Here is a 72,089-nt window from a genome sequence, read left to right on the forward strand (position 1 = left end):
AGTTGGAAAGTGTGATGGCACCATTCTTGTTCTTTTGTCTCAAGATGAGTTGGGGAATTGTAGGATTGTTTGTGGTTCCAGATAAACTTCTGTAACATTTGTTCTATTCCTTTGAAGTTCATAGAATATTTAATGAGAATTGCAGTGAATATGTATATTGTTTTGGGTAAGATAGTCATTTCCAGGGTGTCAGATTCTTTTTAATTAATTAGTTATTTGTGAGACTGTAAGTTAATAGTAGTGTATATTGACACCATTCACACCACCAAAGGTCTGTGACTCACCCCTTCTCCTTTCTCCCCTCCCCCACCCCATCCCCCCAGTGAAGCTGAACATCTACCCTCAAGGTGTTAGTTCTTCCAACCCATGAGCACTCCATTTCTTTGTGTATTTTTAGGGCAATCATATACCTGAAATTTTATAACTTTGTAAATCACTGCTAAATCAGTATTAAAAAATGAAAAACAAACAAAAGGCATATTCAGTATGAATAACTAATGAACAAGTGCATACCCTTTTTGACCAAGTTATTGCATTTATAGAAGTGCAAATGGGTTCTGTACAAGAATGCTGCTTATCATGATGTTTGCAGTCATATAGCTACTGAAGGACATCTCCATGCCCAGCACCTGAGACATTGATTCATGTACTGGGTCTGTCCACACAATAGGCCATTATTCTGAAATTGAAATGAACTAACCAGAGAAGGCCCTGTCAACACAAACTCATTTCAAAAGTATAAAAAGGGGGGGGGGCTGAGAAGTCAAATTTAAAAGGGTACAGAATTGATCACACTAATTTTATAGTCTCACAAATGCTGAAAATAACATTAGGTGTTGTACTAAAATCACATTCATAACTACTCAGTTGTGAAAAATGGTGAATTCATCTCCTTCACCTCATTTTGGATTGAATTTTAAGGAATAATGTGAAGTTAGAAAGTGAGATAAGTCAAAAAGAGAAGGATGAATATGGGATGATCCCACTCAGACAGAAGTTGAAAAATAACAGAAGGGAAAACACAAAGCACTTGGGCTGGAGTTAGTATACTGTACCAAAGTAAAAGACTCTGGGGTAAGGGGAAGAGTTCAAGTCCTGGAACATGATGGCAGAGGTGGACATAGTGGAGGTTGAATTGTCATGTAGAAAACTGAGAAATGTTATACATGTACAAACTACTGTATTTTACTATCAACTGTAAACCATTAATCCTACAATAAAAATAAATAAATAAAATCACATTCATAGAGGATAGGATCCCCCAAAGCTGAATGCACACTGAACAATAATACAGATAGTTGTTTCCTCTGGGGAGCAAGTATAATAAATGGAATTAGAAGAACACAGGACCTTCCACTGTATATTTTAAATATTTTCTTTAAACAAAATCATATAAATAATAAAAATCTACTAATAACCCGTAATACAAAATGCCACTGTGGGAACAATCTCCAGGTGAAACAATCAGACTTAACAAAGCTTGCTGAAAGGGACTATATGCTTGGTTACTGTCTACTATTATTTAGTATGGCAGTAAATAATCATAGAGAAGAAATATCAACAAGTATGAGCATAGTGCTAAGTGTTCCAAGACTAGGAGAAATGAGGATCTTAGAGAGAATGCAAGGAGTTTCTTGTAGTCTTAGAGTTTAGAATAGCACTAATTAATTATTATAACCAGGCTAGTTGGGGGGTTGTTTTCTATGATAATCCAGTGTTTATTTATAGTAATATAGTTGACTTCACTATGATTTGTGCCCTTTTAGTGGTATTTGAACAACATAGTATTTTAGATACTTACAGAGCCAAATGGTCTTGATCTGTCTGGCCTAAAGTTGTAGTTGATTTATATGTTTAAAGAGCTATATGCAGATACATTTTTAAAGCTCCTTGAACAATTTAAGCTCACTGTTAGAGTTTTATCATCTTACAGATCTAAGATATTAAATATTTAGGCTAAAGCAAATACTTGTATTTAGGGTTATGATCTAGACAGAGAACTTGAAGTAAATCTATTCCCCCCTGACATGTCACTTTAATAGTGATTTATTAGAATATAAATCAATAGGATTAAAATTTCACACCTTTCCTGCCACCGAAAATCTGTGACTACCCCTTCCCCCTTAGGCAAGCTTTATAGTTTTACACAGTCTAAATATAGGGGATATTGTGTTTGGTTGTTTGTTTCAAGTATGTGTGTTCAGTTCTCTAAATCCCACATATGAGTGAGACCTTCCAAATATAGGGGGTATTGTGTTTGGTTGTTTGTTTCAAGTATGTGTGTTCAGTTCTCTAAATCCCACGTATGAGTGAAACCTTCCTATGGATTTCCTTTGCCTCTTTGCTTACTCCCTTAAGCAGAAAGTTCACGAGTTCCATCTATTCTATCCCAAACTCAGCACTATGGACAGCAACAGAGGGGACTTCCATGGGTGGTGAGGCAGTCTTGTCACCTCTTTTTTCTCTGACTCTCTCACTACTATCTCTCATTTTCAATAAGAAATGTAAGACTTCACGTGTGTAATGAAAACCCTTCAGCTTCATTACTCAGGTGAGACCTTTCCTTTCATAGTATTCTCTAATTCCATCCCAGGTGGTTCACTTTCTAACAAAGTCCCAAAACCTAGATATAGACCAGGTTCCAGGAGATAGAGCATATGTTCACACGTATCCATAAACTAGTGCAAAATATATACCTGAAAGCAAAAGTACACTAGAGTTTGCAGTGAGTACCCCCCTAACACTTCCTCTCCACTATTCCAACCTATGGGTCCATGATTGGTCAACAATTTGTTTGGCTTTGTATGTTAACTCTCTTTTCAGCCACCAGGTTCCAGATGCCATCAGGATGCCAGCCAGGCTTCCCTGGACTGAAGACACCACCAATGTGTCCTGGAGCTCTGCTTCCCCAGAGACCCACCCTACTAGGGAAAGAGAGAGGCAGACTGGGAGTATGGACTGACCAGTCAACTTCCATGTTCAGCGGGGAAGCAATTACAGAAGCCAGACCTTCCACCTTCTGCAACCCACAACGACCCTGGGTCCATGCTCCCAGAGGGATACAGAATGGGAAAGCTATCAGGGGAGGGGGTGGGATATGGAGATTGGGTGGTGGGAATTGTGTGGAGTTGTACCCCTCCTACCCTATGGTTTTGTTAATTTATCCTTTCTTAACTAAAAAATAAATTTAAAAATATTCATCAAAAGTTCCTGTCCCAGGGACCACACAAATAAGTTTATATCATAATAAGCTTTCCCTGAGGTTTTATTTTTCTAAGTGTAATGCTTACATATCTCTGTATAATTTTCAAGGCTTCATAGTGTCCCAAAGACACACAGCAGCCTTTCACATGGCTGTGAATGTCCTCCCTGTACCATTAGTCTGTCCTTGTCCCCACACCTCTCTGGGAAGGCAGAATTGTCAGCTCAGTATCCATTCAGTCTCTTTCCTTGAACAACCAAGGACAGCTCAGCTCTGGCACTCTTTAATAGTCTACTGACTTTTTTAATGTGTCCAATACAAGCTGTTCCTTCCAAATTGTCACTAGTCAAGTTACAGAATTACTAACGAGTGAGAACATCTCCCTCACACAATCCCATCCTTTTTATTGTCCATGGGTAGAAAGAGAACTGGCCCCTTTGAGTCATCTATATTTTGCCATTTCTGCACTACCACAATTTCCTAGTCCATGCAGCCAGATACAGACAGTTACATGGCCCCTTGCGTTGCCAGTCTCTTCTCATCACATAAATTTAACTCCATTTCCTTATTTTTCTTTTTTTTAATTATTTTTATTTTATTTATTTATTCCCTTTTGTTGCCCTTGTTGTTTTATTGTTGTAGTTATTATTGTTGTTGTCGTTGTTAGATAGGACAGAGAGAAATGGAGAGAGGAGGGGAAGAAAGAGAGGAGGAGAGAAAGATAGACACCTGCAGACCTGCTTCACTGCCTGTGAAGCGACTCCCCTGCAGGTGGGGAGCCGGGGTTCGAACCGGTATCCTTCTGCCGGTCCTTGTGCTTTGCACCACCTGCGCTTAACCCGCTGCACTACAGCCCGACTCCCCATTTACTTATTTTTCTATGGACCATCCTGATTTATTAACAAAAAACACCTGAGCTTCCTTAAGAAAAAGCCTAGACAATTAAGCCAAAGCATCATATACTATAAACTATTCTGTTAAATCAATTTATAGTTCAGCTCCAATATACCGTAATCCTGAATCATTGTTAGAGGTTAAGACTTTGTTTCCACTCTGTTAGCATTTGATACCAAGAAATTCTCTAAAAAATGAAGTCAATGTTTTTTCAACCTTCCAGAGTTCATTAAGATTCTGATGAACTACAGCTCTGTCTCTGAAACAACTATTATAATGAAACTGAATGCATTTTATAGTTAGAGGGAACTAGTTATATATAACTACTATAGCTAGCTGATGTTAATCCAACAAACAAAGACACTGAGGCTCAGAGAAGTTTAGTATTTGAGCAATATCTCATCACTGGTAAGTGGCCAAGAAGGTTAGAACAGACTCAGCTAAGGCTACTACATTCCACTTAACTGTACACTGGTCACTTAAGTTCTGAGGGCTCTGATATCACCTAGCATAGAAACAAGAATTCTTCGAACCCAAACCCATTTTTTAAATGTAATTAAGGTTGGGCATTAATGTACCCAATAGAGGGAAACATATTATCTTTCACAAGGACACATGTTCAAGCTTCCCAGCCCCCACTGGCAAGGGAGAAGTTTCTGAAGGAGTACTACAGGTGTCTCTCTCTCTGTCCCTTTCTATCTTCCCCTTCCCTTTAAATGTTTCTGTTTCATCAAGAAAAAAGAGAGTGACCACAAGGAGTGGTAGACTCATCATACAGGCAACAAGCCCCAGCAATAACACTGGCGACATTTAAGAAAATGTGAATCAGTGATAGCTAGAACTCCATTTGATGATTATTTTTCATCTTTGCTTATTCATGATGAAATGATTCCCATATTAATATCAAAAAATCTGTCTGTGTAGAATACATTGCTTCTTTGAAAAACAACCAAACAAACTTAGGGGACCAGAGAAAGAGCTTACAGGGTAGGGTGAGTGGCCCACAATGTGTGAGGCCTAGGTTAAAACTCTGACACTGAGCAGAATGTGTCACAGCATCTGAGGAAGCTCCAGTGCAATGGTATGTCTCCCTCTCTCTATTTCTCTCTCCAAATGAACAAGTGGCCTGGGAAAAATACAACCCTGCATGAATGAGGCCCCAGTTTACAAAATACATTTAAAAGAACCTAAGAGAAAAACAAAAAATAATTGAAAGAAACACTATCTTGAAGATAACTCCCTTGAAAGAAATTTAATTTAGCAGTAGATCATTGAGATCAATTGGATGGTGGGTAACACAGCAGTGAAAGTCAGTAGCAAAACACTCTGGAAAAAAAACTAGCATTTGTCTGGTGTTCACACACACAGGCACTTAAGATACATAATTATGGGGTAGTGAGATAGCTCATCTGAAGAAGCCAGGCAGTGGAACATCTAGTTAAGTTCACATAGTATTAAGCACAAGGACCTGCACAAGGATCTGGGTTCGAACCCCCAGAACCCCACCTGCAGTGGAGAACACTTCACAAGTGATGCATCAGGTCTTCAGATGTCTATCTTTCTCTCGCCCTCTCTATCTCCCTCTCCCCTCTCAATTTCTCTCTGTCCTACCCAATATAAAGGAAAAAATGGCTGCTAGAAGTATTAAATTTGTAGTACTAGAACCCAGCCCCAGTGATAACCCTGGAGGAGAAAAAAAGTTAAGAAAGAAAGAGAGAGAGGAGAGAGAGAGAGAGAGAGAAAGGGAAAAGAAAGAAGGAAAGAAAGGAAGAAAGAAAAAGAAAGAAAGGAGAAAAAGAAAACAATCATCTCCAAAGCCACCTGCTTTGTCACACACATGGGCCACCACACTGAGCGGAGCATCCACGCTATGGTGGCTTTCCTTCTCTCCTTTGTCTCTCAGCCTCTGTCTTTCTCTTTCTGTCTGGAAAAAAAATCAACCTGAGACACTGAAGCCCTGTTAATATTGAATGAATGATTGAATGATGAATATTGCAAAAATGGAAAAAGTGAAAAGACTTATTTTAGTAAAAATATTTATAATCATAATTTTAAATATGTATATTTTTTGTTTATGCACTTATTTATTTGATGGGACAGAAATAAGTTAATAGTAGAAGAAGAGATAGACAGGGCAAGAAAAAGAGTGACACCTGCAGTCTGGCATCATTGCTAGTGTAGCTTCCCCCTTCCCCCACAGGTTTGAACTAGGGGCTCAAACCCAGGTCCATAAGCATCAGAATATGTGTACTCAACTGTGTGTGCCATCACCTAGCCCTAAACATACTTTTTATGTAAAGGAAGTCTATTAACTTTGTGTACAACTATATAGCTAGAACTTTATAAAAAATATCTGAAAATTCCAGATTTTAAGATTTTATAAATATCATATAAGAGAGAAAGAGTTCGCCATGAAGCAGAGAAAACCGGAGAGATACAAGCCAGAAAACCACTCTGATACATGTGCTGCTAGGGATCAAACCAGGAACCTTAGGTATGAAAGTCTGATGCTCTACCAGTTGAGCTGTTTCCCCAGCCATGCTGGCAAATTTCTGAGTAATCAAACTTTAAAATAGGACCTGTATGTACCCTCTTTTGTAGCCTGCCCCACTTTAATAAGTAAATACAATGTCATAAAAATCCTTTATGAAGTGTGTAGTTCTGGGCTTTGCAGAAATTATAAAAATAATGGAAAATTTGCCTCCATGTTTGCTTGTGCAAATGTCAATAATCAGACTAATACAAACATAAGTCAATATGCATAGATACATACACACGATACTGAGAACTATGTCTAGAACATTGTGAGTTCACGGCTACAGGGACTGTTCTACTTAATTCCCATAAAATCATAAGAGGTGTATAAATTAATAGAGGCTCTGAGCAGTTTTCCCATGAGCACACAAATAATAATAAATGATACATCTCAAACAGCACCCTGACTAATTCCAACACTAAACTATAACTGCAGTGGTCACCCAGTATTGTTCAGGAATTAGTTTCAGAAAGCAAGGTAGGTGGTCAAAACACTGGATACCTAACACTTTCCCTATGACAAGTATAGGAGATGGGGAGAGAGACTTCTCTAGTATAAGTTCCTATGAGCAGAGGTCTTGGCTTGGTCCAGAGAGACAGGATAAAGGGATGCAGTCAGCTGTTGCAGATTTTAGCAATAGCGATGAGGTCTGAACCAGCAGCCAGTGCTGAGCACTGTTCTCATTGAAATGCACAGAGTATTTCCAGGCAGGCGAGTGTCAAGGTAAGACTACTTTAGTGGCCTAAAAAAATAGGAGACAAAAAAAAAAGCATAAGCTCAGCTGGGAGAAATCGTTTTTCACTAAGAACAGAAATAGCCAAGTTGTTGAATATGACACTACACTTAGTAGCCAAGTTCTCAGTATTATTTTTGTATTATTTCCTCAAGATCTTAGATTTAGATAAAATAACCAGAGTTTGTTACTCTAATGCATTGTTCTAGGCACGAAACTTGTATTCCTGAGGCCTCCAAGTAACATATTTGGTGTAATTATACTCCATACTTATATGCATATAAATTATATGTCTGGTAATAAGCAGAACTGATCTGAAGGAAGTGAAGCTGGGAAAGAGAAGATACACTCATCACTGAGAGTCAAGACCATGTTACTCCTACTAAGATGGCCATTGAGAAACTACTAGAAAATAACAAATGTAGATAAGGGTATAGAAAAGCTAAAATTTTTATGTGTCGCCAGTGAGAATGTAAAATGGTGAAACTACTATAGAAAATACCTTGTTGGCTCTTTGAAAAGTAACAGGGGCTGGGGAGACAGTATAGTGGTTATGGAAAAGTCTCCAAGGTTCCAGGTTCAATCTTCAGCACTATCATAAGCCAGGACTGAGCAGTGCTCTTGTCTTTTTTTCCATATCTCCCTCTCTATCTCATTAAAATAAAATTTAAAAAAATTAAAAAAAGAAAAGTAACATAAAATTGTCATAAGATGTAGCATATACCAAACATAACTGAGAGCAGAAACATAAACAGTTGTTTGCACACCAATTTTTAGAATGCCATCCTCTACAGTAGCCAAAAGTATTAATAATCCAAACACCCATTAATAACTGATAAGCAGAATGTGGTATGGAATATTATTCAGTCCCAGAAAGGAATGAATTCTCACACCAGCTACTATGTGAATGAATTTTATAAGAATAAATAATATGTGATTTAACACATATAACATATTTTAGATAAAAATAGAAAAGTGTTTGCCAATCTGGGAGAAAATAAAAATGGACAATGGTGAAAGGATATATCATATTGGGGTGGTGAGAAGATTCTGGAACCCCTTCTGTTGTGGCTGAAAGACTCAACAGAAACTAGAGTGAGTGGAGGAGTCATTTCTATCATGTGTATCTCAACAACTTTCAGATATTAACTCTCTGACCCTAATGTGATACCAACCACCAGTAAAGAAGTTTGTCTTGAACAGAAGCATACACACCAAACCTCAATTCTTCTTTGTATTTATCCTAATCTATGATTTGTAGCAGGCAGAGTAATTGTTCCTACAATGATGTCCATACTTTCATGTGCAAGGACTCATGCCCATGTTACATTCCATGGCAAGGGGAATTAAGATTGCAGATGGAATTAAGGTTGCTAATCTGCTGCCCTTGAAATTGGGAAATTCCCCTACCTTTCTGGGTAGGTCCTGATATGGTTGACAATAGTTCTAGAAATCAGAAGGGGAAAGTCAGCATGAGTTGTGGCCACCTTGCTGACCTTGGAGATGGAAGGAAGGGTCAAGCAATGTAGGCAGCTTCCAGAAGCTCAACAAATTCAAGGAAATCAATTCTGTCTTAGAACTCCCAGAAAGGATCAAATTACAGCTGACATCTGTATTCTAGTCCTGTGAGACCAAGGTCAGATGTCCAAACTACAGAGCTACAAATGCATATTACAAAAGTAATAAATATGCATTTTTGTTTACTTGTTTTTCATTTTTATTGGTGATCTAGCAGCACTTTATAATGTATGATTTCAAACCCACGCCTGATGTGAAAGTCACCACAACCTCCACCAAAGTTCTCAAAAAGTTCTGTTACCACTGTTTGCAAGTTCTTTTGGGTTTTTTTATAGTTTTTCCTCAGTAGTCCACATGTGAGTGAAACCATGCTGTAATGGTCCTTCACTTGTTTACTTAACTCACTTAGCATACTCCAGTACCAAATGATACTCCAGTTTCAAATAATATAATCTCATCTTTTTCTTTCTTTTTTTTTTAGAGTAGTAGTAGTCTCATCTTTTTTCTTTTTTTAGAGTAGTTTTGCATTGAGTATGTACTCCATAAATTCTTTATACTTGGGCATTCAGGTTGCTTTTATTTTTTGGCTATGGTAATTAATGCATATTTTAAACCTCATTGGTAATGATTATTAAAGCAACTGAAGGACATAATTTATAATCTGAAGCATAAAAAAGAGACTCAAAATCATTAGGAGGAGGAAGAGATAGATTTGGACAAGAAGAAGAAGAAGGAAGGGAGCTGTAAGGCATAATTACAACAAGGAGAATATTCTCTAGCATTCAGAAGTCCCTGCCTCCTTGTGTCCCCTAGTTTTGGGGTTCTGGGTCCCTCCCTGCCCAGCTAGCTAACCCAGTTTCAGAAACACATTCAACATTTTCTTCCAGAGCTGAGGGAATAATCTCCCACATGGACTCTCCTAAGAAATATTTACAAACTCCAGACCCCAAACTAATGCTGAAACCCCTCCTGTCCATCCATAAATTCAATTCCCAGATGAAGAGAGATAGTACACAGCCTTTGCCTGGACATTTAGATAGGCTGTCACACCAGACTCTTGTCAGACTCACAGAGGAGTCAGACAGAAGTATGCAAACTCTACTGTTATGTCAGCCAGAAAAATGCACACATTTCAGAAATGACCTCAACAATTATCACTAGAACAAATAAACATCCTTGAACGTGAGCATCATACATTTCACTCTACAAAATGTTATGTGGTAGCTACCTCAAACTACACACTTTAAATTTTTAAAAATAGCAACGTAAATGGCAGACAATAGCAAATTAAATTTGAATGTAGTGTCAATATTAGGTAGGAAAGTGTCAATAACAGGTAGGAAAGCTTAGATGGACATCATAAGTCTCTATACTGATGAGCGATTGTAGAGAACATCACTGCGAATCAGTAGTTCTGCAGAGAAAGAGTGAACTAGATTCTCCAAGAGAGCATTGCTTTCCTCCAGCATTTGTTTTAAGTAGCTCTCTACCTGGAGGCTTCAGAGAAAGATACCAAACAATAGTAGATCAGGTCTTCTCTAGTATCTCAATGGTCTTTAAAATGGATTCTGTAGCATTGTGTCTTGAAGTTGCTATTATTTTTCTAGTGTTTAATTTGATTAATTTCATTTTCAGAAGGGCAAGGCAAAGTCATTACCCACAAACTGCTACCTAAAAGTGACTACAATTAGCTTACATCTTCCCTCCTTTGGGCCAGAGTGTTTATAACATTTTAAACAAATCATCATGATAGCCAAAGAAAATGTCTCTGTCTTTCCCCAAAATGCTCTCTTCTCATTTGAGATCACCTCTCACCACCGCATGAACAATCCTCCTGGACTGAAAAATGCAGACAGACTGATGAGGTAGTGGAGATAGCTCTCAAACCAGATGCAAGAGTTTTCTGCACGTTTCCCTGGATTTTACAATAGGCCATGGTGCTGTGTGTCAGTATTTCCACTGGAAAGGGTGGCTCTCATCCAGGGCTCAGCATGATATTTTTTCCAGTGGTAACTAAGACCCAGCTATGTCTCTTTTCCAAGAGCCTCATTTTTTTCTTTTCTTTCTGCAAGAAGAAAGAAAATGTTAGCTACATAAAAATTAATCAGATTCAATCCTCCAGATAGCTTTAATCCTGCCCTTTATTAAAGTTCTTTGCACCTGCATCAGAAGGCTGGTGTGGGAATCCAAAGCTGGTGAACTTGTTGAATGCACTCAAGTTCTCTACGCTGTCTCACTCTTTTTAAATGGACCTAATCAATTATGATCCAGTACTTCCAGAATAAACAGTAACAACAACGAAAGTGAGTTGTCTACACGTACTTGTGATATGATGCAAAAGTTGTTGATTCATTCATTCATTTGGAGAAAAATAAAAAATATAAAAGGGGACCAGGAAGTAACTCATCCAGAAAAGCATACAACTTTCCATGTAGGAAGACCTGGGGAGGTAGCACCTGCCGGGAGGAAGCTTCACAAGTGAAGTGGTGCTATGGTGTCTCCTCTCTCTCTCTCTTTCTCTCCCTATCTCTCACCCTCTGTCTAGAAGAAAGAAGAGGGGAAACCAAAATGGTAGAGTCATGCAGGTACCAAGCCTCAGAGACAATCCCCATGGCAAAGAAAGAAGGGGTCATGGATTTAGTGTATTTATGTTAGAGACCACAGACACAAACATCAACATGTTTTGGTTCCTGTTCTTAAGTTGTTCACAGAGTATCTGATGGCAATATATCTGGGAAGACATCAGATGAGAGAGAGAGAGAGAGAGAGAGAGAGAGAGATATGAAAGACAGAATTTATATAAGAGAAAGAAAGAGAGAGACCTGATCAGCACTGGAATATGTCATACAGGGTATTGAACCTGGGACCTCCAAAGCCTCAGGCATCAAATCCTATGCTCAAGTATACTGAGCCTGGCCCTATCAGATTCATATCATCAGTTTCTCCCCATTTGTGTAAAAGTTATTTTGTTTGCAAAATGGAAGGCAGGTTAGCTCTGTGCTACCTTCCACAGCCGATGCTGAGGAGAGTATATCCTATGTATTCCTGATAAGTGCTTCATAAGCACCAGTCATCTAAATACGTCATAGATTTGGCCCAGTCATATAGCATGTATCTCACATGATTACTGAATCATTTGCTCCAAGTTAGCTAGCTCTTAGTACTTCAAAGAGAAATTTCATCTTGTTATGGAAAATGGAATAAGGTGCCATAAATGGAAGCTAACAATAAAGATACAGAGCTGTAAGGCATAACAACATTTTATTTAAAATCAAGATTAAAATGAGTCCACACAGGAATAAAGTGTATCACTTTGCCAAAAAAAAAAATGGCATATCAAAAAATCAAACTGTTAAATGCAGAGTATGGATCAGTTTATAATAAGCAACTTAATTCCATTGTGTCGCTATTCTTTGTTCTTTGTTTTTGTTGTTGTTGTTGTTGTTTTGTTATCACTGGGGTTTCACTGCCCTGAGTTGATTTTTTTTCAGATAGAAAAGAAGAAGGAAGGCAAGAGAGAGAGAGAGAGAGAAGAGAGAGAGAGAGACTTAATTTTCCTCTAGTAGTGGAGACAGGGCTCAAACTTTGTAGCAACTTGATTTTTATTTCACAAGTGCTGCTAGCATTTAAATATCTGTCACCATTTTCAACTTGACCTAGTCATAAAAGTCTCTCTCATGTGTGTGTGTGAGGGGGTAGATAAAGGAGGCAGCTCAGTGATAGATGCCTGTCATCTATACATGAGGTCATGGGGTCAACCCCTGACAACAGAGACAAAATGATGAGAACTCTATGGATGGTATATCGGTATTTTATGTTGTCTCTTTCAGAAAAAAAAAACTGACTAGAAACCTATATGGAGAAATGCTCCACTTATCATTAGAAAAATGCAAATTCAAACTACACTGAAATATCATCTCACACCTGAGAGAATGGCTTCCATCAATAAACCAGGAAATGACAGGTGTTGGCTATTTTTGGAGAAAGGGGATTCTACTAAGCTGCTGATGGGAATCCATCTCCTTGGAAGACTGTATGGAGAGTATTTAAATAAAAGTGGAATCACCTTATAATCCAGCAATATGACTCATAGACATTTATCCAAATCACACACAATCACAAATTTGAAGGGAGATATACAGCCCTATGTTTATAGCTATATTATTCACAAAAGTCAACTATTTGCCTAAATATTTTCCCACTTCCTCTGCCACTGAAGGAAAACTGGCCCTGAAATGAGTGCAGCCTAGAACTGCAAACTCACACCAACAAAGACTCAGAGGTTACACAGGCTCCTGTGCTAAATATGAGTATACATGTTGATGACCAGAGGGCTCTGAGTTCTAATTCTGTTAGGACCCGGAAAGAGAAGAGGAAAAGAGGAAGGACATTTTGAAGTAGTAGTAGGTGTGGATGTTACATGGAAGGGAAGAGAAGGCAGGACCATAGAAAAAACAATGGGAGATCTGTATATATACAGAGATAATTATAGAATTAATAGTCATATCTGCAACCTTGGGAGAACTATTGTAGCTTCCAGTGGAAGAAATAGGGGTATAGAGCTCTGGTGATGGGAACGGTGCAGAATTATATTCCTATTATCTTATAATTTCATAAATCAATTTAAGCCACTAATAAAATCTATAAATAAATACATAAATATTTGCCCACTGATGTAATAACTAGATAAAGAAGTCATGATATATATACTCCATCAAATACTACTCATTCAAATACTGGGAAGATAGCAGAGTAGAAACACACTGGACTTGTATGCCTGAGACCCTAGAGGCCCCAAGTTCAATCTCTGACATCACCATATGCGAGAGTTAAAAAGCAGTCTCTCTCTCATGAAAATAAATTAATAATTAATGAATCAATCAATAAATAAGAAAACACTGAGAAATTAAAAAATTATTGTTAATATTTTTTTTAGTACAGCATACTTTCCAACAGAGTAGCTACCCTGATGATTTTTCAAACTCTTAAGTGAGCTCCCAAAATAGAAATCATATAGCTATGAAGTATGGCCAGTTATTTAATCATATGTTTTTTCAAAGTCTCTAACACAGGGACTGCGTAGTCATACACTCTGTTGAGCACACACAGTACCATGTGCAAGGACACAGATTCAAGCCCCCAGTACCCACATTCAGGGAGAAGCTTTATGAGTGGTGAAGCAGTGCTGCAGGTGTCTCTCTTTTCTCGATGCATCTATTTTTCACTCTCTTTCACCCTCTACCAAAAATAAGGAAAAAGGCAATAAGTGGCCACCAGAATGGTGGTGTATTGTAGGCAACAATCCCAGTGCTGATGCTGTTGGCAAAAAAAAAAAACGTCACAGACAGATGGCATGGCCTCTGGTGACATGGGCACTGGTCTACTCCACCCTGGAAGTTTCTCTTTAGCTTCCTGTTCCTTTGTAGAATTGTCCCTGGGATATCAGTTCCTCCTTTTAGGCCCTTCACCACAAACACACACCCCCACCACAAACACACACATTCTTCTGTCCCTTCTAGAACATTCCACTCACTTGTGATTTATGCTGACAAATCAGGTCCAGAATGAAGCCTCACTGTCCTCCTTCCCAGGCCTTCCTCATTCTAACTGGATCCCTCTGAGGCCCTTTTGGTCCAGAAATCCTGACTGAAGCACCCAGATGCTCCCCCTGAGGAAACAGATGTCTCAAAGCTGCCCTCTAGCTGAGCAGCCTTCCCTGGCTTGGCCCTGGTCATCCTCAGACACTCAGACTTCTGGACATTGTGTCTACAGCTTCTGTATCCCCACTGTGATGCTGGCCAGAGTTCTTCCAAAGACTTCCAGAGGGGGACTGGTTACTGAGGAATCAAGTCAAGTAGTGTTCTCTCACACCAGCACTTCTTTCCTCCCCCCCTCCACAACCCCCACCCCAGAAAGGACTTCTTCTCGAGTCTGAAGACTATGGTTTTTGTTTTTATATTTATTTTTATGTTTTTCTTGCTTTGTTGCATTTGGAGCTGGCTAGAACTTGCAACATGGAAGAGAAATAATAAAATCACTCACCGTTCCCTCTAGCTTCAAGGGGGAAACTACACAGCAATCTCCATTCAATACAGCCTTTGTTGTGAAACCTTTCTTTCTTTTTCTTCCTTTTATTGTCATCCAAAGTTATCACTGGGACTCAGTGACTGCACACATATACACCACTCCTTGCAGACATTATGCTTCTTTACTTTTTAAATTATTTTTTATAGATACAAAGAGAAAATGAGAGGGAAAAGAGAGACCTGCAGCACTGTTTTACTGCTCATGAAGCTTTCCCCTGCAGGTGGGGAGTAAAGGCTTGAACCTGGGTCCTTGCAAATGGTAACATGTGTGCACTCAACTAGGTGTACCACCACCCAACCCCAAGATTTTTCTAGATAACCTCTATGAATTTGAAAAAACTGCTAATTTTGGACTTTGCTACAAGTTTGCTTTCTCCTCACCAGGGAGGGTTAGATTTTGCCACCTGCTTTTCCTATATCTCTTGAGAGGATCATAGAATATTTTTTGTTGTTGTTAATTTGATTAATTTTCAAATCTTAAAGCCCACAGTGCAGCAGTTCAAAGATGACTACCATCCATTCGTCATGTGTTATTTTGTTTTATTTGTTTACAAATTTATTTGTCTGGCTGAGGTCACAGGAATGTATTCTTTCACCACTCCCATGCCACTTTTTCATTTGGATAATTAGAAAGATGGAAAGAAAGAGACACAGCAAAAGAGAGCTTCCTCTGGAGTTATAGCACCTTTCAGGTGGTGCTGGCTTTAAACCTAGGCTGCACTTAATGCAAAGCAGGTAAACTGTGTGGTGAGCTACATATCCACCCCCCATATATGGTTTTTTTGTTGTTCATTTGTTTGTTTTTACCAGAGCACTGTTCAGGGCTGGCTTATGTTGGTACAGGTATAATGAACCTTGGACTTTGGAACATCAGGCATGACAGTCTTTTTACATAACTGTCAGGCTGAGCTTCACTGATGGGAGACAGACGACCAGGGACTCATGGTTGAGCTGTACACAGTATCTCTTTATTCATGCAGAACACAGCGCAATCTATACCAAGCTAGACTAAACTAACAACTCACTAAAATGAACAAAGTTGTTTTTATATATACTTCCCAAGTAGGGTGTGAACAGGATGTGACGCAGAGAGGGTGGAGAGAAAAGTGACTGGTTAAAATCAGGGTGTGACAAGGAGAGGGGGTGGAGCAGGTGAGAATTCTATCACTAAACCACCAATGTCCTGGAGGGAAGGTGGTGCTTTATGTAAATGTAAAAGTGATTTATGTAAATAGATGGCAGTGGTTATGTAAATAGAATACAGTGGTTATGTAAATAGAATGCAGTGTTAAGCAGGGGAGATTTAAACCAAATGAAACAGAAGGGGTTTTTAAAAGCAGAATTAGAAGATACCAACAATTCCCCCTTTCTTTTTAACTAATGGCCATAGTATCGGGATTGCGGGGCACTTTGTGAGGCAGGGAGACTGATAAGAGGCACATCTTTTTGGGGTTCTACTGTCCCTCCTTGCTCAACCTCTCCGTGGAGAGAGAGACTAACAGGATTGACACACCCCTCAAGCTCAAGCCCTTCCAAGCTCAACCACATCCTCACAATTCCCCAACATCTCTCTCTTACTTTATGGCCATATATAACTGGGTCAATGTCTGTAAAAGGCTTCATCTCTGTCAGGGGAATAGCAGTGTAGGGGTGAACAGAAACCTATATCATACAGGCATTTTCAAAAGAACTGGCATAAGACATGGAAAACAAAATAGGCAAGCAGCAATAACCAGTGTGATGCCAAGGGGAGGCCTGAGGGGGTATTTTCTGCCTCAAAGGGCAAGGCCTAGCAGGTGAAAGGGCATTTCTTGCCTCTGGGGGTATCAATTGCCTCTGGGGGTGCTTCATGCCTCTGTGGGCATCTCTTGCCTCAAAGGGCATTTCCTACCTCTGTGGGCATAACCTAATAAGGAGGGGGAGTTTTCTACCTCTGGGGAAGAGCCTGCAGGCGAGGGAACATGGTCTATGAAGTCTCAAGGCAATTGGCTGAAGTTAGTCTTTGAGAAACACAGCAGCGTGTACCAGTATGTCCGATGGAGGTGTCAGTCCAAAGTAACTGACCACAGAAGAAAATGCCAGAGGACGAAACGCTGCACGTCTGTCTCGATGGGGAATGTCGGCCACCAGAATTCTGCTTTTCTGTAGAGAGTGAGCTTTGGAGTCTGTGAATCTGTTTCTTCAGGTCGTGCCAGGTCACATCATTGGTTTCCGGGGGTGTGTTGTAGTCATTCCATCTTGTGGGCGATGTCAGAGAACAGGATCCAAATGGATTTCTGGGAATTCCATTTGAGTAGATGCTTTTTCATGTGAAAACTTGACAGCTGAAATTCACTTACTTGTCAAACAAAACTTGTAGCAGAATAGAAGTTTACTATAATTGATAACTCCATTATAATTGGAAGTCCTTTCTAGTATGATTTTAAGGTTGTTGAAACAGTTTAAACTCAATAAAATGTGGAAAGGTAAACAGAAGAATCACGGTAGAAGCCTCAGGCATGAGAATAATTAACATAATCATTGCACTACCTGCCCCGCCCATAACTCATATCGTTTCAAGATTAAACATTTCAGATTTATGCCAAGACGTAAAAAATAAATCAAAGGAGGAAAAAACAATTTTTTGGATTGTTTCTGGATGTCTCTAGAAATCATGACTGCGTCCAGCATTTTTTTTTTTTGTTAAGTCAATGTCAAACAAAAATTCAGTCATTCAAATTACTCTCTTACGAAACAGATCTCACCATGTAGTATCATGAGTCCCCGGAGGGCTTCCTAGTCCAAAAAGCTCCTCGAAATTCCATTTAGGGTGCTTCTGACTATTCCTGCTGGATTGCTTCAGGCACCCATTTTTAAAAGTATCTTCCCATCGAAGAAAGAATCCAATCAGGAGAGTAGAACTAACCACGTGTCTCCATTCTTGGGGACTGCCAGGGTACTGGAGAACGCTCCTCAAATTAGAGTAGTCCTTCTCCATGGGAAACATGCGAGAAGAAGTCCAGAAAGTCCCAGGGGAAATCTCCGTGCATATCCTAAGGTCTACGATCATGGTCATAAAGAAACAAATTGTGGCCTGGAGCAAAATGTAGTCCTTTTCCTCGGGAAACATGAGAGTGGAATCCAGAAAGTCCAAGGAGAAATCTCAGTGCATCTCCCAAGCTCTATGATCCCAGTCATAAGAAACCAAAGTTCCTGGTCAGGGAACCGAAGTGTGGCCCAGAGTAAAATGTTCCAGAGACAGAGAAACTGTCTCATAATGAAACAGTAGAGGCTTTGGCAAACCTCTTCATAAGTAGAAAGGCAACCCATGGTGGATGGGTAGCCAAGTTTACTTATCTGGGTGATGGGCGGGTTAGGTCCCACGTCGGTGCTGGTCTCTGTTTCAGGGCTTATGTCAGTCTCTTGTTCGGGCGCCATATGTCAGGCTGAGCTTCACTGATGGGAGACAGACAACCAGGGACTCATGGTTGAGCCATACGCAGTATCTCTTTATTCATGCAGGACGCAGCACAATCTATACCAAGCTAGACTAAACTAACAACTCACTAAAATGAACAATGTTGTTTTTATATATACTTCCCAAGTAGGGTGTGAACAGGATGTGACGCAGAGAGGGTGGAGAGAAAAGTGACTGGTGAAAATCAGGGTGTGACAAGGAGAGGGGGTGGAGCAGGTGAAAATTCTACCACTAAACCACCAATGTCCTGGAGGGAAGGTGGTAGCCTAAAACTCACAATGCTGTCTTTATATATACTTGCCAAGTAGGGTGGAAACAGGATGTGACATAGAGAGGGTGGGGAGAAAAGTGACTGGTGAAAATCAGAGTGTGACAAGGAGAGGGGGTGGAGCAAGTGAGAATTCTATCACTAAACCACCAATGCCCTGGAGGGAAGGTGGTGCTTTATGTAAATGTAAAAGTGATTTATGTAAATAGATGGCAGTGGTTATGTAAATAGAATACAGTGGTTATGTAAATAGAATGCAGTGGTTATGTAAATAGAATGCAGTGTTAAGCAGGGGGGATTTAAACCAAATGAAACAGAAGGGGTTTTTAAAAGCAGAATTAGAAGATACCAACACATAACCATTACACTATCTACCCCTGCCCAATATATGATTTTTTAATTAGCACTGCCTTCAACTTCCTGATATTCCATAACTAATTGCCCATATTCTTACATACCTATCTTCATGGCAACCATGATCAACAATTTCTTATATCTTGCAGTCTCTTTCAGGGTTTTTACTTGAGGTCATGCTGACCTCCCAAAATGAATTGGCAGCGCTCCCTCCTCCTTCATTTTTCTGAGTGTGTGCAAAACTGGAGCATTTCATAATTCATGGATTCCAAAATGCATATTTCAAAATCTTATAAATTTGGTTTTATCTTATTATTATAGAATGTCATCTTTGAACACACAAGGTGGAGAAGAGTTCTGTCCTCACTTGTTATGCTACCCATCCAGGTGACATTCTTTATATTTGGGTCAATTTTCAAGAAAGAAGTAGAGAAGCAGGTGGGCCAGCAAAACAGCTTGCTTGGATAGTATGATGCTACTCCATGTCCATAACTCAGGCTCAAGTCTGGACTCTACCACACCAGAGGAGGCTTCTCTCTCTCTCTCTCTCTCTCTCTCTCTCTCTCTCTCTCTTTTCCTTCCTCCCTCCCTCTGTGTGTGAGAAAGAATAGTATGTCTGTCTTTCTCATTCTCCTTCTCTGTCTCTACAAAAAAGGGGGGAGAAAATAGTCAATCTGTTGTCAGAAGCATTGCAGGAAGCATAGGCTGAAATGAAAGCTAGGGTGCCCTCGTGTCTTCTCTTCACTGGCCAAGACCTTCAGCTGCAAAAAGGGGAGGCTGGGACAGAAAATGTTGGGCCAGGAGGCTGGAATCACAACTGCTAGAGTTTCCTACTTCCATTCCACATTCAACTGTGATTTCTCCTTTTCTTTGTGCAATAGTTGACAGGAAAGGGCTGAGGAGTCCATTTTGTGCAGCTGGCCCTGGGGTTTGGGGGAGATCAGTGAGCAGGTACAGCTAACACTTTGGCTATAGTCCTGGCAGGTCAGAGGCACTACAACCACTCAGTGCTATGTATATTCACATTCAGAGGTGAAGATGCAAATCCAGTTGTGACCTATCTGACTAGTTGCTCATAGACTCCTTCATCACCCTCATCAGAGTAAAATGGCAGCTCAGAAGATCTTCTGTAGGAAGCTTTTGCAGAAGAAATTGGCAGGAGAGAGAGAAAGAGATGATGGACAAATGTCCTTGAACACCAAGGTCCGTGAAGACACTTCAACTTTGCCCACACAGGAAAAAGCAATTACAAGTATGAAAGAAAGAGACTTCAGATACACCCACCCACCAACCATCTTCTAAGATTAAGAAGTGTGTTCAGGGGCCAGGTGATGGCACACCTGGTTGAGCACACATGTTGCACTTTGCAAGGACCCAGTTTTGAGCCCCCAGTCCCCACCTATAGGGGGAAAGCTTCACGAGTGGCGAAGCAGTGCTACAGGCGTCTCTCTTTCTCTCTTCCTCTCTATCACCCCCTTTTCTCTTGATTTCCGTCTCTATCCAATAAATAAATAAAAATAATTTTAAAAATTTTAAAAAGAAGCATTTTCCACCCTAGAGGGGTTCTTTCATCCTAAGTGGGGGCACAGTCAGCACAGCAGGGCACAGTTAGCACAGCAACCAGTACTGACACATCAATAAGGTGACATTTTTTCATTTTTTACTTGTGATTAATAGGTGTTACATGACTGTAGGATTACAGGGTATAGTTTCTCAGCACACCCACCACCAAAGTTCTACTTTTGGGAGTTTCTACCCTCCCCTCCCAAATATAACCACCATAGTTCTCATAGAGTCTTAGGAATTGTTGTTTATTTCTTTTTTTTTCTTTTGTGCCCCAGTTCTCTAGATTCTACAAATGAGTGAAACCAACTGATAGATTTCTTTCATCTCTTTGTTTATTTTGATAAACATACTCACCTCCAATTCCATTCATTTTGCCCCAAATGACACAAAATTATTTTGACTGCATAGTAGTATTCCATAAAGTATATAGGCCATAATTTATTTTTAAATTTATATTATTTTTATTATTTTTATTTATTTGATAGAGAATGCCAGACATCAAGAGGAAAGAGGGAGATAGAGAATAAGAGAGGCAGAGAGACACCTGCAGACTTGCTTCACCACTTGTGAAGCTTTCCCCCTGCAGGTGGGGACCAGAAGCTCAAACTTGGATCCTTGTGCATTATAGCATGTGCATTCAACCAGGTGCTCCACCACCCAACGCCCATATCCCATAATTTCTTTATCTAATCATCTTTTGTTGGACATTTAGGCTGTTTGAACTTTTGCCAAAAAGTTGTTTCATTTTTAACATTGTGACTAATGTAGCAATGAACAGGGAGTGTTTATATCCCTTCAAATTAATGATTATGTGTCTTTTGGATAAATACCTAACAGTGATATTGCTGGATCATAAGGCAATTCCATTTTTATTTGTTTAAAAAATCTCCATACAGTCTTTGAAGGAGCTGTACCAGTTGGCATTCTCAAAAGCAGTATAGCAGAATTCCTTTCTCTCCACAACCAATGAGGTGAGTTAACAGCAGGTAATCCTATCTTTCCTTGATATTAATTTGACAGCTTTGCAGTCATGGTTAAGGTTCAAGCTGTCTAAATAGTGCTCAATGTGTAAAATTCTGGTCAGTTCATAATACCTCCTCACTTAATTTTACCCACATTCGTACCTATCACTGGTATAAGAAGATTTCGTTGAGTTTAATAAGCATTTGTGAGAGCATGAAACTAATAACTTAAAATGCTTGCGTTAAATGCTCTCCTCCTCTGTCGTTAGAGTTCGGGGCTCCAGCAGGCCGGGCTAGCTTCGGGCAGTAGACAGACACACGGCTGGGCAGAGAATGCGGTTTAATCTTTATTCACGAGCAGGCAAATCACCACACCATGTGCTTCTCCATCTTTCTCCCCTGCTGCCTCACAAGGACTCTGGAAGTCCGTAGGGTTTTTTGGGGGCAGGGACAAGGGGGCGGGAAACTAGCAGGGGCTAAACCACCACCTCCCAGAGGCGGGGGTGGGGGACCAAACCAATGTGAAGCATAGCAACACTTCTCTCTCTCTGTGTCACTCTCTCTCTGTCTCTCTCTCTCTCTGTCTCTCTCTCTCTCTCTCTCTCTCTCACACACACACACACACACACATTCTCCTAAGGCATAGCCAATTCTATACAATTGATCCTTTGTGGAGTGCTCTACTCATTACCTCCAAGTGAAAAAAAAATTCACTATTGCTTTATTTTATTTTATTTTATTTTATTTTGTTGCTACTAAGATTATAGCTGGGATTTGGTTCCTGTACAACTCGACTGCTCCTGATGGCCATTTATCTTTTTTTTTGATAGAGGATGAGAGACAGAGAGAGATGATACACAACAGCACCATTCCACTACCCAAAAAGATTCTTCCCTACCAGTGCTTGCACCTGATAGCCTAGGGGTCAAACCCAGGCATGTACTGTGTGTGCTTGACTGGATGAGTCATGTCACCCCCCAATTCTTGACTTTTTTCTAGGTGGATTTTAAGTTTCTTGCTAGTTTGTGTCTGTCAACAAGCTGGACACCCTCCCTGTGGTCACTGGCCAGATCTACAGATATATCAGGAAAGGTCTTATTTAACACCTCTCTGCCATCATCTCCAGTTGGGACATGCACAAGCATTGTCACTATTTGCTCAGACAGTACAGACTGGTTCATTCCAGTATGTCTCAGTTCCTTGGAGGGTTTCCTACACCGTACAGCCTCTACTCATTCCAGAGCAAGGAGCTAGAACCATTGTAGGGTCTTATGATATAAACATGACTAGTTCTACAGCAAACAGCAAAAGTCAAAAAAATAGAACATAGCACATTCAAAGACTTGCATGCTATTAAATATTTTAAAACAGTATTAGCAAAAAAGTTAATCCTTGTGATTTGGATATGTATTGATTTATTTATAGAACTCTATGATCAGACACACAGAACGTGCTAATATTTGTAACCCGAAACATTTGTCCAACCCAAAATGCTTGGGATTCTTTTTTTTATTTTTCAATTTTTTTATTTTTATTTATAAAAAGGAAATACTCACAAAAACCATAGGATAAAATGGGGTACAATTCCACACAATTCCCACCACCCAAACTCCGTATCCCATCCCCTCCCCTGATAGCTTTCCTATTCATTGTTTTTTTTTTTTTATAAAAAGGAAACACTGACAAAACCATACAATAAGAGGGGTACAACTCCACACAATTCCCACCACCAGAGCTCCATATCCCATTCCCTCCCTTGATAGCTTTCTATTCTTTAACCCTCTAGGAGTATGGACCCAAGGTCATTGTGGGATGCAGAAGGTGGAAGGTCTGGCTTCTATAACTGCTTCCCCACTGAACATGGGCATTGACTGGTCAATCCATACTCCCAGCCTGCCTCTCTCTTTCCCTAGTGGGGCAGGGTTCTGGGAAATCAAAATTTCAGGACACATTAGTGTGGTGGTCTGTCCAGGGAAGTCTGGTTTGCATCATGCTAGCATCTGGAACCTGGTGGCTGAAAAAAGAGAGTTAACATAAAAAGCCAAACAAGTTGTTGACTAATCATGAACCTAAAGGCTGGAATAATGCAGATGAAGAGTTGGGGGAGGGTGTCTCTGTTCTGTAGATAGCTAGTAGGCACATTTTAGTTATATTCCAAAGGGAATATAACTAATTTTTTTTCCCCTGAGCCTGAAATCTGATATGCAGGTGGATCCTAGTTATTGTCTGAGGAGATGATGTCATGGCTGGAAAAAGGACCAGAAAGCTGGATCAGGAAAATATATGGGAAATATATATATAAATACACACACACACACACACACACACACACACACACACACATATATATATATCCAAATATGGGAAAAGTGTATAAATACTGTTGACTATAAACTGTTGTTTTTGCTGGGCTGGCTTCACAGGCAGGGAACAGAGATGACCAGAGACTCATGGCTGAGTGGAGAGCAGTATTTCTTTATTGACATGGAACACAGCGCAATCTAAGCTATCTCTAATCATAATCTTATCCTTCTCTATCTTTCCTCTCCTCTGGCGGAAGAGTCGGGAACAAATGAAATACATAGGATAGGGGGTGGGGAGAAGGAAGAAGTGCGAACTAGCAAGGACTAAACCAAAATCTCCCGGAGGCAGGGGGAGTGAGACCAAACCAATGTAACAGAATGGCCATGTAAATAGACCACAACATCAAGCAATGTAACAGAAGGGATCCCAGAAGCAGAACTAGAAGCATACCAACAATAAACCCCATCGATTTGATCTGAGCTCATATTCTGTGGTCATGAGTAGGAACACTTTGATCTGCCCCAATTTCAGGACCCATCTTCCTCAGGTGGAACATGGAATATGTTGTCCAGCCTCCCTTCATAGGATGGAACATTCTCTGCTGTTGTTGATCCATATTAAGGGCAAAGTCATATAGGGTCCCACAAAGGGGTCTATTGTGTTTTTCCTGATGGAGATGCCTGGTAGCAATGGAAAGGGAACTACTCGAGGTCTAGGCCCATCATGGCTGTTTGGAAATTTCAGGACTCACCAACTAGGGCCCCAGAAGATGGTGTGGCCTAATAGTGAGTCATTGTTAAAGTCTCTTGCCCTTATTCAGCTTTTGCAGCCCTTACTTTGATAAGGTTAGCTTTGGAATGACTAAGGGAAATGTGGTAAGAAGTAGATAAGAAGGGTATCTAAGTCTAAGTAGAAACTATTTCATTGGGCACTTTATGGTGTCTTTTTAGGTCTTTCTACTTGCTTGTTGCATATACTGACTCACTGTAGACTATTGTGTACTTTTGCTTTTGGGTATATATTTTGCCCTAACTTATGGATACATGAGTACATATGCCCTATCTCATGGGACCTGGGTTTTGAGGCTTTATTAAGAAGTCCACCACTCAAAATGGAATTAGAGAATCCTATGAGAAAGGAAAGGTCTCACTTGAGTAATGAGGCTGAAAGGTTGACATTCTATGCCTGACATCTCTGGACATAGCCTGAAATGAAGCATGCTAAGGTGGTACTCATTGCATTGATTAGGTTGGGTTCAGCAGACAATATCATTTGGTAAGAATTGAGAGAAGCATGCAGGAAAATGAGCCCCACCCTAGATGTTCCAGAACTGGGGGAAATATAGGCTTTATAGAGGAAACAGTATTCTTAATCCAGTTCTTCCACCAATAGGCAAGGTTTAACAGTTGTTTTTGACATGCCTCACTTTGATATGTAAATTCATAGATATATCATAATGCTATAACACAGATATAAGGGAAAGTAATATTTTAAAGGGTAGAATACTTTGTGCTAAAGTAAACCAAATAAAAGAACTATTCAAAAAATAAAAAATTATTATCCATGAGCAGAAGTATGGTTTTTTCATTAGATATTTAGACAGTTTTGTCCAAAGACTGGGTGTTTGCTAGGTCAATTTTGTATCCACAAAGTGATAGTAATTTTTTTTATAAGTTTGCTTGCTTTAGTTGTCTGTATTCCATACATGAGCACAACCACCTAGAACTTGGGAGATTTGTTTTTCATTTATTGAGACTACTTTTGCATTCTAATCACTGAGAATATTTCCTATAGATCTTAATAAAATGTGTACTCATTACTTTAGGAATAGAAAAGTTTCTGTGCTTAATTATTGAGTTCATCTCATCAGTTAACTTGTTTAAAGGCACTATTAATTTAAATGAGTGTTTCCCTTGCAGCAGGTAGTACGTTGAAATCCCTACTATTATTATGGTGCTGTCATTTTACTGCTGGGGGTCTTCTCAGTCATGGAGTTAGATGTCTGGGTGCATTCATGTTTGTTGCATATAAGTTGGTGATTACTATATCTTCTTGACGGATTATCCCCTTTATGGTTGCATAGCATTGTTCTCTGCCCATTGTCACCTTATCCTCTATTTTATCTTCTTTCCTATAATTTATTAATGATTTAACAAAGTTTAACAGGATTATATAATTTCAAAACCCTATATAGTCAGTTTAAGTCACTGAATCCTCCACCAAAGTTCTGCCTACTCCTCATAACCCACATTCACATAAGTTGTAAGAGACAGTTTGCTTTTTTTTGTAAATTCATTTGTTTTGTCATTTTTATCTATATCCCACAAATGAGAGAGACTATCGTGTAGTTGTCTTTCACTTAATCCCCCAGAAATAATGAGAGGTTCAATGAAACAATAGTGGACTTCTATAAATAGTTAAAAGATTTTTATGTATGCCTTAAAATAGATTTATCAGCGATAATATTTTCAAATAGTCATATACTAGAAAATTAATGAGGCTTACAAAACAAAAAATAAACAGAAAACTTTAAACTGCTGAAAAATATTCAAAAACTGAACTATACAATATAATAATGTCTTCAATTAAATAAGGAGAAAAAGGGAATCTGCTGTATTTATCATCATGCTATATTACCTTAGACACATGTTATTCCAATTGAATAGTAGATTTTATGTTTTTTATTTTTATTGGTGATATAATATTGATTTACAAAAAAGGGGGATAATTCCTTACCTTCCCCACCACCAGAGTTCTTTGTCCACATTTCTTCTATTGGAAACTGCATTAATTCTCCCAAGATCACAGATATCACAGATACGGGTTGACTATTATTTCTATAACTATCTGTATATACTTATATATATTCACCCATTTTTGTCCTATGGTTCTGCCTTCTCTTCCTTTCTAAGTCACACCTTCTACTTCTGAGCATCCTTCCTTTATTTTTTTCCTCTTTCCAGATCCTCATGGATTTGTTTCTAGAGACAATAGGCATGTAATGTCATCTTTCCAACTTCATTACTCTGGTGAGACATTTCCTAGCTTATAGGACTCCTTAATTCCATTTTGGGTGGTGCACTTTCTCATAAAGCCTCAACTCCTATATATGAACCAGGGCCCAAGGGACAGAGCACATGTATACATGCATCTGTAAGTTCAGGGAAAATATATACCTTAAAGCAAAAGCACACAATAGTTTGCAGTGACACAATTAGTTCAGCAAGCAAGCAGAAAGACCTAAAAAAAGACAACATAAAGTACTTATTCAAATAGTTTCTACTCAGACCTAAATACTCTCCTCACCTACTTCCTACTTCAATTCCCTCAATCACTCCAAAGCTAACCTTGTCAGACAAACGAAGGACTACAAAAGCTGGATAAGGGCAAGAGACTGGCATAACATAATGATGGATATTTTGCTTACTACCAGGCCACCTCATCTCTTGGGGCCCTAGTCAGGGAGTCTTAAGATTCCCATACAAACATGATGGGACTAGACCTCTAATAGATCCCTCTCTCCACTGTCACTAGTCATCTCCATCAGGAACCCAAAGGAATGGACCCCTTTGTGGGCCTCTACAGGACCTTGCCCTCACCGTGGATCAACAGTGATAGGGACTGCCCCATTCTCAGGAGGTTGGGCCAAAATCCCCTTGAGGATTTTGGTATGGCAATGGGTGCAGCCAAGAAGGTTCCTAGTTATGACCACAGAATGTGAGCTCAGACCTACAGGGATGCAGAGGTTACACAAGCTACTACACTGATTATAAGCTGCCGGCCTAGCTTCACGGACGGGAGACAGACAACCAGGGACTCATGGCTGAGCTGGGAATGCAGTTCAATCTTTATTGATGAGCGAGGATGCAGTTCGACAATCTAATCTCTTCTAATCTTGCTTCATAGAAAGCCCTGTCTTTTATATCTCCTGAGGCGGAAGTGTCAGGAAGAGGAAGTACGTAGGATAGGGGGTGGGGAGAAGGAAAATATCACTCGAACCAGTGGGGACTAAAGCTGGATGGAAAGCTTCCAATAGAGGGGATGGGATGCAGAACTCTGGTGGTGTGAATTGTCTGGAATTGTATGCCTCTTATACTATGGTTTTGTAGAGATTTCTATTTTTTTTATTTTTTATTTATAAAAAGAAAACACTGACTAAACCATAGTATAAGAGGGGTACAGCTTCGCACAATTCCCACCACCAGACCTCCATATACCAACTCCTGCCCTGAAAGCTTTCCTACTCTTTAACCCTCTGGAAGTATGGACCCAAGATCATTGTGGGATGCAGAAGGTTGAAGGTCTGGCTTCTGTAATTGCTTCCCCGCAATCAACATGGGAGTTGACAGGTCGACCCATACTCCCATCCTGTCTCTTTCTTTCCATAGTGGGGAAGGGTTCTGGGGAGCAGAGCTCCAAGGCACATTGGTGGGATTGTCTATCCAGGGAAATCTGGTCACATCCTGCTAGCATCTGGAACCTGGTGGCTGAAAAGAGAGTTAATATACAAAGCCAAACAAACTGTTGGACAATTATTGACTTAATGGCTGGAATAGTGCAGATGAAGCATTGGGGGAGGGGGGGGTCCTCCATTTTTGTAGATAGCTAGTAGGCATATTTCAGTTATATTTCAAAGGGCCTGTAGCTATACTAGTGTTCGATTTTTTGTTTGTTTGTTTTGCCTGAGCCTGGAATTTGATATGCAGGTGAATCCTAATTATTGTCTGGGGAGATAATGTCATGGCTGGGAAAAGGACCAGAAAGCTGGATCAGGGAAGAGGGTAGCTCCCTAATATGGGAAAGGGGGTTAAATATTACTGTAAACCCCATCAATTTGATATGATCTGGAGCCCATAATTAGCTTAGGAGCCTGTATGGCCTCTACATCCCTCTAGATCTGAGCTCCCATTCTGTGGTCCTGAGTAGGAACGTGCTGTCCCATTATTGACCCATCTTCCTCAGGTGTATCATAGAGTATGTTGTCCATCCTCCCTTCGGAGGATGGAACATTCTCTACCATTGTTGATCCAGTGGAGGGCAGGGTCCTATGGGGGCCCACAAAGGGGTCTATTTTGTTGTTCCTGATAGAGATGACCAGAAACAATAGAGAGGGGGATTTATTTGAGTTCTAGGCCCATCAAGTCTGGGAGACTCAGGACTCCCTGATTAGGGCCCCAGCTGATGGGGTGGCCTGATAGTGACTAAAGAGTCATCGTTAAAGTATGCCAGTCTCTTGCCCTTATTTAGCTTTCACAGTCCTTGCTTTACTAAGGTTAGCTTTGGAGTGAGTGAGAGAACTGTAATAGGAAGTAGGTGAGGAGGGTATCTAAATCTAAGTGGACACTATTTCATTATGAACTTGATACTAACTCACTACAGACTATTGTGTAGTTTTGCTTTTAGGTATATATTTTGTCCTAATTTATAGATACATGTGAACATATGGCTTTATCTTATGGCACCTGGCCTATATCTAGGTTTTGGGACTTTGTTAGGAAGTGAACCTCCTGGAATGGAATTAGAGACTACCATTTATTTATTTTATAACTAAATACACACACACACACACACACACACACACACACACACACACACTTCAGAACAAATTGCATAGTAAACAAGAACCTAAAGGTAAGAATATAGTATATGAGACCAGCACTTCTTAATAATGGCCCTTTGGTCACTACCAGGCCATCCCATCATCTGAAGTCCTCATCAGGTAAACCTGGGATTCCCACATATACATGATGGATCTAGACCTCTAATAGATCCCTCTCTCCACCATCACTGATCATCTTCATCAGTAACATCATAAAACCCTCTTGTGGGCCTCTACAGGACCTTGCCCTCAATGCAGAACAATGATAGAAACTGCCCCATTCTCTGAAGAGAGGCTGTGTCAACATACTCTGCCACTCAAGGAAGACTGGTCCTGAAATGAGTGCAGCCTAGAATTTTCCTAGCTATGATCATGGAATGCGAGTTCAGACCAGTGGGGATGCAAAGGTTGCACAGGTTCCTGTGCTAAGTATGGATAGACACAGGCTGTGGGTCAGATTGATGGAGTCTACAATTAACAATATTTATATACTTTCCCCATATTTGGGATATACTCTCTGTCCTGGTCCAGCTTTCTAGTTCTATTTCCAACTCTGCACACCATCTTCCCAGATAATACTTTCATCCCACCTGCAAATTAGCTACTAGGCTCAGGTAAATATTAGCAACGCCATGAGTCCCTTGGAATATACTTAAAATAGACTTCCTAGTTTCTTCCAATATGATGACCCTAAATCTCGTCTGCTATTTTCTATGTTGTTATCTTAGAACACTTTGCTCTAACCTCTCATTCTGTGCTTCTGTTGTCTTTTTTATCTGATGTGAGATTTTTTTTATATGCATAGCACAACTAGGTCCTATTTTGTTGTTATTGTTTAACCATACAGCCAGTCAGTATCTTTTGAGATGTGAATTCAGTTCATTCACATTTAGGATGATTATTCATACACTGGTTTTCATATTGTCATTCTAGTTTCTTGTTTTCTGATTACTACTTATTTTTTGTTCTTTCTTTTCTTTTCGTTTTCCTCCAGGGTTATCCCTGGAGCTCAGTGTAAGCACTATGAATCCTCTGCTCCTGGCAGACATAGAAAGATGGACACCTGCAGACCTGATTAACTGCTTGTGAAGTGTCCCCACTACAGGTGAGGAGCTGGGGTGCTCAAACCAAGATCTTTGGGAAGGTCCTTGCACTTAGTACTAATTGTACTTAACTGAGTGTGCCCCACCCAGCCCCCTATTGTTTCTTTTCTATTCATTTCATTATTCTATTTATGTGGATGGGTTTTTGTAGTGATTCTTTCTTTAGTATCTATACCCATATTCTTCTTTCTTTAGTATCTCTACCCATATTTTTGTTCTTTGGTTGCCACAAGGATTGTAGTCTGTTTTTTTTCCTTTTTATTTGGTCTCAAATTATCATTCTTTCAATGTATTGACTATATTCCCTTACCTATCATTATGTGCTTTTGCTTTCTTGTATTAATGTTACTTATATCTCTGGTTCTTTATTATTATTTACTACCTTACTCAGTGTCTTGTATTTAATTTCTTCTTTTCTTTCATGCAGGAATCCTTTCAATAATTCTTGAAAATTAGATCCAATGGTGGCAGTCCCTTGTCTTGTCTTGTCTTGTCTGAGAAGTATGTTATTTCTTCATCATGTTTTAATAATTTTACAAGGTAAATAATATTTATAGGTAATATTTACCTTTTAGCATATCATATGCATGCTCATTCCCTCCTAGCCTGTGGAATTTCTCCTGTAAGTCTCATGAAAGTCTAGTAGTGCTGAATTTGTACACTATTTTCTTCACTTATCTAGCAGCCTATAATAGTTTTCTTTGCCCTTGACTTTTGACAGTCTTATGATGATATGTTTTGGTGTAGATCATTTTAATTCAGGAACTTGGGTGTTTCTCTGCTTACTGAAAATCTGTGTTCTGATCATTCCCCAGACTTGAGGGAGTCTGTGACACACTGCCTGGGGTGGTGAAAATATGAATCAATCCCATCTTGGATCTTCCTATGTGTGGCGACTACACTTTGAAAACTTTGAATTGGTGCTGAGTTGGAGCCACTGAAAGACTAACTGGATGAAACTGGTGGACTGGTGGGGCACTGATTCACTCAGTTTTCTCCATCATCGTGTTGCCAGCACAATTAGATACAACTATTTTCTCTGAGAATTTGACTGAAAAAAAATATTTAGTTGTTTAAGATTTAGGCAAATGGAGCAGTCTGGGTAAAGACCATAAACCAGAGCTGAACAGTGTACAGTACTCCAGTCTCAGTCTCTATCATCTATCTACCTATCTGTCTATTTGTCTGTCTGTCTTTCCCTCTGTATCATTCTCATTAAAATAAATAAAATACTTAAAAATTTTAAAGTCATACAGTGCCAATTAATTCAAATGTTTACTGGAGGCAAAGTCACATAGCAATTCACATCAGAAGATGCCAGTGTACAATAGCTTAACTACTACTTTACTGATATCCACTAAAAATACAGTAAAGTTTTTTTAATAGTTAAAATAAAATCAAACATGAAAGGGCAAATAAACTTTTCATTGAAATTTGACATACTCTTTACTTAGGAGAGGGCAAAGCTAAGGATCAAATACTAATTTCTTACTCTAGTCTGATTAGTAAATTAGAAGAGGCTAGGAGTTCTGTAGGGAAAAACTTGTTAACTTGGCCTCATTGAAAATTACAAGTAGCAGCAAAAAAGAAATTTCAAAGTAGCCCGAGAAATATAATGAGGAGAAAGAGAGAGAAGGAGGAGGAGGAGGACAAGGAGGACGAGGAGGAGGAAGAGAAAAGAATGAGAAAAAGAAAGCAGTAAAGCCAACTGGTAGAAAAGAGTGGGTCCTCTCATCAATGTCCAGTATGTACCAAAAAAACCCTTGCTGATGGATGGACCAACAAGCTTTTTTTTTTTTTTTGGATGGTTCTCCATGGCCTAAGACTTTCATTATGGTTGTAAGACAGAGTGTCTGTCTAAAGCCAAATTGTTACAGAGTGGACTGTTCTGAGGCTTCTCCAAAAGGCGGACTTGTTAAGGGCCTTCAGTCATCATTTTGAGTGGGAAGGGGTGGTAGAGTCTCCTTGTAGAACCCAAAGTACACATTTGAGGTACCTACTTTGATTATTTTCAATGTAAATCTTAGAGAACTTGAGAACATGGTCCTTTGGGAGACTAGATACCACTCCTAATGATTTTATTTCTTCATTGAGTCATTTCATCTTCTTTTAGTTAAATTTATTTATTTATCTATTTATTAGAGACAGAGAGAAACAAGAGGGAAGAGGGAGATAGAAAGACATCTGCAGTACTGATTTCCTGCTGGCGAGGCCCCAGCCCCCACAAGTGGTGAGCAGGAGTTTGATCCAAGGTCCTTGCACATAGTGACATGTATATGCAACCAGGTCCGTCATTGCCCTGCCCCATCTGAATTCTTTATGACTGGTGGGTTGATGAGGACTCTCCTTTATAGTTTTATATATGCTAAGCTTATCCTTTCAAAAGTTTTATTTTTTTCTTTATAAAAGGGAACCTAATTTCACAGCATGGTGCTGGTCAGATGCATCAAAATCAGGCAAGAGAGTGATCTCCTTTGAAGGACCACTTTGCTTAACAAAGACTGACATACAAGGACAAGAGTGTCACTCTGATCCTTGAATATAACAATCACACAAATGCTGTTTTGTGCCAATAAAAGAAAAAGAAGAAAGAAAGAAAGAAAAAGGTGCTATGTACATTTTCATTGGCCCTGGAAAAGCATGGTTGGGAACACTATAATTAAATCATGGGGAGCAGTTGGGATGCAGCTTGCTGTTACCCCTGTCCTCTTTGTAGTCCCAAACTCCTGTCTCCATGAAAGTCTTAGTCTCTTGATATCCTTCTCCAGATCTTCTTGTGGAAGAACAAAGGGAAGGCTGAACCCCTCATTAGGAAGAGAAGTTTAATTGCAGGCCCCTGTCTTTGGCGCTGGGGACATCTCAGAGCAGACAGTCATTCTGGGGTTCAATCAAGCTAACGTTTTGACAAAACAAAACAGAAATCTGGCCTCAGGAAATAGTGAGTCATCCCCATGATCCCTTCAGCTGTGCTTGGCACTTGGGGGTCCAAGAAAGGGTGGGTAATAAATCACCCATAAATAATAATCACCAAGATTGAATTGTGGAGGGTGGTGAACTCTTTGGAAGCCAGGCCCAGTGATAACAGTAATTTGTGGAAGTGACTTGCATCAGCATCAGATGCTGCCAGGAGCCTGTGCAGCTTTCAATTAACCAGTCACACATGCATTCCACAATCAGGTGGCTTCAGGACACCCCCACACCTCACACTGCCATTTCCTCCAGGATCAGGTTCCAAAGCAGTCCCCTGACACTGGCCTTTCTGAACGCTGCTCCTTGTTTGTTACTCTGGGATGTCTCCTGTCCACCAGCAGAGTGGTGGGTGAAGTTACACTGGCAGCTGTGACCCCCAGTCCCTGGAAAATGGTGGCCTTCGTGTTTATCTCCTCACTGCCCTGTAGGACCTGCTGCCACTGTACACCCCCTGAGTGAAGAGAGGTCAAAGACACCACAGAATGAGTGAGAGCAAAGGGGTAGCAGTTGGGTCAGACCAACAGTCTCTCCACCAGGTTGGAGATGGAAACAGTATGAAGAGTGCTTCTGAAGACTTTGGACTGTTCCAGGAGTAAAGTGCTCTTCTTCTTTTTTTTTTTTTTTTTTTTTTGCTTTTCTTTTTTTATTTTCCTTTTGCTTCCTGCACTATTACTGGGACTCTGAACCTGCAAGACACTTCTTTTAAGAAGGATGAGAGACTGAAAGAAAGAGGTTGGAGAAAGAGACATAGAGAAGGACAGACACTTGAAGCACTACTTCACTGCTTGTGAAGCTTCCACCCTGCAAGTGGGGTCCAGGACCTGGGTCCTCCTACATGGGGTAGGTATGCTCTACCAGGTGCACCACCACAGCCCTAGTCTCTCCTCATTCTCAAACTGCAGGGCAAATACCAGAGGTTGGTCCATTGTGAATGCCAGCTGTCAATGTCACCTTTCACTGTGGAGCTGAAACCACCCTCACTTAGCAGAAGCATCACCCACAGAGTCCACATTTTAGTGCATCTTTCCAAAAGTAATCATGGTAACTTGACATGCACTTGCTGTGAGCTGTTTGAGGCCATTTCTGAGCACATAATCTGTTGCCAGGTGTATGGGCAGGAGAGATGCACAGTAGTAGACACTAAAGCATGCTGGGGAGGCATCTAAGGTGTGGTCAACCAGATATCCATTATGGCCCATGAAGAGGGCAGCTACCCTGGGTCTATCTGGACTTACAGCCTTGGAAAAAAGAGGAGCTCAAATAAAAGGGCAAAACCAGGACCAAATGGAGAAACATCCAGAAGAATGACTACTAGAGAACTCCAGAACGAAAGTAGACTTGAGTGTGAAGGAGACAAGTCTGAAGACTGTACAAAAAGCGTTTTCAGGGAGTTGGGTGGTAGTGCAGTGGGTTAAGTGCAGGTGGCACAAAGTGCAAGGACCAGTGTAAAGATCCTGGTTTGAGCCCCCAGCTCCCCACCTGTATCAGAGTCACTTCACATGTGGTGAAGCAGGTCTGCAGGTGTCTATCTTGCTCTCCCCCCTCTGTCTTCCCCTCCTCTCTCCATTTCTCTCTGTCCTATTTAACAATGATGACATCAGTAACTACAACAATAAAACAACAAGGGCAACTAAAGGGAATAAATAAATAGATATTTTTTAAAAGGGGGTTTGCAGAAGACATTCATTCTTCTTACTTTGAAATAGGTGCATATTCATCAGTGCCATCGAGAACCTTGGCAAGATCAGTCCCTCAGAAGTAGAGGGATCTGTCACTGTTGGAGTGTTCCTAGAAGTGCTTCTCAGAGAAATAGATTCACAGTAAACAATCCCCACAGTTGAGTAGTGACCCCAGTCATTCTAAACTCTTCTGCTTGGCTGAGTTTTTATTCCCCTTGAATGGTGTGCAGCACTTAAGACAGGAATTAGAAAGCTGGCCTATGTTTCCTGTTGTTTGCTCCAATCCCTCTGATGTTGCCCACAGCAGCAGTGAAATTTGGCCTCATCAAAACCAGAAACAGATGATGAGACAGACCAGCCACACAGTGAAGGCCATTGCAGCTTCACCAGATCTGTCTTCTGACTCACCCAGGCTTCTGGGGCATTGAATGCCAAGAAAGGTGGATATCCAGGGTGAAGAGGGTAAGGAGGCCTCAGAAGGTTACACTGAGCAAGATCAACACCCCTGCTGTGGCCTAGGCCCACAGATGCCTGATCCTTCACCCCCAGGCCTGCTCTGACAGGGCAGCACCTGGTACCATCCATGTACTCCTTGATGTACTTAACAGCAGTATATCATTGTCTCTGCATCTTCCCCATTCCTGGTGTGATCCTAAGAAATTCTGGGAGAAAGTAGGTAAGCTCATGAAAGTTCCAGCATTTCATCCTCTTAAGGAGTTCCACCCTTACAGCATCCTGAGCAGCAGGAAGACCTCTGTCTCATTCTCACTGTGCAGGCCAGCTGGCATCCTAGGAGCACGGGACTCATCAAGAAGCAGCACGATCCATAACTCACTCTGGACAAGCCCTGTCCCAGGAAGAGACAAGCCCTGCCCAGGATAGGATAGGCTGCAGAAGCACAGAGGAAGCTCTATGGGTCCATTCTGGGATGTTGGCACAGCATCAAAGGCTTCTGAAAGCTTCAGAAAGAGCAAGAGAAACAGGGAACACCAGTTGATATTCTGGATTCTGTAGAGCACACGTCTCCATGAGTGGTCTGTTTCCACAAGCTGATGGTGCCTTTCCCTCCTCTCCTCCCCCTCTAGGGTCTTGCCTCCATCAGACACTTCACAAGAGGATGCAGGGGGTGGGTGGTGGTACCAGTAGAGTGAACATAGTACCAATCAAGGAGACTCCAGTTTAAACCCCTGGTCCCATTTGCAGTAGGGAGCTTTTTGAGCATTGGGGCAGTGCTGCAGGTATCTCTCTCACTCTCTTTATTTCTCTATTTCTCTAATTTTAAAAAGGAAGAAAGGGAAAAGGTAAATGTGCAGGCACCCAGACCCATACATAACCCTGGTGTCCAAAAAAAAGAGAGAAAGGGCCAGTGAAGTATGCTGCTTTACCAGGTACATGACACCAGTTAGTGCCCAGCCCTAAGCACACTGAAATAGGCTTTGTTACTGTCTGTCCTCTCTCTCTCTCTCTCTTTCCCTCTCTCCAAATCAAAATCAAATGCAACAGCTTGTACCCATGTAGCTTTACCTCAGAGCTCTTAGAATCTGTCTCCTCTCTATCTGGCTCAAGGAAAGGGGTGTCAGGAAAGGGTCTTGAGCTCAAAGGGCCCAAACTTAAGAGGAGAAAGAACAAGCAGGGGTGTGAAGGGTCCTCTGCCTAGGAGAGTGTTCTTTGTCTAGTTCCCCAACCTTCCACAGTCCTTCATAAATGTCTCTCCTAAGTGGACATGATGCATAAGAAGACTCTTAAAAGCACTTAAAGTTAGCAGTTTTTTTTTTTAAATATTTCAATGTATTTACAATTCAACAATTTTTAGAATCAGAGCTTCATTTTTTCAGCAACAGAACATGAAATATTTCTAAACATCTATTTATTTATTTTTTAAATTATCTTTATTTATTTATTGGATAGAGATAGCCAGAAATTGAGAGGGAAGGGGGTGGTAGAGATGGGACAGAGACAAAGAGACACCTGCTTCACCGCTTGCAAAGCTTTCCCCCTGCAGATGGGGACTGGGGGCTTGAACCCAGGTCCTTGTGCATTGCAACATGTACACTCATCCAAGTGCGCCACTACCTGGCTCCAACATCTATTTTTTTCAAAACATTCATCAAGGCACATATTTTTGCCATTACTTAGATACTTCAGTTTTGGCTTTAACTGTAAGACAGGTGTCCCAGAAGATGCTACAGTGACTAAAAGACTGGACCCTCAAGAGTGAGGCTCTAGTTTCCTCACTGTCTCCTCCTCTTGCATGAATATTTTTAGACAGAGAAGACAGAGAGATATAAAGGTCAAAAGAGTGGTCCGGGAGGTTGCACAGTAGATAAAGCATTGGACTCTCAAGCAGGAGGTCCTGAGTTCGATCCCCAGCAGCACATGTACCAGAGTGATGTCTGGTTATTTCTCTCTCTCTCCTCCTATCTTTCTCATTAATAAATAAAATATTTAAAAGAAGAAGAAGAAGAAGGAGAAGGAGAAGGAGAAGGAGAAGGAGAAGGAGAAGGAGAAGGAGAAGGGGAAGGAGAAGGAGAAGGAGAAGAAGGAGAAGAAGGAGAAGAAGGAGAAGAAGGAGAGGAAGGAGAAGAAGGAGAAGAAGGAGAAAGAGACCACAGCTTCAGTCTCAAACATGGCATAACAGTGCACTATCCAAGTGAGCTATTTCACTGGCACATAAATGGTTTTTTTTATTTCTTTGTCTGTTTGTCTGCCTCTAAGATTATTTCTGGAGCTTGGTGCCGGAATTATGAATCCTCTGCTCCTAGAGGCCATTTTCCCCCCATTTTTTATTGGATAAGACAGAGAGAAATTGAGAGAGCAGGGAAAAATAAAGAGGGAGAGAGAAAGATAAACACCTGCAGACCTACTCCACCACTTGTGAAGCGACCCCCTTCCCCATACAGGTGGGGAAATGAGGCTCGAACCGGGATCCTTGCACGGGTGCTTGTGCTTCATACTATGTGCTCTTAACCTGGTGCACCGCCTCCCAGACCCCCCACACACACATAAATGGTTTTTTAACAGCAAAATAATACAGATGTGATTGAAGACATCTCTATTGCCCTCCAGATTCCCATTCCAATTTCTCCGTGAATATCACCTCTTGTTGTCTTGTGTCTATGTCCAGCCTGTTTGTATACCTTCAGTACATTACTTCTGTGCTTACAACCCACATAAAGCATTGCTTTGTTTGTTTTCTGAGAGATAAATGCTTCCCTACTCTATTCTGAAACTTTATTATCCACCTAGCAATTTTGAGTTCAGTCCCCCATACTACTATTTCCTTCCTGTTAACAAAACCTACCAAAAACTGAATGATGGTGTACCTGGTTGAGTACACATGTCATCATGCACAAGGACCCAGGTTCAAGTCCCCAGTCCCCATCTTCAGGAGGGAAGCTTCCTGAATAGTGAAGTACTGCTACAGATGTTTCTCCTTCACACTCCCTCTTTATCTCCCCTTCCATCTCAATTTAGTTCTCTCTATCCAAATTAAAATAGAAAAATACATACACTTTAACAAAGCATGCCACTTCTGTCTTCCCTCCTGCAGATGGACTTCTATGTTGTTTTGAGTCTTTATAAATTTTTAAATGGGAGAAAGGTGGCAGGGAGTGGTTGAGTGTACATGTTACAATGTGCAAGGAACTGGGTTTGAACCCCCAGTCTCCACCTGCAGGGGGAAAGCTTTGCAAGTGGTGAAGCAGTGCTGCAGTTGTCTCTGTTTCTCTCTCCCTCTCTATCTCCCCCTTCCCTCATGATTTCTGGCTGTCACTAACCAATAAATAAACTAAGATAATAAAAAAATAGTGTTAAAAATAATAAATAAAAATAAATAATTTTAAATGTATATGCATTGAAGATCTGTTTTATTTTTTTTTTTTGATGACAGTTGCTTTAAGCACTTTAAAGGATGCTCCCTGACCAAATAGAGTGCTCCCTAATCAAACAGGAAGATAACAGAGTAAAAGACAGCTGATCAAAATGAACCTACCAGTGCATAATGTGTGCAAGTTTAACAGCTGGGACAAATTTCAAGATTTCAGTGGAACTTCCCAGAAGATGGTGCAGTGGCTATAACTTTAGGCTTCCTTGTATGAAGTCCTGAGGTTGAGTCCTAGCATTGCATATTCCAGAATGATACTCTGGTTATCTTTCTCTTTCTCTTCCTACTCCTTCTCTCCCTCTCCCTCTCTATCTCTCTTTTTGCTTCATGTTAATAAATAAGTACATCTTTAAAAATATCGTGAATATATTTTCACACATGTGTGTGTATGCGTGCGCACACGCAAAACACACTGTCTTCAGCCCCCAAAGTTCCTGTGTATCTCCCCTTCTTTCTAGAACTAGACAAGGAAGCCCACTCTCACTATAACTAGTCAACGTCATCCTGGGAGTCCATGTCAGGAAAGTCAGGTAAGACAAAGATAATAAAAGAATCCAGATAGGAAGAAGTTAAGCTCTCACTATTTGCAGATGATGAAATAATATGCACAGAAAACTTCGAGGATCTATCATGAAGTGCAAAAAAAAAAAACCCAAAAAACTGCAGGATATCAAGTCTCCAAGGCCCCCACCCAACATTCACCCATCCCTGTCCCCTCTGCCCCCATTACACCTCCTCCACTTTTCTTCCCCTCCCCCATCTTCCCTGAGGCACATGCACTGCAAACAGGACTCCAGGGTCCTCCTCTCTTTAGTGGGACCTGAATTTTATACCCAGGAGGTGACCAGAAAATTCCACTGAGAGTAAGTAGTTACTGACAGGTCACCCTTCAGAACAATAGTGTGTTGCCATGGAAACAAGGGGCCACACTGTCCTCTCCCAGGGCTCAGCTTAGTGTTCTGGACAGGCGCTGACTTGGGGGAAGAGGAGAAAGAAAATATCTGGAAATGACACTAATGGAAGCCATACCAAGACAGGCTACCCCTGGTGATGGCTCTCCTTGGGTCTAACAACTTGTAGACACAGAAGAAGGAAGACAGAAATCACAGTCTGTGTGCTTTTTCTGTGTCCATATTGACTTCCAGAAGGAAAAAATCTGGCTGATTTCTCCAAGGGGAAATGCAAGCTTGGTCTTTCTGGGTAGAGGTGGAACTTGCATGAATGAGGTCTCCAGCTGAGTCATGTGCTCACCTCATCCTCTCTCTCTCTCTCTCTCTCTCCTCTCTGTCTCCTACTTGAACAAATATTTAAGATTATTTAAGAAAAAGAGAAGAAGGAGGGAAGGAAGAAAGAAAGGAAGGAATTAAGAGAAGATGGAAAAAAGTGAGAGGAAAAGAACAAGTCATACCACAAGGTTTCTTTGAGTTGGGCCTTCACTCCCCACCCTCAGCCTTAGCTTCACTTACTAGAGAACCCTCTGATCTCACTTCCGGTGCTGTCTGAGGCTGAACAACTTTCTAACCTCCCTAGCCTTGGCTTCTTTCAAGCCTGAGCACAATGCAAGCTCTAATTCAGCACTTAGCAGGGGGGGCTGAACTGATGAGCTAAGTGCAAGGCTGGAATAAGAGGTTTTGATACAGCTCACACTTGCTTAAGTCTACTTTGGACTTGCCTCTATAAATTGTTCACGAGACCAGGACATATTTCCTTCCTGTGAGGAGTGAAATTTGGGGTCAAACTCATGATCAGATTTTGTTCAGAATTTGGACATGCCAATTCTCATTCAGCTTCAACATTCCTACAGAACTTAGCACTATCTTCTACCTACCTTTGCCATCAGATAGTATAGCAAGGAGATGACAGCCTCCTACATAAGCCCGACTCTCCTGTAGCAAGGTGGAAGCGACACTTAGGGAAGACAAGCACAGGCTGCTTAAAAGCAGACATGCAGGGCCTGAGTTGTGGCACACCCAGTGGAGTACACATGTTGCCATGTGCAAGAATCTAAGTTCAAGTCCCCAACCCCCACCTATAGGAAGGAATTTTGAGGAGCAGTGGAGCAGTGCTATAAGTGTCTCACTCCATCTTTCTGTCTCTATTTCTCTGCCTCTTACCTTCTACCAAAAAGAAAAGGAGAAAGACAATTGGAAAGAAGAAAAAAAAAGTCTTCTGGGAACAGTGGAATTGTAGTGCAGACACTAAGTCCCAGCAATAACCCTAGTGGCAAAAATAAATATAGAAATAAACAAATACTAACAATTCCCTAGATTGAATAATGTGGACAAGTGTGTATTTCTGGACTGTCTCCATTCCAAGGCTTCTGTGGGTCTCTGAAAAGAAGTCAAAGCTCTAGTCTGTCAAAATTACATTCTGTTGATGTGAAGGTCACTGGGTCAAACACACACCGTGAGAACAACAACAATGGCAGCTGCTTCTCCCAAAAAAGTAGAAGCACCACAGTACCCACCAAATTACCAGATTGCATCCAGTTTTTTTTCTTTTGCCAAAGATGTCTGCACGACTCTTTCATTTCTAGTGGCCATTTTTCATAGAGTATTGAGAGAGAGAGAGATATGAGGGAAACCTGCAACACTGCTCCACCGCTTGTGGCTCTTCTCCCTCAGGTAGGGAATGGGGACTTGAACCCGGGTCCTTACTCATGATAACATGTGTGCTCTAGCTGGTGAGCCAACACCTCAGCCCCACACCTCCCACCAGGATATTTCTGAAAAAGGGGTTGAAGTAGAAAAACCCTGGTAAAAGGAGGCATCCTTTCTGCCAACTCCCACACTTCATCTAGCCATTCTTTTGCTACTTTGATCTGTCACACTAAGCACATATATGCACACACATATTATATACATATTCACACATATATACACAGACACACATACATAAGCTTCCTCTCTGCAGGTGGAAACCAGGGACTTGAACCCTAGTCTTTGCACACTGTAATGTGTGAACTCATCAGGTGAGCCACCACCTGGCCCCTAATTTTTATACAGGGACAGAGAAAGCAGAGAGGCAGAAAGAGACCTAAATGCCCTTTAGTGCAATGGGAGCTGGGTTCAAACCTGGGTGGCGCACATGGCAAAGCAGTGCACTCACTATTCCCAGGTGAGCTATTTCGCAAGCCCAATAAAACTTTTCAAATGGGTTAAAAGAAGACTGGGAATTGAAGAAGAAGTTGTGTGAGCAACATTAAAAACACAGCAATAGAAGCCATCCGTGATGGCACCAGTGGGAATGGGCTCTTAAATGATGCAGAGACTGGGGAACGTATGAACAGTACGACTCGGGGTGCAATACACCTGCAGGATGGCTGACAGGAGGGAGGCAGAGAAAAGTGAGGGCAGAAAAAATATTTCCTAAAAAAAGGATCATCAAAGTTGTTTTGACAAAAACAGTCTTCAAAACTAAGTGAAAAGAATGGTGCCAGTGGCTTCACTAATGAAAAGTACCAAATATTGAAAAACAAAATCATACCAATATTACACACACTTCCAGAAAGTTAAGGAGGAAGAAACGCTTCCTGGTTTGTTGATATCAGATACCCAAATCCTAGTCTACAGCCATACCACCCTGAGCACACCTGATCTCATCTAATCTCGGAAGAAACCCAAATCCAGCAAAACATCACTATCCCTAAAAGAGACGGTAGGGTTAATGAGCATACATTAAACACACACACACACACACATACACACACACACACACACACACACACACACACACACACGTAGAATCTGAATTGGAATTGGCATATTGCACCAAAGTAAAAGACTCTAGGGGGGGGAGCGGGGGGGGAGAATACAGGTCCAAGAAAGATGACAGAGGACCTAGTGGGGGTTGTACTGTTATATGGAAAACTGGGAAATGTTGTGCATGTACAAACTCTTCTATTTACTATCAAATGTAAAACATTAATTCCCCAATAAAGAAATTAAAGAAAGAAATCTGAGGGCCAGGTGGTGGAGCACTCGGTTAAATGCACATATCAACATGCACAAGGATCTGGGTTCTAGCCCAGTCCCCCACCCCACCTACACCGGGGATGCTTCATGAGCTGTAAAGCAGGCCAGTGGGCATCTTTTTCTATCCCTCTATATCTCTCCTTCCTTCACAATTTCTCTCTGTCCTGTCAAATAAAAATAAAGTTAAAAAATAAAATGGCCACCAGGAGCTGTGGGTTTGTAGTACCAGCAACAAGCTCCAGCAATAACCCAGGAGGCAATTTAAAAAAATCCTTAGCTGACTATCAGCAGAGTAAATCAAAGGGTGAAATATATAAAATGATAGTACATCATAACTTTATTTTAATTTAGCAAGCAGCTTTGGACCACAAATACAGGGCCCATCCACTAGTCAGTAGCTAGGAGTATCACAGAGGTGCATCAAAAGCATTTGACAAAATAAAACATCCATCCACAACTTCAAAATAAGAGAAAGCCTTGGTATTGAAAGCATTTTCCTCTATCTGATAAAAGACATCTGCAAAAAGAGAAAAATTGAAGAGTTAACATCATACTTAATAAAACACTGAACTCTGTCCCTATAATACTGAGAACATGAAAGAGTGTCTCATTTCCCCTATTCATGATTGTGCTAGGGGGCCTGGTGCACAATGCACGAAAGGAAATAGAGCACGCAGGCTGGATAATGGTACAAGTGTCTTTTCATTCTCAGGCAACAAAAGTGTCTATGTAGAAAACCCTAATGAGACTGCAAAATCAAAAACCACTAGAATGAGCACATGTAATGTCGCAGGATACAAGGTCATTATAAAAACTATCAATGGTTATTTTGACATACTAGAAAGGAAAGATTTTTCACTACAGCAAAAGTTCAATAGTAGTTAATTTCATTTTAGAAACATCAAATGCTAGGGAGCATTTGACAGCCTGAATATAAGATTTATTTATTGAAAACTGTAAACTCTACCCTGGAGACATAGCAGGTAAAGAAATAAATGGCTAGAGAAATGCCATGTTTGTAAGTCGAGGAGCCATTCAAAACAGCTAAGGCACCAGCTACCATCAACTGTGAGGAAAAATTTGACACACTCTCTAGAAAGAAATCACAGCAAACTCTCACCTTTTTATAGATATTAGCAGATTGTTTAAATACATGACAAGGACCAAACAGAAACAATTACAACAGCCATCAATTCCTTGGGAATAAAATAGGTCAAACAAATTATACCCTCTGATTTTAAGACTTCTTTTGTTTAATATTTATTTATTTATTTTTGTTGCCACCAGGATTATCACTGAGACCCAGTACCTACATGCAAATTCACCACTCTTGATGGCCCTTTTTTCCCCTTTATTTGATAGGAAAAAGAGAAATTGAGAGATTAGAGAGAGAAAAAGAGAAAGAGACACCTGCAGCAATTGCTTCACTGCTCCTGAAACTTCCCTCCTTCCAGGTGGGTGCCAGGGACTTAAACCTAGGTCTTTGTACACAGTAATATGTGCACTCAATCCAATGAACCACCTCCCAGCCCTGACTTCATAACTTCTATCATGCTACAGAAACAAAAGTGGATTCGCAACTTAGGGCTTTTTTTTTTTTTTTTGCATAATAGAGTAATGCTCAGCAGTAAGCCAAAACCCATGAAAGAACAGCAACATCATGAATGAATCTAAAAAACACCAACTTGGAGGGGAAAGAGAGCTATATGTCAAGAATACAAGATTCAATCTATAGGAAATTCTGTAGAAGGCCAAGTGAGGCAACTTCCACTCCAAGATTAGTGTAGCTCTGAAACTCTCTTTCTCTCTCCTTCTGAGAGCTGTGCAGTTCCCGAAATGTCACAGTAACTTACATCACTGGCCAAGTAGCCAAGCAGAAAAGTGAGTGGATGACAGGGCATTTCTTAGGATCTGGGATTGAGAGCAGGCACCTGGGAGAAAAAGGAGACTGGGGAGAAGATATGAGGGGCAATTACGATTCAACTTCACAGGGACCATGGGCAGCTGGGCCAGATAGCCATCAGCAGAGGTTAATAGCCTCACTCTTTAAAGCTGGGGGGACACGTCCTTCAGCAGAGTCTCGAGCTAAGTCACAGGACAGCAGTGAAGACCTCAGGGCAGCAGTCACCATCAGGAGTCAGGCCTGAAGGACAGGCATTCTGGAAATATTTCAAATGGCAAAAGCCAATTCTAAAATCTTTTCTAATATGACAAGAATACATTCTTCCTTAAAAAATTTTTTTTAATTTATTTTTTGATAGAGACAGAGAAAAACTGAAAAGGGAAGAGAGAAACACCTGCAGACCTGCTTCTCCATTCATTAAGCTACCACACACACACTTACAGGTGGAAAGCAGAGGCTTGAATTAAGACCCTTGTGCATGATAATATGAGAACTCTACAAGGAATACCACTGACCAGCCCCCTCCTCTTTTTTTAATATGCACCTGATTGTATATACCATAATCTTGAATCTTATGAAGGCGTTACTAAGGGATATTTTACCTGTGTTGATAGAAGGGAGGGAGAAAAGAGAGGATCTATACATTTCTATTTCCACATGGATAGATGCCCCAGTACCTATGGAGTAAGTGCCACAGCCTAGAACTTCAGAGGCAAAAGATGTGTGCTTACAAAGGGCCTTTCCTCGCCTGTCCCAAGTGATCACTGATATGTATTCCATCATTCAGTTTTATCTTTTTTCTAGAACTCTATTCCTGATTATGAAATGCCAGCAGCACAGCTACCTGCTAGAAGGCCTCAGGAGAGCTGATGCCTGGTGTTACCTAGGAGACTTCTTTGTAGACTGAACACTCGGTTTTCATTGCACAGAAGCACCCAGGACTGGTGAAAAAGCTCACCTGGATAGTGAGCTGCTTTTCCATGTGTGAGATCCAGGCTGGAGCCCAGCCCTCACCACACGGAAGGGAATTTTGATGCTGTGGTCTCTCTTCTGTCCTTCCCTCCCTCTCTTCCTCTATCTCTCTCTATCTCCTTCTCTGCCTCAATCTAAACGGAAGGAAGGAAGGAAGGAAGGAAGGAAGGAAGGAAGGAAGGAAGGAAAATGCAAAGCAAAGAAAAGCTGGAAGAACTTATCAATTTGCCAAGGCAGAGCAATGATGGAACCAATAAGAACATTTCACACACTTCCATGTGCACAGGCCTGGGTTCAAACCCCTGGTCCCCACCTGCGGTGGGATGGGAGGGAGGGGGCTTCAAAAATGGTGAAGCAGTGCTGCACCTGTCTCTTTCTCCTCTATTTCCCCTTTTTTCTTTCTCTAAGTAAAATTTAAAAAAAAAAGAGTGGTGGTCCAGGAGGTGGTACAGTGGATAAAGCATTGACCTTTCAAGCACTAGGTCTTGAGTTCAATCCCTGGCAGCTCATGTACCATAGTGATGTCTGGTTCTTTCTCTCTCTTCTCCTATCATTCTCATTAATAAATAAATAAAATATTAAAATAAAATAAAGTGAAGTGAAGGAAGAGAAGGAGAAAAAGAAAGAATTGACCAAATTTATCTAGGGTGAGTTGATGAAATAGCTCACCAGGATAGCATGTTTCTTTACCATGTACGTGACCCAGGTTCAAATCCAATGAAGAAGGAACCCCCCCATCTCTGCCAGTCTACCTTCTCTGTCTCTGTCAAAAGCAAGAGGAGGAAGAGGATCCAAGTGTGAGGTTCAGGGGAACTGTCCTCCCCCCTGTGCCTCCTGACCTGGTCCAGCTGTTATTTGTGTATCTCTCAGCTGGATCCAAGGTGGAAGCACCCAGAAAGGAAGCCCTGGAGTCACGCAAAGGATGTAGCCCAACCTGCATTTGCAGCCTCCTTGCTTACTTCCTGGACATGTCTGGGAAGGCTGTTCACAGAACAGGACAAGGCAGGATGCCAGAGCCTATGGTAGGATGATCCTAGGCCAGCTGTGACTTTCCTGACAGTTCACAGCTGCCTCTCCCTCAGCCAGGCCCCCAGGGAGTGCTCCTGGGTGTTCTCAGAGGCCTCAGAAAACCGTGTCCTTCTGGTTAAAGTGAATTTTGAGATGCCTGTTCACACCCCAGCTCATGGCTTCCTGTCAGCTCTTCTTGGCTGGCTCAGCCCTGTCCCAGATGTGAGCAGCTGGTGTGGGAGTCTGCCTCTGTTCTCCTGGGTTCACCCCAATGCTATTCCCCATCCCAATAACACTCACTCTGGCCCCATGGAGTTCCATGCACACTCACAGAGCAGGACACAGAGGTCTGTACCACCTGATAGTTGCTCCTCTGCTGTAACAAGGGACAGAGAGCTTATTGGGGTGAGCACAGAACTGGCATGCCCAGCCTGGTGTGGTGCTCTGTTGTCTTTCTCTTTCTCTCTCTCCTTCTCTCTCTCCCTCCCTCTCCCTCCCCTCCCCCTTTCCCTCTCTCTCTCTCCTGTAAAATGTTTGAGAGGGAGAGATAGGGAAATAAAAGGAAATGAAAGGAAAGGAAGGGAAGGGAAGGGAAGGGAAGGGAAGGGAAGGGAAGGGAAGGGAAGGGAAGGGAAAGGAAGGGAAGGAAGAAAGAGAGAAAGAAAATTGATCAGGGAACTGGGAAGAGGTACACATATTAACATGCACCAGGACCCAGGATCAAGCCCCCATTCCCCACCTGTAGGAAGGAAGTTCACAAATGGTAAAGCAGTGCTGCCGTTGTCACTCTATCTCTCCCTCACTATCTCCCCCTTCCCTTCTTCTCAATTTCTCTCTGTCCTGTCAACTAAAATAAATAAAATGTTTAGCAAATAAAGAAAAAAAGAGAGTGAAAGGAGGAAAGGAAAAAGGAAAGAAAGGAAGGAAGGAAGGAAGGAAAAAAGGAATAAAGAAAGAAAGAAGGAAAGAGAGAAAGAAAGAAAGAAAGAAAGAAAGAAAGAAAGAAAGAAAGAAAGAAAGAAAGAAAGAAATTGTTCAATTATCAGCAGGTAAGTTCTGGTTGAGGTGGGCCTGCTAGGACTGTGTGTGAACTGAGAGGCATGAAAGCCCTGCCACTTCACAGCACAGTGAACTATAAAGCTGCTCCAGGCCACTCATAGCCCCCATGTCTCTTACAAGTCAGGGATGGGGACAGAGTTCACCAGGGAGAGTTCAAGCCTTACTGGGTGCAGTCCACAAATTCAAATACTGGCATGAGATGTGAATTTCAGGCTGCTGAAGGAAGCTCAGGTGCTGTGGCCTCTGACATCTCTCTCTTGCTCTCTCTTTGCTCCTCCTCCTATTTATCCTTAAGTGGAAACTAAGCCCATAAAAATTGGATGAACACTCTCCCCAGTCAACTAAATATCAAAGGAGACCACTTGGGACCATAATAAGACAGGACTAGAACTACTTTGGGAAGCCACCAAATCACCAGAGCATCCAGAGACCACAACTCTGCCCAGACCTCCAGCTCTACCAGTTGAGAAACTTCTCTAAAGAACAAGGAATATCAAAGATCACCTGAGACTACAACAAGATGAGACTAGGACTACTTTGGGAATCCACCAAGTCAGTGGTGAGTGGCTCATGGACAGAGAGGCGCCTAAGGAGAGATTCCTGGGGCTAAAGCCCTTATCTACTCCTGAGTGGCTGTAACAGTCTGGCAGTTTTCCAGTTGAGGAGCCACCTCCAGTCTGTTTTACTAATGAAAAAGACTGCTGAAGGGAGGCAAGGACTCCCCTAAGACTCATGAAATGCAACTGTGAGTCTCCATTTACTACTGCCCTCAGAGGCTGGAGCACCAAGGAAGAGGCCCTGTGGTAACATCTGGGGCAGGGAACTGACCAGGAGAAAACCTAAACTCCATGGTATAGCAGCACGGCTGTGTAGTGGGAGCCTTTCCACATTGTTCTCCTGATGGGAACATGGTAAATAATTGCCTCCGAACATGCAGACTATAAAGGGGACATGTTGAGAAACTCGCAGGACCCAGCAGTGCTGCCAGGCTTGGTTCTGGCTGCCAACAAAGAAGCTGAATTGAGCCTGGAGCTTTGGATCCTTGGGGAGTTGGAGTCTTTTTGCATAACCACTGTGCTATCTTTCCCCCATCTGCTTCATCTCTTGGTCAGGAGTAAGTGCTTAAGCTACAAAACCTACTTATAGGTAAAAAAAAAAAAAAAAAAAAAAAAAAAAGCCCTCAGGCTCCCACAGCCTACAGGGAAGAAAAAGAACAAAAGAGGTTTTAGCAGTCACTGTCCTTCAACCCAGGGACTGAGAAAACATTAAAACAACTGTTAATTTCCACAACTGTGAACTCTTTAGGTACTTTACTTAGACACAAGTTAATCCAGGCAAGAGTGATCAGTTGACTGAAAAGTACTAATAGAGAAGGACCTCATAACACACTATAATAATGATTAAACCAAGGAGAAACATTGGAGAAATTAACTAGACAAAAATCCAGCAAAAAGACCCCAAAGTTATAATCACAGAAGAATGAGGTCAACATCCAAATTCTAATTGAGGAATTAATCAAAGGAGTGAGGAAAGAGTTTGAAAGATTTTCATAACAAATTTAGAAACAACAAATGAGACTGAAAGAAAGAACTGATTATCGCAAGGTAATTAGAGAGGTGAAAGATGAAATAGCTGAGCTAAGGGCACAACTAGCTGAATAAGCTAAAAGTATCAAAACAGGGTAACAAAATACCTGAGCTACAGAAAAGAACAGAGGGGAGAGAGGATAGAATAAATGAGACAGAAACAGAATTAGCAAGATTGAGGATGAATTATAGAAAACTAAGAAAGAAGTAAGATATCTCAAAAAGAGATTAAGAGATGCTGAAAACAACAACAGAGACATATGGGATGACTTCAAAATGGTCATCTCTTTCTACCAGAGAAAGAAAGAGAGGGAGGGGAAGAAAGTATTCTATATTCAACAGGGGTGAGATGGTATCTCAATGTTGTCTTTATTTGTATTTCTCTGACAATCAGTGATCTGGAGCAATTTTTCATGTGTTTGTTAGCCTTTTGGATCTCTTCTGTAGTGAATGTTCTGTTCATATCCTCTGCCTATTTTTGGATTGGGTCATTTGCTTTTTTGTTGCTAAGTTTTCTGAGCTCTTTGTATATTTTGGTTATTAATCTCTTGTCTGATGTATGGCATGTGAATATCTTCTCCCATTCTATGAGGGGTCTCCTTGTCCTTGAGGTTTAGGTAGGAAAGTGTTCCACAAATGGTTTCTCTAAGTATTTGATAGTTTATGGTCTAACATCCAGGTTCTTGATCCATTTGGAGTTGATTTTTGTTTCTGGTGAGATAAGGTGGTTCAGTTTCATTCTTCTGCATGTTTCGACCATTTTCTCAGGACCATTTGTTGAAGAGAGCTTCCTTTCTCCATTTAATACTTTGGGTCCCCTTATTAAAGATTAGATGTCCATAGGTTGGGGGTTTAATTCTGGGCTTTCAATTCTATACCACTGGTCTGTGTACCTATTTTTGTTCCAGTACCAGGCTGTTTTAATGATGATAGCCTTATAATATAGTTTGAGATGTGAGAGTGTGATGCCTCCATTTCTGTTTCTTTTCCACAAAACTGTTCTGGAAATTCTAGATGTATTCTGGTTCCAGATAAATGACTGTTCTATTCTCTTAAAGAAGCTTGGTGGAACTTTGATGAGTATTTCATTAAATTTGTATATGGCTCTGGGGAAAATATTCATTTTGATGATATTAATTCTTCTAATCCATGAGCATGGGATGTCTTTCCATTTCTTGGTATCATTTTCTATTTCCTTGATTAGTGACTCATAGTTTTCAGTATAAAAGTCTTTCATTTCATTGGTCAGGTTTATTCCTAGGTACTTTATTGATTTTGCTGCAACAGTGAATGGGAGTGATCAAATCAATGGGGTTTACAATAAAAAATATTTATACCCCTTTCCATTATTAGGGAGCTACTCTCTTCCCTGGTCCAGCTTTCTGTTCCTTTTCCAGCCATCACATCATCTCCCCAGACAACAACTTGGATCCACATGCATATCAGATTTCAGGCTCAGGGGGAAAATTTAAAAAACTAGTATAGCCACAGGCCCTTTGGAATATAACTAAAATATAGCTACTAGCTACTTACAGAATGGAGGACTCCCCAACACATCATCTGCACTATTCCAGCCTTTAGGATCATGATTATTCAACAATTTGTTTGGATTTTTATGTTAACTCTCTTTTCAGCCACCAGGTTCCAGATGCAAGCAGGATGCTGACCATACTTCCCTGGACAGACAACCCGACCAATGTGTCCCGAAGCTCCACTTCCCCAGAGACCCACCCTACTAGGGAAAGAGAGAGACAGGCTGGCAGTATGGACCTACCTGTCATTGCCTATGTTCATCAGAGAAGCAATTACAGAAGCCAGACCTTTCACGTTCTGCATCCCACAATGACCTTAGGTCCATACTCCCAGAGGGTTAAAGAATGGGAAAGCTAATGGGAGGAGATGAGATACAGAGATCAAGTGGTGTTAATTGTGTGGAGTTGTACCCCTCTTATCCTATGGTTTTGTCAATGTTTCCTTTTTATAAATAAAAAGTGGAAAAAAGAAAGTATTCTATAGGACATAATAGATGAGAATTTTTCCAGGCTAGACAACATAAAAGACATAAAGGTTCAAGAAGTTCAGAGTGTCACTAACAAAACTAACCCAGACTTAAAGACACCAAGACACATCATATTTAGAATGAAAAGGAATAAACATAAAGAAAGGGTCCTGAAAGCTCCAAGAGAAAAACAAAGAGTTACCTACAGAGGAAAATCCATAAGATTAGAAGATTTCTCCATACAAACACTAGAGGCTAGAAGAGAATGGCAAGATAGATAGATATATATATATATATATATCAAGTTCTCAATGAGAAAGGCTTTCAACCAAGACTACTGTATCCTGCTAGAGTGCCATTCAGACTAGATGGAGGCATAAAAACCTTCTCAAATAAGCAACAGTTGAAAGAATCAGCTATCACCAAGCCTGCCCTGAAAGAGGTTCTGAAAGGTCTCCTATAAACAATCAGATCACCATAAACATACCAGATATCAGTACACTCTAAAAATCTACATTAATGGCATTAAAATATATTCATCATATAATATCAATAAATGTCAATGGCCTGGATTCACCTATTAAAAGGCAGAGAGTGTGAAAATGGATCAGAAAACAACACAACCGTATGTTGTCTGCAGGAATCCCACCTAACTCAACAAAACAAACACAGACTCAAAGTGAAAGGATGGAAAACTACCATACAAGTCAGTGGACCACAAAAATGGGCAGGAACAACTATGTTCATATCTAACATGATAGAACTTAAAATAAATAAAATTTTAAAAGACAGGCATGGACATTACTTAGCACTCAGAGGATCAATCAATCAAGAGGACTTAATGATTATCAACATCTATGCACCCAAGGAGAGGCCATCTAAATACATCAAACATCTACTGAAAGAGCTACAACAATATATTAATAGCAATACAGTCATAGTAGGGGACTTAAGCACCCCACTCTCTCAACTTGACAGATCATCCAGGCAGAAAATCAACAAAGAAACGAGGGAGCTAAATGAAATATATAAACTAGAACTATTGAACATTTTCAGAGTGAAAATGGTGATTTTACCATTGTCAGCCCATCTTGGATGGAGCTTGAAGAAATCATGTTAAGTGAGATAAGTCAGAAACAGAAGGAGGGATATGGGGAGATCTCATTCACAGGCAGAAGTTGAAAAACAAGATCAGAAAAGAAAACACTAAGCAGAACTAGGACTGGAGTTGGTGTATTGCACCAAAGTAAAAAATTCTGGGGTGGGGGGAGGAGCTGTTCATGTCCTGGTATAGGATGGCAGAGGACCTAGTGGGGGTTGTATTGTGTGGAAAAATGAGAAATGTTATGCATGTACAAACTATTGCATTTACTGTCAACTGTAAAACATTAATCCCCCAAGAAATAAAGGGGAAAAAATGGATGCAAGGGGCCAGCAGGTAGCTAATCCATAGAGTGCAGACATTACCATCCCTAAGGACCCAAGTTCAAGCCCCAACCACCACATGGAAGCACTTGCAGAGGGGAAGCTTCAAGAGTTGTGGAGTAGAACTAGGATGACTCTCCTCTCTGTGTTTCTCTCCCTCTATCTCTCTTTGTCTCTCTCTCACTCTCTATATAGAGGAGAGAAAAGGGAAAAAATGACCTCTCTAGAACAGTGGAATCATATAGTCATTGAGGTCCAGTGCTAAGGATGCTGCCATTAATAACAACAACAATAACAGTAGTAAAGAAGGAGGAAGAGAAGAGAAGGAGGAAGAAGAGAAGCAGGAAGAGGAGGCAAAGAAGAAAGTGGAGGAGGAAAAGGAGAAAGAGGAGGAGAATAAGAAGAAGGAGGAGGAAAAGGAGAAGGAGGAAGAGAAGGAGGAGAACCACTGATTAGGGACCTAAGCTTTTAAAATATTTTGGTGCTAGAATTGTTTTTCTTTATGGGTGTTGGGCATTATGCCAGCTCCCCTGCATTGCTTGATACTATGGTATATTAACATAATCATTGTTTTACTGGAAAGATCCCCACCCATGCCTGCAGGGTACATTAATTCCCGCCAACTTTTTACCTTCCCAGAGTGCATTGTTTTCTCCACCCCCTTTCCTAGCCAGTCCCGTTCCCGACTTGCCACTTCCATTTTTACCCTATAAATCCCTCTGCTGTTCCTGGTTTCACCCTCTTTTTCTCTTCCACGTCCCAACCTGGAGAAGACCTGGAGAAGGGCTGGCATGCATAATGGGAGGTGGCCATTTTGCTAGCTCCATGTGGCCTAAAACTGCTGTGCTCACACCCGACTCTGTGGCATCCGCATCAATAAAGAATTGTATTACCACACTGCCATGAGTTCCTTGTCTCTCTCTCCGGCGAAGCTAGCCAGCATATGGGAAGGTGCAGTAATTGTCAGTCAGAAAGGGGAAGATGTCTTGATCCAATTTGTTATATTAATTTTTTTTTAACCAGAGCACTCATCAGTTATAGATTTTAGTGGTGTGAGGGATTGAACTTCAGAGCCTCAGACATGAGAGTCTCTTTACATTGTGGTATCTACCCCCCTTAAATTTATTTTTTATATACCATCTCTAAAATGTTCATTTCTAGCAACATCAAAAATGGGTAAGCCTGTGAGCTGGGTAACTATTTTGAGAGTCAGACACACACACACACACACACACACACACACACACACACACACACACTCCCCTGCCACACTCCCCTGCCATTCCCAGTTCTGAGCACTGTATGCATCCACATAGGGGCTGGGACTGCCCTGGGGAACCTTCCCATAGGTAGAGAGGTCTGGCTTGTCATTGCCCCCTTATTGGTGTGCATTCTCATTCACTCTGTTTCTCTGCAGCAGTCCTGAGTTACACTCTGGCTGCAGGGACTGAGCGGGGGAGGGATGGAGTAGTATTGCTTGGAGTCTGATAGGATGTTGAATTTATTAGGTGTAGGTAACGTCACCCCATGCCCAGCATCACACTTCATTGCTTAAAGGCTTCCCTCTCCCACTCTGGCAGAGAAGGTGTATATTTCCCAGAGTGTGGAATCAATCATGCTTCCACCTGGTGGGTGTGGAGGTGGGGAGCAGACTCAGAATCCAGACTTTCATTTTTTTAATATTTATTGATTGATTTTATTTGATAGGACAGAGTGAAATTTTGAGGGGAGGGGAAAATAGAGAGGAAGAGGGAGAAAGGCACTTGCGGCATGGCTTCACCACTCCTGAAGCTCCCCAGCCCTTTCAGGTGGGGACCAAGGGATTGAACCCAGGTGCTTGCACATGATAATATTCAGTTAACCAAGTGCCCCTAATCCAGGCCTTCCTCCTATCTTCTCTAGGGTTTACTATGAGATGAAGAAAGAAAGAAGACAAAGGAAAAAAAAGACTGAACCTCATACTCACAGACAATGTTATCCAGTCATTGGAGAGAAAAAGAGATCAAGAGAGAGAGAGAGTGAGTAAGTATTACAGCTAAAGGGTTAGGGTCAGAGTGAAGACCAAAGGGTTGGGGTCAGGGTGAATGTCAGGGTTATGACCAGATTCAAGGTCAAAGAAGATAATCACTCCATGGGCAGGATTCATGCTGGCTGGGGCCCTAGAGCCCTATGTGCATACCTATAGTGCCTGACTATAACTACTGGCACTACTATTGTCTACAGGGCCACACACTGACCCCTGATGGCAGGGACCTCCCCAGCGGCACCCGGGGCTACCAGCAGCTTGCCCACCTGCAGGCTGAGGACACTGACAGCAGCTGCTCAGCATTCTGTGGTGGTGACTATCACTCTAGGTCAATGAGTCTCTATCTGGGCAGTGAAGCCAGATGCCCTAGGCCCTGGCCACCACCCCTACAGGCTCTTTCCCCAGAAGTAGCTCTCAGCTATGGAGATTTTACACTGTTAGTTCAGAGCGTATTGGGGTGTTGTCAACCTGAAACACATCAGATATAAAGCAAACAAAATAAACTTGGGAATGGCAAAATAGCTCACCTAGACAGTGCACTGCTTTACCATGTGCATGATCCAAGTTTAAGGTCAGTCCCACTACACTGTGTGGTACTGTGATATATCTCTCTCTCTTTCTCTCTCTCCCTCTCTTCCTCTCTCTCTCCTCCTCTCTCTCTTTCCTCCTCTCTCTCCCTCTCTCTTTCTCTGTTTCTTTTTCTCTGCCTCTCTATTAAAATAGAATTGAGGGTCTGGGTGGTGGCACACCTGGCTGAAGACACATAGTGCCATGTGCAAAAACTCTGATTCAAGTTTCCAGTCCTCACCTGCAGGGGAGAAACTTCACAAGTGGTAAAGCAGTGCTGCAGGTGTCTCTCTTTTTTTCTCCCTCTCTGCCTCTCCATTCTATTTCAGTTTCTCTCTGTTTCTTCCCAATAAATGGATAAACAAATAGCATGTATTTAAAAAGTTTAATTTTCACTGCTCTACATAGTGAAAAGCCAGCCACTTATAACAGAATCCTGGTGTTCTATTAAAACTCCTTCTAGAACTCTGAAAATGAAAACACAAAATACACCAGTGAAATACTCATAGTCTTGGCAGTTGGGAGAGAAGCAGGAAAGGAAAAGAAAGATTAAAAAAAGGAAAAGAAAGAAAGAAAGAGAGAGAGAGAGAGAGAGAGAGAGAAAGAAAGGAAGGAAGGAAGGAAGGAAGGAAGGAAGGAAGGAAGGGAGGAAGGAAGGAAGGAAGGTAGAAAGAAGTCTGGGTTAGGCTACTCTTTTTCTTCCTGATTTGTTATATTGCCCTGTTAATTTCACATAATTCTAAAGCCAGTTCACTATAAATATTGTCCCACATAACTTGGCAAATAATGAAAACAGTAATTTCAAAGAGCTGGCAGAAATCTCATCTAGTAGAGAAAGCACATCATGTAGAAGAGCATAGGCCCAAATCTCAGGCCACTACATGGGACCACTTGCAGCAGGAGGGAAGCTTTGGAGCATTGGAGCAATGCTTCAGTGTCTCTCTTCTCTGTGCCTCTGTCTATGTCTCTGTCTCTCTCTCTTCCTCTGAGAAAAAAGAAATAAGTGGTAGAGTCAAACAAGCACCAGTGATAACCCTGGTGGCAATAAATTAATTGATTAATTAAATTAATTAACTAAATAAAAGCAGTCAAGGAAGTGGCTTACATGGGTAGAGCACGCATGGGTAGGAAGTGGCTTACATGGGTAGATACCTGGGGTCAGTATGCAGTGTGCATATGCTGGTGCAGTGCTCTGACCTCTCTCTCCTTAACTATATAAATCCTTGGAAACAAAGACAGGAGGCTTCCACTTAAGGAGAGAGATGGCCAGGTAAGGTAGCAGGGTCACAGCAGGTGGACAGCAGGTTGACAGCCACTGCTCTGTATTAGGACAGGCCTTCTTGCATCCAGCCTGCTCTTGGGCTATACTGTTGTGTAAACCTGACAGTGGCCTCTGGAAGCAGAATAATTGGGATGCCACACTTTGAGTTCTCTGTATGGCTTTCCATCTTGCTATGTAACAGGCCACCCCAAAAGACAAGGGTTTAAGAGGCCAAGTGTGTTTCATCTTATGCCTCTGGAAAGTGGAGGCCTGACACAGGCTCTCAGTGTACTGGCACTGAGGGTGTCTCCAAGGGATGTGACTCCACTTTGGGGTGTTCTCCCCAGGGTGGGTGACTTGTAACCAGCAGGTGACCCTGGGCAGGTCTTAGGTATTTGTGGACTGTTGAAAAGATACCTTGGTTCCTGGCTTCAAGGCCTTTTGATGTACTAGTGTCTGACTGTCTGTCTGCCTGCCTGCCTGTCTTTGACTAGAGCGCTGCTCAACTCTGGCTTGAAGTGATGCTGGGGGCTGAACCTGGGATGTTAGAGCCACAGGTATGGAAGTTTCTTGTTTTTGTTTTTGTTTTTTTGGAAATCATTACATTATATCTCTAGCCCAGCTTCATGGCCTCCTAATTTACAATTTTTGTTTTTTACCAGAGCACTGCTCAACTCTGGCTTATGGTGGTGCTAGGGATTGAACCTAGGACCTCCTGCCTCAAGCATGAGAATTTGTTGCATCACCATTATGTCCTTAGAGCAAGGAATGCCAGAGAAAATGATTAAATGAGGGAGAACAAGGTGAAGGCCTACAGACACCCCCACAATTAATCTCAGATGTAGTCACATTCAGCCCAGTTCTTCGTTCAAGGCTCTTAGTCAAACCCACACTCAAAGTGAGACCATGTCCACCAAGAGGAGAGATTTCTGGGGTGTACTGGGTTGCAATCTCTGGAGTGTCCCAGGGAAGGGCAATATATGTCACCAATATTCTGTGTAGTGACTTAGGGCACTGTCCAGGACTCCTCTATTGCACTCAATGGCCCTAGCATCCTTCTAACCCCCCAACATGATGCACTGGAGAAAATGAGGTATGCAACCACACTGCTGATAAAAGACATTGAAATGTTTGCATAAGATGGGATATGAACATCTCTGCCCAAGGAGTGTGGCTAAGCTTGCTGTCCTAGGCTGCCAAAAGTCCCTGTCCTGTGTTACACCTAAAATCCCTAGCAAAGCATCAATCTCTGCATTTCTTCATCTTAGACCATATTTTCTATTTCAAAATAGCCTTGCATTCTGGGAGGCTGTACAGTGAGTAAACATTGTACTTTCAAGCAGGAGGTTCTAAATTCAATCTCCAGCATTGCATGTGACAGAGCAATGTGTTTTCTTTCTCTCACTTCTCTCTCTCTCTCCCTCTATTTTTCTCCCTCTTTAATAAATGTCTTTTTTTTTTATCTGAGGAAGTGACTCAGTGTGGAGTTCTGGGTTCTATTCCTAGAACTTCATGTATGGAGCCATCCTCTGGTTTCTCTCTCTCTCTCATAAGTAGATATTTATATAAACAGCTCCCTCTTTTAAAAATAACCACTCAATCATTTCTCTATGCTGCAATATGATTTACGGCAATAGGTCAATATATATTTTCAGATTTGCAATTGCTTATAAATATTGATTTCCTTATCTGAGATAGTGTGCTACAGTGCTCTATTTGTCACTGTGTCTATTTTATGAAACAAATGTATGTATGCTAGCATTGAAAATAAATAAATAAAAGCTTGGAGACCAAGCAATGGCACAGCTGGTAGAACACATGTTACCATGCACAAGGACCTGGGTTCGGAACCCCATTCCCTACCTGCAGGGTGACAGAGAAGGTCTGCCTCTCTCAATTTCTCTCTCTCTAACCAAATAAAATAGAAAGGAAAAAAAGAGGAAGGAATGACCACTGGGAGCAATGGATTTGTAGTGCCAGCCCCCCAAGCCCAAGTGATAATACTAGTGGCAATAAAAAAAATTAAAAATTAGTTTAAAAAAACTTTCTGAAAATAAGCTTTTTTGAAATATGTGTGTGAAAATGAATTCACCGAGAACACATTCTGCAACAGCCCTCAGACTGATGTCCCAGAATCACTCACCAAATAAATAAAGAGAAAGTGATCTTAAGGGGAAAAAATGTGCTGTTATCTGACCTGAGTTACTATTATTTGAGAGTATTTTTTGAGGAGCTGCCTATGGTCCACTTTTTTTTTAGATGAACATTTACTAAGGACAAAAGTATTTGTGAACATATGGTCTCTGTCTCTGTTTTGGATGTAAACACACACACACACACACACACACACACACACACATACACACAAAAACCCTTCTGGCATTTTGCTGACTTCATTTCCCTCTGAGTCACACTCCTGTGGGCTGTAAACATTAGGGTATTTTGATCAATTAGGAATAACTGAGATACTCAGAGCACAACATGACTTTCACTCTTTTCCCTGAACGGGTAACCGGCTGCCCAGTGAGTGGTCTCCCTCGTTATTTTTACATTTCTATTTTCTGTTGACCAGTTGTGGCTGGAACAGATGGACGAAGTTGAGTTTTGTTCAACTCTAAAGCCAGTGTTGCTCAATAGTGGATTAAACACAAATTCTCTGATCCAGGCTCAGTCTCTTATCCCCTCTATAGTTGTGGCATGGATCTCACCTCTTGGAGAGGGTGGAAGTGAGAATGTGGAGTCCATGGTTGGGCAGTTACTACAAGAGCTCCATGAGTTTGAGAGATAAATGAACTTTACAATTTTGTTCACCATTCTCAGCACTTTGTGACAAGTAACAGAAGCAACAAGTAGTTTTTGTTTTGTCTTGTTTTTTATTTCGTTTCATTTATTAAGGAGAGAGAGCAAACCAGAACATCTCTCTGGCACTCTGTGATGCCTGGGATCAAACTTAGGATTTCATACTTAAGAGTCCAACCCTATCTACTGCACTCTCCCCAAGTCACACAATGAGCAATCTGACAAGTGTATCCCCAGTTATTCACTTACATTTCCTTTCATTTGAAAAAATAATCAGGTCCTGATCTAGATGCAATACTAGAGAATAGAGCAGTATCAAGACAAGCATAGTCTGTACTTTCATGGAACTTAACTCTAAGTGGGAAACAACCCACTTAATAGTTAACTCTTAATAATAGTTAACTATTAACTAGTGACTTCAAGTCTCAGAAATAGCTGTCAACAGGGTCTCAGGTGGTTGCTCACCCAGTAGAGCACACATATTACTATGTTTGAAGAGCAGAGTTCAAGGCCCCAGTCACCACTTACATGGGGGGAAGCAGTGGAACAGTTCTTCTACTTCTTCTCCTCCTCCTCCTCCTTTTCCTCCTTCTTTTTGCTCTCTCTCTCTCTCTCTCTCTGTCTCTCTCTCTTCTTTTCTGTCTCTCACCTTCTTTTAAAAATTGGCCACCCTACTAGGGAAAGAGAGAGGCCGACTGGGAGTATGGATCAACCAGTCAATACCCATGTTCAGCGGGGAAGCAATTACAGAAGCCAGACCTTCCATCCTCTGCATCCCACAATGACCCTGGATCCATACTCCCAGAGAGATAGAGAATGGGAAGGCTATCAGGGGAAGGGATGGGATATGGAGATCGGGTTATGGGAATTGTGCGGAATTGTACCCCTCTTATTCTATGGTTTTGTTAATGTCTCCTTTCTTAAATAAAAAAAATTTTTTAAAGTTGGCCTCCGAGGGTGGTAGAGTCATACAGACATGGAGCCCCAGCAATAACCCTGGTGACAATATATGAACATGTAAGAAATATAAGGTGAATGAATAGGTTCTTGTGTGGCAGTGACTAAAGCAAAAATGTGTGAGTTGCCAGGAGGCAATCAAAGCAGTCACCTGAGGAAGAGAACCTTCCCAGGGGAGCCCACAGGAGGTGCTAAGGCCTAGGTGGTAATGAGATCACCCATTCCAGGAGCACAGAGCTGCTCAGCAGCTTCTGAAGCCTGGGGAAATAAGACATAAGAAGAGTTGGGACTCTGGAGCCCAACACCTTAAGGCAGGCTCTTGTAAAATAGTGGGTGATCGGTAGGACTCTTGCATTATCTAAGCAATCATTTCTCTGTTCTTCCCAGCCCTTCATTTCAATGGTCATGTTCAAACTAAGTAGATTCCTACACCACAGCCAGCTGGCCTCCTGCCTGTGGGTCTAGTCCATGTCCTGACACCCACAAAATCCTTGAATGTAAAGAAGACGAAGAATATCTGTGCAAAACGTGAGAAAGTCTTCAGTGTAGACTTAGACTATCACAAGCAATCCCACTTACTCAGATCCCCTCATGATTCCACCACCTGAAGCCCAGCAGCTCACCTAGGGAGTGCCATGAGCTCCGCTGGGCTAGCTAAGCAGGGCTTATCAAACTCATCATTAATTTTATATCTCTTACCACCAGAATTATCACTGGGGCTCAGTGCCTGCACAACTCCTGAAAGTCATTTTTCCCTTTCCTCTAAACACAGAATGAGGGATAAAGGTAATGAGTGAGAAGAGGCTGGAGAGAAGCTGCAACACTGCTCCACAACCCATAATACTTGCCCCTTACAGTTGCTCACATATGGCTGCCCTAGGCTCAAACTCAGGTCCTTGAACATGATAGTGTGTGCACTCTACCAGGTAAATAACATACCAGCCTCATTAATACTGTTTTGAAGCAGATAATTCTTTGCTGTGGGGCCTGACTTGTGCATCAAATGATTCCTGACTTTTACTATCTTGGCAATACTAAGATTTCACTCACTTTGTGAGTATCAGGCGTGCCTCCCTACGTGTCCAGTGTCCCTTGAGTGACAAAGGTTAAGGAAGTCTTCCTACCCTACCCAGATCCCACAGCACCTTGCTCAATTGGACACAGAGACTTCCTCTGAAATCAGAATTCATCTGAGGCATCAGAACATTCTATCAGATAAGCTGTAAGTCTGTCTTCATCTTGAAATCCAAACTGAAAAACTGACATCTTAGTCTCTCTCTCTCTCTCTCTCTCTCTCTCTCTCCATAATCAGTAATCAGTTAATAACTGGATCTGAGTTTAATTGCAGACTAAGTGGAGCAAAGTACATGATGGGTATATTTGAGGATTAAATATTAAAATATGTGTAAAGTATCCAACACATGAAAATTTGCCCACACAATGTAGTTTTGGTCTTAAGATGCATTTACTTAATTTTATGAGAAAGAGAACAAAAATGGAACCTCCCTGTGCTCATAAGCTGCTTAGAGAAATTCCGTGGATTGAACCTGGGACCTCTGGCCCTCAGACATGCAAGTCTTATGCTCTAATACTGGTATCTCCCATGCCCTTTTTAAAAACTCAGTAATGCTAATGGAAGACTGGAAATAATAGCTTGATCACTACATTCCATAGCTCTAAGTACCCTCTAGGGTCAATTTCCTGCAGTATTTCCAAATGTTTATAATGTAGTCCTTCCTTCTTTTTGGTAAAGTATGTTTGCATATATGTATTTTAATGAGAGAGAGGAATATATATATAGAGGGGGGGGGCAGAGACCAGAGCACTGCTTACGTCTGGTATATGGAGGTGCTGGGGATTGAATTTGGGACTTCAGAGCCTGAGGCCTAAGAATCTCTTTCACAAAACCATTACAGAATTTACCTAACCCACCTTCTCTCTTTTGGAATGGACCAGAACAAAAGGAGCAGGGGTAAGTTGTCCACATGAGAAAAGAGAAATTCAAATGCATTTTTCTATTTCTTCAGCTCTTCTTAATACAGGCTTGAGGGAAGGATGTGAACTGTGGGAATAGAAATAAATAAATAGGGAGTCGGGCGGTAGCACAGAGGGTTAAGCACACATGGCGCGAAGTGCAAGGACCATCTTAACTATCCCAGTTTGAGCTTCTGGCTCTGCAGGGGGACAGCTTCACGAGCAGTGAAGCAGGTCTGCAGGTGTCTATCTTTCTCTCCCCCTCTCTTTCTTCCCCTCCTCTCTCCATTTCTCTCTGTCCTGTCTAATAATGATGTCATCAGTAACAATAGCAATAATAAAAAAAACAATAAGGGCAACAAAAGGGAAAATAAATAAATATTAAATAAATAAATAACCCTAAAGAAAAAATGTTAGTTTTCCAGAGTTTTCCAGCAAAGAAAAGCTCTTTTTTTTTTTTAAAGGTAATCTTTTTGACTTCATTATGGTTCAAATCAAAGCCATTCAGATTTGAACAAAGACATATCAAAATGGTTGATGAGTGAGATGGAGTCAGCACTTCCTGTGGATGCCAACACCTCCCTCCCAGAAGCCTGCCATCTTAACTCTGCCTTCCTGGAGGCTTAGGCAGCAATGAAGACAATTAAGTTCAGCAGTGCCTTCCATGGTAACAGAAAAGCTTCCTCATCATTGAGTTCACTGTGACACAGCAGTTGTTGGTATCTGGAGAAATCTCTAGGGAGAGAAAGCATAAACTCATCTATAAGACAGAGTTCATCTTTCTAAAATGATGGGTGCTACAGGAGGCCCAATGCCTATATTCCTAGAAGCTTTCCAGAGCCTTTTGGCTTTTTTTTTTTTTCCTCTTCGTTGCTTGAGAATGCTGCCTTATCTTTTTGGGAGTCTCACATCACTTTCTTTGAATCCATGGAAAGTTTTCCCACAACTTCAGAATGAAGGATCAGCTCTTACAATTTTGGACACTTAACTCATGTCACCAAGCAAGGGACCTAGAGCTGAGATACTAGTTACTGTATTGAGTATCTTTCCTTTGTCAAAAGTGCCTTTATAAACTGAGGGGAGAAGGGAGGTCCCCTTGACAAACAAATACTCCATGGCTTTGTCTTTCTCTTGAGCCATGTGGTTTCTTTGTAACTGTGTGACAGGACTTACGCACCACTATTTCACACTGCTTCTAGAAGCTTTTTTTTTATTTTTCAAGAGTAAGGTTGGGAGACAGCATAATGGTTCTGCAAAAGACTTTCATGCCTGAGGTTCTGAGGTCCCAAGTTTAACCTTTCATACCAACATAAACCAGAGCTGAACAGTGTTCTGGTATTTGTATGTCTGTCTTATCTGTCTGTCTGTCTGTCTTTTTCTCTTTATCACTTTTATTAAAATAAATAAATAAAGGAATAAAGATTAGGCCTAAACTATTTATTAACTAATAAAAATGGATCCTAGCACTCTTCTCTGCTTTGTCCTCCAGAGGTTGAAGGCATTATCATGAATATTATTGATGTGTGCATTTGTTATGTTCATGTTACCTGGAAATGGAAAATGGATGATGGGTGAGAGGACACCTTTCAATATCAGTTCACATTTTGTTACTATTACTGATAGAGTACACACACACACTTTCCTATATGAGCACTTGTTATCATTGCCAATGGTAACAAAAGCTTTCTGTAGTTTTACATCCCATCTTTTCCCTGATAAAACTGAGGTAGACTCTTGGGAGTTCAGGAAAGCGAAGACTAAGTGGCTAAAGATTTGCAGTCTTTGAAGGTGTGGCATTCCCTCCTTGGCAACAACCACCCTGTTCCATTCTTTGGGCTTGGATGGGGTGAGAAGAGAACCTGATTGATGAGGGGCCCAGATCCCAGGGCTGAGCAGTACTGTCCAGTGAAGGTTGTACAATGGAGCCCTCCCTATCCTGTTGTGTGCTCCCCAGCTGAGATTTCTCATAGACACCTGACCTGGTGCAGCCCAGGTAATCAATCTCTTATCATTTGATTTGGTGTTGTTTCATCCTGGAGTCCCATCTTTCAGTCAGCTCACATAAAGAAACTTATATATAAAGAACTCAAGGTAGAGTTGCTTAAGAACCTCAAGGAGCCTCCAGCTTTATACCCTTGAAAAAACTACTGGACTATGAGACTCCTTCAGGGTTCCATAGAACCAAGTCTGGAAGCCTTGAGTCATCTTTAACCTTGCAGACGCAAAGAATCACACTGAAACCACAAAATAAAATAAATAAATAAATAGTAGTAATAATGGCAGTATCAGTCATGAGCAAAACTGCTCTGAACAAAGGATGAACCTAAAGCAGCAGCTAAGGATGAGTTGAGTCAAGTCAGAAAGACAAGGAGAGAGGGAGAGAGGGAGGGAGAGAGGGAGAGAGAGAGGGAGAGAGAGAGAGAGAGCATGTGAGCAGATCTAAATTGTCTTCTCCTGTAACTTGAATAGGCCTTGATCTTAACATTTTTTAAATTTGCTTTTAACGGATAATGACTCCAGCCCATAGGAAGGCAGAAAAACATGAAGGATTATAGGGATACAATATGTTAAAGGTAATTTTCAAAGGTCTCCCCTCCTTTTTTTTTCCGGCTGGTGAGGAATTACACTAAATTTCTCTAAATACAAAGTGGCTTTGAAGTAACATGCGTGGTGTGGCCATCTGTTCTGTAATGCCAGGGGCAGAACTATTATTATGCTGTCAGCAAGCCTACTTTGGGAGTTCTCTTTTCTATACGTGTCTTCTACCTATTCATAGAAAATTCTGCCTCCAAAATACTCTAGTAGGTCGCTAAAGCTAATAAAGAGGCCCATTATGCATTTTTGAAAAGTCATGCTGTTACAGAGCCTGAGAGACTGACTATATAAATGAAACATGTTCTAGAACTTTCTTTTCTTCCCTTTCCTTTTCTTTTTTTTCTTTTTACTCTTTCTTTTCTTTTTGTAACAAAAGCTCAGATTGAAATACCTGTATTTCTGAAAGACAGCAAAGATAAATGTTTATTCTTCTAGTTAAACAGAAACCACCCAGACTGTATGTTAAGTGGCAATTTAAAATATCAACTATTTTATATAGTTGTTACATCATATCTTGTTCTTTTTTTTCTTTTCTTCTCTTTTTCTTTGCCACCATGTCTGCCACTGGGGCTCAGTATCTGCATGGCTTCACCGCTCTCTCTGCAGCCTTTTTTTTTTCTTTTTATTCCTCCAGATAGATGGTGGGAAAGAGAGAGACATACAGATACAAAAGCAGAGAGAGGAGAGGCAGGCAGCTCTACTCCACCATTTGTGAAGCTTCTCAAATGTGGTAACCTGAGGATTCAGTCTTTGTGTACAGTAACCTGTTAGTTAAACCAAGTGAACAATATGTTGGTCCCCAGATTGAATATTCACTTTTAAAATATTTTATTTTAATGAGATAGATACAAAGAGAGAGAGAACAAAGCACTGCTTATCCCTGGCCTATGGTGGGGCTGAGAATTGAACCTGGAACTTCAGAGCCTCAGTCATGAAAGGCTTTTGCATCACCATTATGCTGTCTCCTTGCCTACAGAGTAGATATTCTTATTTAGGGTTCAAAAATAGACCATAGATACAATATGCAGAAAACAGTAGGACTTAGGAGGGAAGAACTTTAAAGTACAGTTGTAGAATTAGGGTCCACTGCCTGGTGCCACAGAAAGTCAAATTGTCACACCACTTCTTGCAAAAACAGTGGAAACATTATTGCTGCCCAGACTGGCAGCTGGAGGCTAGCATCTATAACTCAAATCAAACTCCAAGAAGTCTTTTATACAGGTGAGAGTGGGGGAGGGCTGGGAAGCCAGTGCTTGGATTGGGGCAGTCAATGAGGAGATAGAGGTACCCAGATCTTCCTGCCTCCAAGGTTTCTCAAAATTCCTCCTTGAACAAAGCCTGTAGTCAGTCTTAACTCTTCGTCTTCATTTCAGGAGGGAAGGGCAGCAAGAGGTAGGTGAAAATGTCTGCCCTCACATTGTCTTTCTGTTTCCAGATTGCATTTGTTGTATATTAACAGTTCTTTGGCAGAAGGCTTTCTGTTAGCAGGTCAAGACATTCCTTGTCATTGGGGGTGGGGGGGGGTGAGGCACAGTTTTGAAAGCACTGATCCTTGTTTCCATGAATATGCTTGGGTTCACACTGAGCACTCAAAACTGAATGAGGCACACAAAACTGTACCAACAAGACCACTCCTTCAGATTGTTACCGTGGCATCCTGTTTGTATATTTCTTCGGTGACACTCTCTCTCTCTTCTACCACCAGAATGGTTACCCAAATGCATAGAGACTATATCTCACTTTTCTTTAAAGCCAAGCCCTTCTTTCCATAGCTTGACACTGCGAATCCTTTTTGATCTGAATCTGCCTCCCAGCACTCTTCCTTTGTACCTTAAAATCCCTCACAACCCAATGAATGGGGCTCCCTGGACCCAGTTCTAATAGGAATATGTATTGGGCTTCCTCACATCTAAACAGTGTTAGACACCAGCACCAAGGCCCAGACTTCAATTCATCTCTGACACTATCTACCCACAAAGTGCATCAATGTCTCCAGGGTAGGAGCTCAGACCCTCAAGACCACCTCCCACTTCTGGCATTGGGAGCAATCCTAGGTTGTTGCCTATGTTGCTACCCTGTGAATCACAGGGTCTCACAAAGTACTCCTCAGGGACAATGGAGTGGCTGGAATGGCTCACAAAACTCAGTAGCCCTCTGTACTCACTAGGTCACTGATTTCCTACAAAGACCATTATTCAAGAATAGCCAGTTGGAAGAGGTAAGGCCAGGTGTGGGGAAAGGGTGTGGAGTTCCCATTCATTCCTCAGGTGTGGCATTCTCACCTGTCCCCTGAGTGCTCACCAATCTGTGGACTCTCTGAACCCTTCCCCTTGGAATCTCTTTGGCCACTGGTACTTGAGCTCAGCCCATTGGAGGACATCATGCTTCCAAGCGTTAGTCACTGAATATAGCTATTATAAACATTTGTGGGCAGAATTTTATGTGGACATAGCTTTTCAACTCATTTGGATAAACATCAAGGCATGTGACTTCCAGTTCATATAATCAAAAAATATGTTGGGTTTTATAGGAAATTGTAAATCTATCCTCCAAAGCAATTCTACCATTTTGTAGTTCCCTTTTTATTTAACTTATTTGCTCATTAATCTATTTCAAATGAGATAGAATAATGAGTTTTATGAGAGACAGACAGAATGAGATAGAGAAAACAAAGTAGAGAGAGAGAGATTGAGGAGGAGAGATAGAGAGAGAGAGAGAGAGAGGTATGAGGTACTACTCTGGTATATGTGACCCCTGAGGGCACCCCTGAGGTGTGAGGGAGCTCCACACATATATGTATATGTAGCAGAGGAAAGAAATAAAGAAGACAATTCATCCAGGAGGTGGCACAGTGACTAGAGAGTTGGACTGTCAAGCATCAGGTCCCTTGGTCAATCACCAGCATTTTGGGGTGTGTGTGTGTGTGTGTGTGTGTGTGTGTGTGTGTGTGTGTGTGTGTGTGTGTGTGTGTGTTATGGCTCTCTCTCCTCCTCCTCCTCCTCCTCCTCTCTCTCCTTCCCCCTTCCTTCTCTCTTTCTCCTCCTTCTCCTTCTCCTTTTTCTTCTCCTTCTCCTTCTTCTTCTACTCCTCCTCCTTCTTCTTCCTTTCTCCCTGTTGGTACCAAATAAAAAGATCAACAACTCAAGCACCAAACCAAATAATAAAATCAACGGAGTTTTTTCTACTTTGATGAACATCCTAGAAGTAACAGTGAGGAGGTAGATAGAATAAAGGTTATGCAAACAGACTCTCAAGCCTGAGGCTCTGTCAAGTCCCAGGTTCAATCCCCCACGCCACCATAAGCCAGAGCTGAGCAATACTCTGGTAAAAAAAAAAAAAAAAAAAAAAAAGTAACAATGAGAGGAACTTGAGAAATACTCTAGTTCACACCTTCAAACTAACCTATATGTCTACTTTCTTCAACAGGAAAAGCCTCATTAAATATCTTTAAGAACACAACTGAGGGCTGGTAAAATAGCTCACTTGGATAGTGTGCTGCTTTACCGTGTTCGAGAACCAGGTTTGAACCCAGCCCCCACCACATTTGAAGGAACCCAGTGCTATGGTCTCTTTCATTCTTTCTGCCTCTGTGCCTCTATCTAGTAAAAATAAAATAAAACAAAATAAAATAAAAATCATTGCAATAATTTTATCAACTTTCCTCTTGAGGAGAGCCTCCTAAATTTCAAACTTCCAGACTTAAAATAAATCACCAACCAGTCTCCCTATGATCTCCTTCAAAAGATATTTCCCAGTGAAGGCCATGCCCATCCCTACTATTTCATTACAAACGAATAAGATCTGTTAAAATATTTTTATTGCTCAGATCCTTCCAACATCAGGAGACCTCTGAGACTGACCAGAATAAATGTTTAAAAATCAGAGTCTCCTGTGAAATAGAAGCTGTCAGCACTAAAAGCTTCCTTGCTTCACAAAGAGACATCCTAAACCCTGTTTTCCCCATTTTCAGATTAAAAAAAAAAAAAAACTGACTAGAAAAATTGGTATTCTCTGTGCTTTCCAAAGCAGTTGCTTCCAAGCTGTCACTTCCTTTTTTATTGCATGGGTAATAAGATGTCACAGAAGATACAGATTTTTGGGCCTTCTGACTAAGAAAGTGGACTTGTAGGATTATAGTATCCCTACAGCTTTCCTGAAAAAACAAACAGCTTTTCCTCATCTACAAGAAGGCAATGTTCTGGCCCTAATGGTGGCCTCCAATTTCTCTGCCACTGTCAGTTTGAAGCTGTAAGGTTTCTTTTTCTGAGTCAGATCAATCACTTCAGTGTTGAAGAAAACAAACAAACAAACAAATAAAAATTTGAGGTCATGCCTCTTGGAGTCCTTTTCAGCAAAAAATGGTTATCTCCAGTTACACCTTTCTACTAGTAGAGATTCATAACTGTTGGGTCATCAGGCTCTAGGAAAATCACCCATGTTCATGTCCCTTGAGTCACCTTTAATACATGTTATGGAGGATTTTGGAACCCAATATAAAGAGAAGATAAAATTCCATTATTCTTCCATGAGTCAGGGTAAACAGTCATTCTCACAATTCACTATTACGTCTTTTTTTTTTCAATTCCAATATCACGTTATTGAGAAAATATTGATGTAAAGAATTTTTGTTGTCACAAAAGTAAATTTCCACACTTCCCCAAAATGGGTATCAGTACATTTCAGGCTGAAAACTTTCTTTCTCTGGGATTTCTAACTTGCCATGTGTAATGAAACTCATTTTTTTTATTTTTCAAGCAGAATGCAGACTAGAACTCTAAATTTACAGTTGAAGGAACTAAAATCCAAAGAGTAACAAATATTCAACTAACAGAGAAATGTTTCAGGTCCAGATCTGCTTACAGGATAAATTTGTGTCTCCCCAGAAACAAACAAGTCAAAATGTCCCTTTGATACTAGTCAAGTGTGAAAGGTTTTAGTTCACCTACTTATCTCCTCACCTCCTTTGCCTTCATAATTCCACTTAAATTAAATTTCAGCCCATTTTATCAATGAGGATAATGGCAGCCAGGGAGGTTGCTTTAAGAGTAGAGTAGTTAGCACAGCAGGTTAAGTGCACATGGTGCAAAGCATAAGGATTCCTGTTTGAGCCCCTGGCTCCCCCCCTGCAAGGGAATCGCTTCACAGGCAGTGAAGCAGGGCTACAGGTTTCTATCTTTCTCTCCCCTTCTCTATCTCTCCTTCTCTCTCCATTTCTCTCTGTTCTATCCAACAACCACGACATCTATAACAACAATAATAATAACCACAACAATGATAAAACAACAAGTGCAACAAAAAGGAAAAAAATAATCTCAAGGAGCAGTGGATTCATGGTGCAGGCACCAAGCTCCAGCAATAACCCTGGAGACAAGAGAAAAAAAAAAAAGTAGAGTAGTTTCCTTGCATGCATGAGGTTCCATCTTCATTGCCACATGTGGCAGAAAGAGTCTGTTATCTGTATTCTTTTCTTGCTCTCTCTTTATCTCTTTCTCTCTATCTCTCTCCTCTCTATCTCTCTCCCTCTCTTTCACACACATACACACACACTAAATAAAGAAATCTCTGAAAATGTGAAACTAATGAACATCCAAGGTAGAATCAGAATGACAAATAAAGAAACTCCAAAGAAAGACTACAGCCATCCCCATCAAGATCCCAACCATATTTTTTAGGAGTATAGAACAAATGCTACAAATGTTTATCTGGAACCAGAAAAGACCTAGATTTGCCAAAACAATCTTGAGAAGAAAGAACAGAACTGGAGGAATCACACTCCCAGGTCTCAAACTGTATTATAGGGCCATTATCATCAAAACTTCTTGGTACTGGAACATGAATAGACACACTGACCAGTGGAATAGAATTGAGAGCCCACAAGTAAGCCCCGACACCTATCGATATCTAATCTTTGACAAAGGTGCCCAGACTATTAAATGGGGAAAGCAGAGTCTCTTCAACAAATGGTGTTAGAAACAATGGGTTGAAACATGCAGAAGAATGAAACTGAACCATTATATTTCACCTAATACAAAATTAAATTCCAAGTGGATCAAGGACTTGGATGTTAGACCACAAACTATCAGATACTTAGAGGAAAATACTGGCAGAACTCTTTTCAGCATAAATTTTAAAGACATCTTCAATGAAATGAATCCAATTACAAAGAAGACTAAGGCAAGCATAAACCTATAGGACTACATCAAATTAAAAAGCTTCTGCACAGCAAAAGAAACTACTACCCAAACCAAGAGACCCCTCACAGAATGGGAGACGATCTTTACATGCCATACATCAGACAAGAGACTAATAACCAGAATATATAAAGAACTTGCAAATCTCAACAAGACAACAAATGACCCCATCCAAAAATGGGGGGAGGACATGGACAGAATATTCACCACAGAAGAGATCCGAAAGGCTGAGAAACACATGAAAAAAATGTTCCAAGTCTCTGATTGTCGGAGAAATGCAAATAAAGACAACAATGAGATATCATTTCATTCCTGTGAGAATGTCAGACGTCAGGAAAGGTAACAGCAGCAATTGCTGGAGAGGTTGTGGGGTCAAAGGAACCCTCCTGCACTGCTTGTGGGAATGTCAATGAGTCTAACCTCTGTGGAGAACAGTCTGGAGAACTCTCAGAAGGCTAGAAATGGACCTACCCTATGATCCTGCAATTCCTCTCCTGGGAATATATAGATGCTATATCCTAAGGAACACAACACACCCATCCAAAAATATCTGTGTACACATATGTTCGTGGAAGCACACTTTGTAACAGCCAAAACCTGGAAGCAACCCAGGTATCCAACAACAGATGAGTGCCTGAGAAAGTTGTGGTATATATACACAATGGAATACTACTCAGCT

This window comes from Erinaceus europaeus, chromosome 7 (assembly GCF_950295315.1).
Source record: "Erinaceus europaeus chromosome 7, mEriEur2.1, whole genome shotgun sequence".
In the NCBI taxonomy this organism is placed as follows: Eukaryota; Metazoa; Chordata; class Mammalia; order Eulipotyphla; family Erinaceidae; genus Erinaceus; species Erinaceus europaeus.